A 72089-nucleotide genomic window follows, 5' to 3' on the forward strand; every position below is an offset into this window, starting at 1 on the left:
TCACACGTCACTGTGGAATTGTCTTGTGTATCAGTTTTTGTTATTGCCAAGCTTGTGTGCCAAAATAAATAAATTCAATTCAATTCAATATATCAGCAGATGGTATCACTCTTTTCTAACCAACAGGACTCAGCAGGTCTGAGTGAACCATACATTATCATATTTAAAATCCATCAACACTGGAGCACCGCAGGGCTGTGTCACCCCGCCAGTTTTGTTCACCCTCTACACCAACGACTGCATCAGCAGACACTCCAGCACTTCCATCATCAAATTCTCCGATAACACAGCCATCTTAGGACTCATGGACACAAACACGCATACATCAGTGTACACATTAGAGGTGGAGAACTTTGTGCAGTGGTATAAAGTCCATCATCTCACTGTCAACGTCAAGAAAACTGAGGAGGTTGTTTTTGACCCAGGACATGTGGGAGACCACACCCCACTCTGTACTGACAGCGCTGAGGTCCATTCTTACAAATACCTTGGTGTTTACATTGATTCCAGCCTCCTGTGGGATATCCATGTGACCTCAGTCTGCAGCCGGGTTCAACAAAGATTGTACTTATACTTCCTGCACAGACTGAGACTGTTTGGTGTTGAACAGAAAATTATGCTTATTTTTATCAGGCTGTTGTTGAAAGTGTTATTAGGTATGGAATGTCTGCGTGGTTCGGTAATCTGTCAGTCAAAACTAAATCAAAACTGATGCGGCTGGTGCGCACGGCACATAAAGTGATGGGAGTAACAGAGTATCCATCATTACAGCAGATATTTGAGCAGGCTGCTATTAAACATGCGAGGAAAATAACCTCTGACCCCTCCCATATTCTTTACCCTCAATATGAGCTCCTACCATCTGGACGCCACTACCGAGTTCCATCAAAAACAAAAGGAGATTGCTAAACAGGTATAAAAACTCATTCCTCCCTATATCAGTGAACCTCCTGAACTCAAACCAAAGAGCAGGTCACTAATGTGTCACTGTGATTGTATTGTATTGTCTGGGCCTGTCTTGTCATGTCTGTACTTCATTAGTGTATTTTATGTGGCTGCCTGTGTGTCTAAGACAAATTTCCCCTTGGGGACAAATAAAAGAATCTTGAATCTTGAATGTTTGCCCCGGTGCGTGTTCTCAATTTTTGCTGTCTTTTAGGTCTGGGGTTATGTTTGTTTCGTGGTTGTTTTGGGATGTTAATGTGCTGTTCCTGATCTGGCTGTGCTCGGTTGTTGGGGTGGCGCCTGACAGCTGAGTACGGCATTTTGACAGCTACCAAGTGAGGGCCCTTTCCCTCGTGCATGTCTTCAGGTCTTTCATTTTCTCTCAGCATTTACTGCATTTTTGCATTCCACTCTGCATCCTTTTGTTGATTCATGTTTTTATGATTGGTTGTATTTCTTCTACTCGGGTTGTCCATTTGTTTGTTTTTCATCTTTGTACACTTATTGATTTTCTCCCACTTTCCTCCTCTGTTCCCCACTCCACACCTGTTGGTACTCAGTTCTGTTGGTATTTAAGACACATCTTTGTTTTTGCTGGTTGCTGGTCGATTATCTACCAGTCTGTTCTTGCTCTTTGTTTCATCTGTTGCACATCTGTGTTCATCCTGCTGTAAATCACACTCCTCTCACTGTCATTTTAGACAGTTGGTTTTTGGTTGGTAGTTTTCACATTGTCTGTCTTTATTCATCTTTTTGGATTTTGCCACCCCAAAGAGTTTTTGTTTACATTCTCACCCTCACTTTTTTTTACAGTTGCCTTTTGGTTATTGGTTTTGTCACCTTGTCAGTCTTCACTGCATTTTAGAATTTGCCATGTGGAAATTCTTGACACTGTTGTATTTATCACTATCACTGGAACATTAAAACACCTTGTTTTTGTGCTTACCTATTGTGTCTGGCTATATGCATCATGGGGTCCAATCCTTGTGCTCCGTGGCTCCATCCACAACATTAGAAGGACCTTGGAACATGTTTCTCAGTATTTCCAGTATATCCAATTAAAAACTTGTGATTCAACAGATTATGACCAAATTTATTGATTTATCCCATCTCTGTTGGAATTGGAGTTAAGTATTTTGAGCAAACCCCTGTTCCACCCTGGTGTGAAATGTGGGTTTGCACTGTTGACTCAAACAGCAATAAAGTTCTTGGTTCAAGTCTACCAGTGACCACTTCCTTTGAGTGTGTAGACCTCATGGGTCTCTTCTGGGTCCTCCAGTTTCCTTCCACCATCAAAACATTAGGTTCGTTCTCCATGTAGTTATGTGGAGTTGCATCAGGTCAGGCATCCAGCAAACCATTGTGAAATCAATATCTAGGTCATAAAAATAATGGAGTCTGGATTGGTTGAAATGGAGAAGGATGATCTGAAAGCTACAAAAAAAAGAAAAAAAAAAAGGTAAATCAAATGATTCCATGGACTACTGCAACAGTATGTAGACATGGTACAGCAAAGGGTTAACTGTCATAAATCAGTGGACTGGAATAAAGTGAATTATTAAAATGTGCATATAGAACGAGACCAGGTGTACGCGGCATGGAAAGATGTTAACACGAGTCAATTAAGTGTGCCTCCCACCTGTGATGGAGAGCAGACTCATTTCTAGTTAACAACAGAGGAAATGAAAGTTCATTGGGCAATATTGTTGTGAAGAGCAGCCAGATGGGACAGGTTTTAAAAATAGTAACAGGGAGCAAAAGGAATCAGCGATGGTAAATTAGTCCATCACTCTGTGACAGCTTCACAAGGTGTTGTAAAGCGAAGCATCCCTGAGGAAAAAAAAAAACATAAGTTTGTTTGATTACTTTTGTTTAACCTTTCTTTAACCTTCGTTTAAAATGACAGTCCTGTTGAAATGAGCTGGTAATTTTCATATAAATCTATAACCGACTGCCTGTTCCTTAATTGATTACTGTTTTGTTTAGAGATTTACGACATTTATGGCAATCTAGCATTTAATCACACCTAAATTGTCTTGTGAAAGCTTTGCTGAAACAAAACTAGTGGATTAATACAATTTGACATACCAACAAAATGCTCTCTCAAAGCTATTCAGTTATCAACAAGAGAGCAGCACCACCACGGACTCATTTGTTTTGCAATATATGAAAGCACAAGTGAGTGATTTCAGTTGTTGGGCTGATATTGTTCAGATAATGGCTCTATTCATGTTTGTCATTTTAAAAAGGACAATATTACACTCTCAGGTTGCTTAACTAAGCCTGAAATTTGAGGAATCCCAGTGAAAGTTATTGGAAATGTGACTTGCACATAAAAGAGGGGCCAATGTGTTTTTGTGTGCATTGCTTATTAATTTTTGTCAGTCCGTGTAAATGCATTCTACTCAGTTGTAATAACCAGAAAGCTGATCCCCCCTTTTTTCCTGTTAAGCTTTCGGGGCACAGTAGCAGGATGCTATGCGATTAATGCAATGCCTTAATTTGAAACTGCAAATCAAAGTTAGGTGCACAGCCTCACTTGCCTCCCCTGACCGCACGTCACCGGACCATTGACGTGCGGTCAGGGGAGCAAGGCACACTACACTTTTTCTGAACTGATATGACAAGAGGAATATTTTGAACCATGCATAGACTATTGGTGGAACACTTAACTTATGGACAGTTTAACATTGCAAACCTTTCAAAATTCTACATTGTCATTTGAGACCTAATGTTAATGGGGGGTGTGAAACAAAAGTTGTTGTTTTTTCTAAAACTCAATGCCCTATTTTTTTTTTATTATTATTTTTTAGATAAACATCCCATTCCCAGGGAACCTAAATTCAGCTACATAAGAATGAGCATGTTGATATTCAATAAGGTAGAATATATATATATATATATATATATATATATATATATATATATATATATATATATGGGTGAATTACAAAACACTGCATGATATGATAAAGAAAACACAGAAAATGTGAAAAGAATGCAAAAATTCACAGAAACAAATTGGAAAGGCACAAAATGTCCAAAAAGGTATTTTGCTGTTTTTCCATATCCATACTCACATTTTGGTATTGTTATATTTTATAAATTTAACAGTGTGGGATTTTCATGCACCTACAGGCTAACTTCCACTGAGTTAACTGTGCGAGACTTCTGGTGCAACAGTGAGTCAAGGTTCAGCATAAATTTACTCTTTTTACAGAATCTTTCAAGAGTGAAGTTTCAAGATGTGTACAGATTAACAGAGACACTCTCTCACATCCCGTTCCAAACTGGATTAAGGATACAGTTTATTTTTGAGCATCTTCATCTACAACTATGAAGGTTAGTATCTTAGCCAGCTTAGCATCAGCTCCGATATAAACTAATGCACGGGTTGAGTGTGCAGTGTCGGCACAAGCCATTCGGAAGAAGGGGATGTCAGCGCTAGGTGGTGAGTATGCTGTGGCCGAAGGTGGCTGAAGTTTACCGAGCATTAGGTGGTGACAAAAAACCTCCCTAATGTCATGTAAAATATCCAAAATAAAATACATAAACCAAAATTATGGCAGTAAAATCCCTCATCAATGTCAAGGATGATAAACTTAAAAAAAATACCTCTTTCATCAATGTCAATGATGATAACTTTTTTTTGGTTTGGGGGTGGGGGCTAATTGATCCTAAGGCTGCTTTGCAATGAAACTTAGGAAGATTTGTATATGAATTGTGCACAAAATTGGTTCATATTCGCTAAACATCCGCAATATCCTTGAAACATGCTTGTATGAGTTGGCCGACACCCGCACACATCTGCAATTATCCGCAGAGGCACGTTCTTCCATTACCAGGATTTTTGGGCTGCACAAAATTTTGGCTAAGGATGACATCCGCCTTACATACTCAATACATACTCAAAACATACTCAATACATACTCAATCTATGCGCTGTGTATCTGCCGTTATCCGCTGATATCCGCAACTGACGGGGATTTACGGCTTGGCAGCGGACTGGGACAGTGTGTAAAATGGATATATAACTCCATCATGTCCACATCACAAACTAAAATAACTTGTAGCAAATGCATACAGATTGGCCACGGATAAAGCATTTGGATTACATCTGCTTTGCAGCTGATTTGTGGACAATCTGTGAATGCATAACAAATCCAAAGTACTATATGAGGCAGAAAGCGACATACCTGCCAGTCAGTGCCGGTCCAGCTGTGGAGATCCCCAAAGACGTAATAGCTGCTGCAATCCAACAACATACTGTAAATCCCCAGCTGTAGAAAAGTCAGCCATGGACCTCTGTTCTCTTTCAGTTTTATTTAACACCAACAAAAGGAAGAGTTGCTGTTTAGCCACAACTCACGCTGAAGTCTCTGTTTTCTCTGACACTCTCAAAAAAAACCAAAACACTGTCTCACAACCCCGAGCGGCTTCCCCCTTCCCGCTCCCTAAAGTCATGAACAGTTAACCCTTGCATGACAACATGAACATCAACTCTGTGATCAACTTGTCCGAGTCCAGCAATTGCTCCAGAGGCTGTGGTTTTGGTGTGAATAGTGATGCTGAAAGGCCTGAATGTACTTCTTTTATGACCGAAATGCAGATGCCGTGCACGCACAGCACATGCGCGATGCATTCATAATACACCCGTAATACTGCCGTGATAGTCGCAATGTGTCGGATCCGTTTCCTCACTACATGCATTATATAACCGTGATTGTTCATCATATATTTGCTATACGAGGTCTGTTAGAAAAGTATTGGACCTTTTTATTTTTTGTAAAAACCATATGGATTTGAATCACGTGTGATTGCATCAGCCAAGCTTGAACCTTCGTGTGCATGCATGAGTTTTTTCATGCCTGTCGGTTGCGTCATTCGCCTGTGAGCAGGCTTTGTGTGAGCAGTGGTCCACCCCTCTCGTTGGATTTTTATTGCGAATAAATGTCTGAACGATTTGGAGCTTTGCTGCATCAAATTTTTCCAGAAACTGTGAGAGACTTCCAGCTGGACACCATTCGGAAAATTTAGATGGCTTTCAGTGACGATTTTATGGGGATTACACAGATTAAGGAGTGCTCCAGCCGGTTTAAAGACTGCCCACAGTGTCTGAGAGCGTGGCGCGCTCCGAGCGCCGATCGACAGGCTGACACCCCGCTGAAACAACCAGATCATTTCCAACGTGAAGGCTTTGTTGATCCGGGACGTCATCTGACTTTCACAAAAAAGGCAGAAGGCATGGACATCAGCGCTTTTTTGGTACATTCTACTGTTACAGGATTGCACCACCGTGCCGCTCATGGTGCGGGACAAAACCACCTCCGTGTTGGTCTCACAGGACGGCTTTCAGATGGCTTTCAGATGGCTTCTGGTTGCTTTTCAGTCGTGTGAGTATCCGAGAAATTGTGCATGAGCTGGACATGCCCCAACATGTCCTGTGAGGCTTCATCACGGCATTGCTTTGCGCCATGCGGCTCTGCTGTATATTAATAATGTACGAGGTCTGTTAGAAAAGTATTGGACCTTTTTATTTTTTGTAAAAACCATATGGATTTGAATCACGTGTGATTGCATCAGCCAAGCTTGAACCTTTGTGCACATGCGTGAGTTTTTTCACGCCTGTCGGTTGCGTCATTCGCCTGTGGGCAGGCTTTGAGTGAGCACTGGTCCACTCCTCTCGTCGGATTTTCATTGTCAGGAAAATGTCTGAATGGCTGGAGCAGCGCTGCATCAAATTTTTCAAGAAACTGTGAGACAGCCAGGTGGCAACCATTTGGAAAATTCAGATGGCTTTCGGTGAAAATCCTATGGGCATCACACAGATTAAGGAGCATTACAACCGGATTAAAGACGGCCCACAGCGGCTGAGGGCGCTCCGTGCTTCGAGCGGCCATCGACAGGCTGAAATGACCAGATCATTTCTAAAGTGAAGGCTGTGTTGATCGGGGACGCCATGTGACTACCAGCGAAATGGCAAAAATGGTGGACATCAGCTATTTTTCGTCAGATTCCACTGTTACAGGAGATTTTGTAATGAAAGACGTGCAGAGGCATTCACGCGTCGGGACGAAGCCACAATTTGTATACTCAATTCATGCGCAATTAATCCTCTCCCCAGTGGGACTGAGCCCTTTAGGCTACTGTCGCTTATGTGTGGAAGCTGTTTCAAACAAGATAATAATAATAAAATACCTCCCTCATCACTTTTTTCTGACATCAACGATGATAAACTATTTTGTTTTTATGGTGCCTAATTGTTCCTAAGGCTGCTTTGCAGTGAAACTTTTTAAAATGTGCAATGTGTATACAATATGTTCTGTCATTGCGGCTGAAGCTGCCATGTTCTTCCACTTTGTCATCACACAGCAGCTCCTCCACAGTCAGAGCAGAGCGATCGTCACTTTCTAAGCTGTCACCCATTTCTTCTGGAGGCTTTTGTCACTCGGGAATGAGTGAAAGTTGAGGTACAGCTGTGTTTGCTCATTGGAATTGCAGAGCGGCACAGAGCAGTGACACCGTGAAGCCTCTTCTGCCGTTGTTGACACCTGACCGGACGTTCAGACGCACAATTAACTTTTACTTTGGCATTAGAAACCCCGAAACGTGAAAATCCCCAATTGTAGCAGCATAACAGAACACTTTTCAGAGGTAGATCACAAAAATGTGACGCAACAGGAGTTATTAGCTTTCTACTGTGGAAGGAACCCCAGTATTCCAACTACAATAACAACAACAAAACACATTAGACAACAAACATCTTTTAATATGCCTACATACAGTAGTTTCAGGAGATGAACATTTTCAAAATATATGCTGGATGGAAACAACTAATACTAAATGTAAGGGCCCCTTCACACCTCGTACAAATAAGTACAACTCAGGGCGACTCACGGCCAAACAACTCATATGAGCGAACCATGAAAACATTGCACTGATGGGCAGGGGTGCATGATCCCACTGCGGCAGTTCTGTGCATGTGGGAACACAGTGCGAGCAGCTGCACTACATCGCTCCACTGATGTGGAGAAAAATAAAATAAAAACCAGCTGTATAATTAGTGAATATCACTTAGTTGATATAAGTAAGATATAAAAGGGGACATAATATAGAACCCCGTGGTTAAATAACCCTGGGTAAAAAAAAATGCCACTCACCCGATTCAAACCTGTAAGCTCTAATTACCAGATGGAAACTTTACCACTGCACTACCATCACTGGCCTGTAATCAGTGTGGAAAAATGCCTGAAATCAACAAGGACATAAAGGAGGTGCGCTGTGTTCGGCAGCTACAGCCCGGTGCAAACGCGAAATATGTTTTATCAAAAGTCAAAGTCAAAGTTAACTTTATTATCCCAGAAGGGAAGTTCAGATGGTCAAGGTGCGTATAGTACAGACAACTTCAGACAAGGTAGACAAAACTTAAAAACAGATAAATAAATAAAAGACAAATAAATACACCCCCCTCCCCCATGCCTCTCTGGCTCCTCTCCACACAGCTAGACTGCTGCATACCACACACACACACACACACACACACACACACACACACACACACACACACACACACACACACAGTACTACAGTGTCAAGTCCCCTGCTGAGAACTGTGTCTTTCATTAACAATTCTGATTGCAGAGGGAACGAATGACTTGCTGAACCTGGTTGTTCTTATTTTCCTTTGTAGTAGCCTCCCCTTACCACGTTGGCTTAACTGAAATCTGTTATGTAAATGGTGGGTAATGTCTGCAAGAATACTTTCAGCCTTGTGTAGTATGATGTCATGAAACAGCTGAGCAGCTGATGTTTGATTGCACCCAATTATCCTACTAGCTGTTTTAATAATACGTTGCAATTTATCCTGATCTTGTTTACGCATACTACCAAAGACACAGACAAGACCAAAGGACAAGACACTCTGAAGTACAGACTTATAAAATAACTCTAAAATGTAGGTGTCAACATTAAAACTACGCAATTTTCTTAAGAAAAACATTCTTTGTTGAAGCTTCTTCACCTTAAAAGTGGCACATTTGTCAAATCTCAACTGATCATCAATTTTAACCCCTAAATATTTGTAGGTGTTAACTCTCTCTATCAATGTGTTGTTGACGACAGTGTTTGGTACGTCTTCTGCACTACGTCTAAAATCGATAACCATTTCTTTTGTTTTGCTTGCGTTAACATTAAGGAAATTGTCAGAGCACCATTTTATGAAGCTCCCCACTTCCTCTTCAAAGCTGGTCATTGACAGCTCCCCTGCTTTCAAGAACCCCACCAAGGCAGTGTCATCTGCATACTTGAAGTAGGAGTGCGTAATCGCAAAAGCACGACACTCGTTGGTGTAAAGTGTATAGAGTATGGGAGACAGCACACATCCTTGGGGAGCACCCGTGTTAATGACCTTAGCAGATGAGATGGCCTGATTAAATCTAACCTGCTGAGTACGATTTAACAGGAAATTATTAATCCATGTAATGAGTCTTGGGTTAACACCTAACTTAACCAGTTTGTCTACCAGTAGGTGGGGTTGGATGGTGTTGAATGCGCTGCTGAAATCAATGAAAACAATCTTTACAAAGCTGTGAGGCTCCTCTAGATGTTCAAATATGCTGTTTGTCATGGTCAGCAGTGCATCCTCCACTCCCCGCCTTGGCTGGTATGCAAACTGGAAAGGGTCCATGGTGGTGCTACCTCACTAATTAGATGTTTCAATATAATTTTCTCTAAGTATTTCATAGGCACTGAGGTTAATGCGACAGGTCTCAGATCATTCATCTCTTTGGGCCTGCTTTTCTTTGGTACCGGTACAATCAGAGACTGTTTCCACTGAGCCGGGATTAATCCTGTTTCTACTGACTGCTGAAACAGCATTTGAAATGGAAAAGCAAGTGAATCGGCACATGTGCGCAGCACTTTACAACTGATACCGTCTAGACCTTGAGATTTATTAATATTAACACGTAAAAACTGTTCTTTAACCTCCTCAATGCTGATTTGTATGTCACGAACTTGCATAGTTCTGACTGCATCCATTGCCAGTTTCTGCTGAGTTGTATAGTCAGTACTGTCAAGCCTACAACAAAAGTGTTCAGTTCATCTAAAAAGGCATTGTCATCTGAGACAGTCAAGTTCTGCATTTTAGGTTTATATCCAGTCATAATTTGTAATCCCTGCCAGACCCTTTTAGCGTCATGGTTGAATAATGACTGAATCTTATTCCTATAAGCAGTCTTGCAGTCCAGTATTTTCTTTTTAATATTTTTCTGTACAGATCTAATGTCCTCCTTTGAGCCTCCAGATTTAAACAAGCCTCTTTTTATAGTTTAGTAGTTCTTTAAGTTCAGGAGTGATCCATGGTTTATTATTTGGGTAAAGTTTTGCAATCTTTTTTGGAACGATAATGTCCTCGCAAAAATGAATATATCCTGAAACTGCAAGCGCAGCGTCATTGATGTTTGATGACGAGTTTATCAGAAGTTCCCAGTCAGTGCAGTCTAGGCACTCTCTTAAAGTATTAGATGCATCAGTGGTCCAACATTTCACCTCTTTTTTCTTTACTTTCTCTCGGCGCAGCAGAGGTTGGTACATTGGTGTTAGGCGGATCATGTTGTGATCCGACTTTCCAAGCCCTGGAAGGGCCGTCGTGTAGTAGGCTTTCTCCAGGTTGCCGTAACACAGGTCTAGGCATGCCCCCTCCCGCGTGGGACATGATACATATTGATGATACGCAGGTAGAGTCTCCGCCAAAGAACAAAGATTAAAATCCCCAAGTATCAATTTTGCCGCGTCGAGCACTTTTGCTTCAGTCATTGTCACAAGTTCATGTATAGTGTTAGCAGCTTCTGTAACATCCGCCGAAGGTGCAATGTATACAATAAAAAGGCAAATCTGGTGTATTTCACGGGGCATATAATAAGGTCTTAAATTGACCGATAGCAGTTCAGTGTCTTTTGTGCAAAGTTTATGTTTCACGGTGATGTGTGCTGGGTTGCAGTACCTATTGTTTATGAACACGCTCACACCTCCACCTTTTCTCTTGGAATCACGGTCTGCCCATACCAGTGTGAAGCCTTCCAATTCAGCCGATGAATCTGGGTCAGACTCCGTCAGCCAGGTTTCCGATAGACAAATCAGGCAGGATTGCGATAGTCAGCCAGGTGTTGCACACAGACATGGAGTTCATCGCTTTTATTCTGAATGCTTTGTACGTTCCCAAACATAATGGTTGGTAGAGGTGGCCTGAATGGCCTCCATTTCAGTCGAGCTCGCACTCCCCCTTTCCTTCCACGCCTTCGCTTTGGTTTATCACCTGGGAAAGGTGGTGTAGGTAATCCAATAAGTTCATCTCGGGGGAGAGAGGGAACAGCTTCCCTGATGTTCAGCAAAGCCTCTCGGCTGTAGGTGATTTTAAGTTGAAGACCCTCAGAAAGTCCTGTCGCCAGCACCATGTAGTCCAAGAGGCAAAATATTAAAACTACAAGAAGAAACACTTTGATGTTTCATCCCATCTTGCATTACTGCGAATATTTAGGTTATTGGTATAGGTTATTATATAGGAGGTTATTGGTGACTGGATGGCGGCCAACTATTTGTCCTTAAATATAGCAAAGACTGAAGTTCTTGTTTGTGCCCCTGACGAGTTTGTTCCCACTGTGGTTGGGAATCTTGGTTCTCTGGCCCCTTTTGTTTGCTCAGCAGTGAGGAACTTGGGTGTTACCTTCGATCACTCCCTCAATTTTGACGCGTATGTTACCCGCCTGGCACAGTCTTGTTTTTCCATTTGCGCAATATTGCCCGTCTGTGCAGCATTGTGTCTCGGGCGGAGATGAAGATGATCATTCATACATTTGTGTCATGTTTGGATTACTGTAACTCTCTATTTTTTAGCCTTAGCAAGTCCTCTTTGGACCGCTTACAAACGGTTCAGAATGCGGCTGCGAGGCTGCTGACGAGGTCATCAAAGAGGTCACATATAACCCCAATCCTCTCCTCCTTGCACTGGCTCCCCATCCATTTCAGACTCCAATTTAAAATTCTAGTACTGACTTTTAGAGCTCTGCATGGTCAAATGCCATCTTATATGACCGAGCTATTACATCCATATGTGACAAGTAGGTCTCTGAGGTCTTCGGACCTGGGCCTATTGATTGTGCCTAAGACAAGACTGAAGACCAGGGGAGACTGTGCTTTCGAGGTGGTGGCACCTAAAATGTGGAATGCATTGCCTTTGGACCTATGCTCTGTGGACTCTGTTGAAACATTTAAAGTGAAGCTAAAGACCCTTTTGTATAGGCTGGCTTTTACCTAGTTTTTATGGTTTTATGTTTCTGCTGTTTTTAATTTCTCTGTTCTTATGTGAAGCACTTTGTGATTTCTATCTTGAAAGGTGCTATATAAATAAACCTTACTTACTTACTATTTACACCTAATTTGCGATATTTAAGACACAAACTTTGATCAAACAAACATAGCTACAGACAAGACATGCACCTGACCGTGTCGCCGCAACAAGCATGCGCACGTGCTCATTGCGGCGACACACGTTGCGGTGTGCACGTGGAAATTATATATTTCCACGTGAGGACAGCAGGCAGAGACACGCGCCTCACAGAGGAATATTGTAAGTTCATGTCTTTCCAAACATGGAACGTCTTCTCAAGCTGGGATGTCCAGGAGCAGAGATCCTTACAGCCACGACTGTAAGCAGACACACACCCCCGTCCCTTCAGTGCCTAGACCAACATGTCTCTCTCTGTGTTACGTGATCATTCATTTTTGTTATTTGTTATGTAATTGCTTATGTAGGTATTGTTGTAATTATTTATATAACTGTGCTGGTAGTGGTTTTTGTGTTTGTAATGTGTGCACTGAGCCGTGCTGTGATCAGCTGACAGACACCTCCCCATGCTGTGTGCGATCAGACCTGGCTGTCCGGCCCCCATTTGATCAGATTTGTACATGCATATAAGCATTTTATGCAAGTGTGCTCCCCCCCTGGCACGCCAGATGTGTTGGGGGGAGCGGGGAGGAGAGCATGACACATGCACACATGTGCAAGACACATGCACCACGTGTTTGGCTTTTTGCAACTCCACAGTCCTGGGGGACTGTTTTTGTGCTAACAGTATGTATGACCACATATTTTCTGAGTGCAAAACGAGTGGTGTTAGATGTTAGTGTGTGTCAGCTGGAATTTGGCCGACACCTGCCACGAGAGGGTTCGATGGGCTCCCACAGGGCACACTCTTTCAGCCACTGGTGTGCGCAAAGAGTTGTAGCAACGGGTGTATGAGGCGTTGGAGGCAGCTACGATTTTACTCATTTTGCATGCGATTCCTGCTTCATTGTGCACTTCACACGCAAGTCGACCACATTCATACTATATGTGAGGGGGCCATAATAAATAATCCCAGCAGCAGTTCCTCGGCTTTCCGCATCACTCAGTTACTTAGCAACCTCGTGCCTCAGCACTTCCTGGAATGAATGACACCTGACCTTTTTAAATCTGGCAGTTCCTTGATGGAACATCGTCTGTGTGAGTATATCGTGACAGCCTGATTTGCTTATATTTCCTTGTTTTTTTCTTAAAGTACTTCAGAGTGTGTCCTCACTCAGTCCAAGTCATTGTTTGAGAGTCAGCAGTTCAGTCATCTGCTCAGATTCAATTTGGTATTTTTCTGCAGTTATGGGTTCTGCACATTAATGAGATATCCACACTTTTTAATGAACTGTATTGAAGTCTGTGTGACCTTCCTGGAGAGTGATTTTGGCCCGTTGTGCAACCCAAAAGAGGACTGCTTTCACTCCCATTGTTCACATTTACATTCACCTGCAATAAAGTCATTGATTTATCATTGAGGAAGAAATTGAAAAAGAGCCTTTACTGTCATTGTACATACACACATACATACAATGAGATATGTCTACTGCATTCAACCCATCCTAATTACAGTTAAACACAATCCAACCACTACGAGCAGTGGGCTGCCATAGTCCAGCGTGGCAGCCCACTGCAATATGTATGTGTGGTGCAAATGTGGTGAGAATCCATGTAGCTTTGACATAATCCTTCAAAGCCTATATAAAGTGAAACTTGATCCAGAATCTGGATACGGATCACCTCTAAAATTTAATGGAGTCTTTGTTGCAGCCACAAATTCAGGCAGACACTGCAAAACATTTTACTTTTTTTTTTATTTTGACACTCACAACAGCTGTTCCATTATCTTCTCCAACTTGTGCAGTGTATTTCTCTGTCTGCGGTATTTACTGATACGGTGCTTCAAATCCCTCCTCACCGTGCCTCTCTGCTCACGTCTTCTTCTGTTACCGTTTTCCTTACATTACCTGGGTAAATGCGCCACCTTGTGGTGCAACCACAAAACACAATCCACTCAAAGTCCAAAATATAACACTGCAGGTATAACACAGGATGAACAACAAAAGAATAAACAAGATAAACAATGTCAAAGTTATAGAATTACAATTATATAGGGGTTCTCTTCTAACCAAAGTTAACATGAGACTCTTAAACCTCTGGAGTCCGAGGGCATTTTTTGGACAGTTCACTCGCCTGGTGTAAATGTTTTATTATTGCTGTTAACAGCTCTCCCTGCATCCCATAATCAAGTTTTATGTGTCTTTTTTCAGGAGAACCTGTGCTTTTATATATATATATATATATATATATATATATATATATATATATATATATATATATATATATATATATATATGCTTTTGTTGTGTTTTATAAGTGTAAGAAAGGATTACAATCAAAAATAAGAGAGAAAAAAGTAAAACGGAGAATAATTTTCCACACACGTAGTCAAAACACAGCAAACTATAATAAACAACTGTTTTGACACTTTATAAAGGTAATTTGAGGTCTTGTGTGAAAGACTGTACAACAAAAAGGTTCAAACAATAAACACACATGTACATTTTGAACAATATATACAAAATAGTCTATGTGTTTTGGTTTTTTTTTTTTTTTGTCTTCATCTCAAAGCAATTTCTGCCTGCTATTACACAAAGGTTACAACACAAACTTCTACTTTTACTGTGTTTTGGACTGTTCTGTGCTGCTCCTAAAGCAGCTTTCATTCACATTTTGGCCCACTTTGGCTCCTTACAGTCTGAGGAGCGGCCCTCCCCCTCGCTCCATTGATATGGTAAACAAGTGCTTTATGCCGAGAAAGCAACAGTGTTATCCAGTAACATTCACATGCAAACTAGTGGAGCAATCCTAATAGTTACACACTCTGTGTTTGAGCACATGATATTGTCATCAGAGGCTCACCGTCTGCTCCTGCTTTCACTGATCGCTGTGCGTAATGGTGCAGGGCGCACTGGATGTACTCATTGGAGCACCCAGGGGGCTATTCACATGGGCCAACTAGTAACATATCACTCCTGAAAATGATCTTTGGCTTTTCACGTGAGGTAAATCTGCCCTACAATTGGATTTTGGAAAACCATGTGACGGTGAACCAATTCCGATTGGACACTCACATTGCGCACGTCATCACACAGCTTCTATGAGGAGTACAAAGATGGCCGATGGCTGGCTCGAAAGTCCGCAGAGTTAACTTTTCAGCAAAAAAAAAAAAAAAAAAGTTTCTATCTCATATCATTAAAAAGTTATTTATAATTTAGTAAAGCTTGGTCTTAGCCATCGTATACAATGCACTGGCCCCAGAGGGTTAACTAGGTCACAGAAATAACATTTAACATTGACCCATCACATCTTGAAAATGTGAAAATTTGGTGAGGATCTGTAAAGTAGTTTTGACATAAACATTCAAAGCCTGTATAAAGTGAAACTTGACACAGAATCTGGAAATGATCCAGATCACCTCCAAAATTTAGTGGAGTCTTTCATGGCCTAATATGTCTGTGTGGTACAAATGTGGTGAGAAAATCCAAGTAGTTTTGATGTAATCCTTCAAAGCCTATATAAAGTGAAACTTGATCCAGAATCCAGATCAGGATCACCTCCAAAATTTAATGGAGTCTTCCATAGCCTAATATGTATGTGTGATGCAAATTTGGTGAGAATCCATGAAGCAGTTTTGACATAATCCTTAAAAGCCTATAAAGTGAAATCCTGAGCCACAATCTGGATCTGGATTACCTCCAAAATTCAGTGGAGTCTTTCATTCTCTAGTCTTTCATTCTCTAATATCTATATGTGGTGCAAATTTGATGAGAATATGTGAAGTAGTTTTGATGGAATCCTTCAGAGGCTATGAAAAGTGAAACTTGATCCACAATCCGGATCCAGATCACCTTCAAAATTTAATGGAGGCTTCCATGGCCGAATATGTATGTGTGGTACAAATGTGGTGAGAATTCGTGAAGTAGTTTTGACATAATCCTTAAAAGCCCAGATAAAGTGAAACTTGATCCAGAATCTGGATCACCTCCAAAATTTAATGGAGTCTTCCATGGCCTAATATGTATGTGTGGTGCAAATTTGGTGAGAATCCGTGAAGTAGTTTTGACATAATCCTAAAAAGCCTATAAAGTGAAATCTTGAGCCACAATCCGGATCCGCATTACCTCCAAAATTTAATGCAGTCTTCCATGACCGAATATGTATGTGTGGTGCAAATTTTGGTGAGAATCCAGTTTTGATGTAATCCTTTAAAGCCTATATCAAGTGAAACTTGATATAGGCTATATCAAGTGAAACTTGGCTGCCCCAGAGATGTACTGTGAGGTCTTAATCACATGCTGGAGAGTCTTCTGTGACGACTGTGAATCACACACCTGCAGAAGTTGCTGAGAATTTTGGCTGACATACCAAATTTTCTCAGTCTTCTCCGAAGTACAGTATCTCTTGGGACGTCTTGATGATCTTCTTCTTTGTCTTTCGGCTGTTCCCATTAGGGGTCGCCACAGCAGATCAATCCTTTCCATCTCACCCTGTCCTCTGTATCTTCCTCTGTCACACCAGCCACCTGCATGTCGTCCCTCAGCACATCCATAAACCTCCTCTTTGGCTTCCCTCTTCTCCTCCTGCCTGGTGGCTCCATCCTCAGCATCCTTCTCCCTATATACCCTGGGTCCCTCCTCTGCACATTTCCAAACCATCTCAATCTTGCCTCTCTGACTTTGTCTCCAAACCGTCCCACCTGAGCTGTCCCTCTGATATGTTCATTCCTAATCTTGTCCATTCTTGTCAGTCCCAAAGAGAATCTTAACATCTGCAGCTCTGCCACCTCCAAGTCTGCCTCCTGTCTTTTTGTTAGTGCCACCGTCTCTAAGCCGTACAACATAGCTGGTCTCACTACTGTCTTGTAAACTTTCCCCTTCACTCTTGCTGATATTCTTCAGTTACAAATCACTCTTGCCACCTTTCTCCACCCACTCCACCCTGCCTTCACTCTCTTCTTCACCTCTTTACCACACTCACAATTACTTTGAACAGTTGACCCCAAATATTAAACTCATCTACTTTCGCCACTTCTACTCCTTGTAACTGCAGTATTCCACTGGGCTTCTACTGACTTTCATTCCCCTTCTCTCCAAAGCATATCTCCACCTCTCCAGACTAGACTCAACTTGCTCTCTACTCTCACTACAGATCACAATGTCATCTGCAAACATCAAAGTCCATGGGGACTAATGTCTGATCTCATCCATCAACAAGAAAGGGCCCAGAGCTAATCCTTGGTGTAATCCCACCTCCACCTTGAATGAGTCTGTCATTCCGACTGCGCATCTCACCGCTCTCACACTATTCTTGTACATGTCCTACACTACCCTAACATACTCCTCTGCCACTCCAGACTTCCTCATACAATACCACAGCTCTTCTCTTGGCACCCTATTATAAGCACCCTATTATAAGCTTTTTCTAAGTCCACAAACACACAACGTAACTCTTTCTGGCCTTCTCTGTACTTCTCCAACAGTATTCTCAGAGCAAACATTGCATCTGTAGTGCTCTTTCTCGGCATGAAACCATATTGCTGCTCACAGATCTTCACCTGTTTTCTAAGCCTAGCTTCTACTACTCTTTCCCATAACTTCATGCTGTGGCTGATCAACTTTATGCCTCTGTAGTTGCAGCTCTGCACATCATCCTTGTTCTTGAAAATAGGAACCAGCACACTCCGTCTCCACTCCTCAGGCATCCTCTCACTTTCCAAGATTTTATTAAACAATCTGGTTAGAAACTCTACTGCAGTCTCTCCTAGACATTTCCATGCCTCCACTGGAATGTCATCTGGACCAACTGCCTTTCCACTCTTCATCCTCTTCATAGCAGCCCTCATTTCTTCCTTACTAATCTCTTGTACTTCCTGATTTACTCTCACCACATCATCCAGCCTTTTCACTCGCTCATTTTCTTTATTCATCAGCTCTTCAAAATATTCCCCCCACCTTCTCAGCACACACTCCTCACTTGTCACCATGTACATCTTTTACCACTCTCACCTGCTGCACATCCTTTCCAGCTCTGTCCCTTTGTCTGGCCAATCGGTACAAGTCCTTTTCTCCTTCCTTACTATTCAACTTCTTGTACAGCTCGCAATATGCCTTGTCCTCTCCTTTGCCACTTCTCTTTTCACCTTATGACGCATCTCCTTGTACTCTCTTCATCTCTCCAACTATCCCAAAACTTTTCAGCCAACCTCTTTCTCCTTATGCTTTCCTGGACCTCTTCAGTCCACCACCAAGTCTCCTTGTCTTCCTTCCACTGTCCAGATGTCATACCCATTACTGTCCTAGCTGTCTCACCACATCTGCAGTACTTTTCCAGTTGTCCAAAATTGCTTCCCCTCCAACCAGTGCGTCTCTCACCTGCTCGCTAAATTTCACACAACAGTCTTCCTCCTTCAGCTTCCACCATCTGATCATTTCTTGAGCTCTCACTCTCTTCTTCTTTACCTCTAAAGTCATCCTACAAGCAACCATCCTATGGTGTCTAACGACACTCTCTCCTGCAACCACCTTACAGTCTCTGATTTCTTTTAGCTTGCATCTCCTATAAAGAATATAGTCCACCTGTGTGCACCTTCCTCCACTCTTATATGTTACCCTGTGCTCCTCCCTTTTCTTAAAGTAAGTATTCACCACAGCCATTTCCATCCTTTTTGTAAAATCAACTACCATCTGTCCTTCCCCATTCCTATCCTTGATACCATATCTACCCATTACTTCCTCATCACCTCTGTTCCCTTCATCAACATGCCCACTGAAGTCTGCTCCTATCACCACTCTTTCATGCTTGGGCACACTCTCCATCACCTCATCTAACACACTCCAGAAATCTTCTTTCTCCTTCATCTCACAACCTACCTGTGGGGCATATGCACTGATGATATTCATCATCACCCCTTCAATTTCCAACTTCACACTCATCACCCTGTCAGACACTCGTTTAACCTCCAACACGCCTTTAACATACTCTTCCTTTAAAATGACCCCAACACCATTTCTCTTCCTGTCCTCACCATGATACAACTACTTGTACCCACTGCCAATGCTCCTGCTCTTACTTCCCTTCCACTTGGTCTCTTGCACACACAATATGTCTACCTTTCTCCTCTCCATCATATCAGCCAGCTCTCTCCCTTTACCAGTCATACTACCAACATTCAAAGTCCCCACTCTCATTTCCACCCCTCTAGTTTTCTTCTTCTCCCGCTGTTTGTGGAAACGTTCTCCTCCTCTTCTTCCTCGTCTTCGTCTTCACCACATGATGACAATTGTAAATGAATATTATACTAGAAAAATGTATTTTTTATGCTTTTCATCATGTTAATAAGAGACTGCATGCATGATACCCTGAAAACTTGCTAAAATAATTCTAACAAATAATCCGTGTCTGCTACGTTTAATCTGCATGGAATTTAATAAACGCAAACTGAATTTCAGGCATATTATATATATTAGTCTGGAACAAAGAGGACAAACAGTGTTGTAAAGAACAATAATCAAGACGTTAAAGAGCAAACTTCACTTTCCCCCAGAACGACATGATTAGGAAGCGTGCGTAGCTCACAGCAGCTCCCACTGAAAATAATGGAGAGACAGCCTGTGATTCTCGCATGTTTACATAAAACAAATGCAATAACAACGTCTATAAACCCAGAGAATATATTCATGAGAGTTTTAGGCACAATATAAAAATAGTTTTATGTTGTGATGTTAATGGTGTTGTCCGTGTGCAGCGGTTAAAGTGCAGCCCAATCAGAGTGTCTCAATGCAGTTCTCAATGTTACTGAGATCTCGCAGCGTGGCGACCTCTTCGGAGTTTTGCAGGATTTGAAACGTCAATAGGGCGAATTATAATGCTTAGTGTCTGCTGTCATAAAAGAGTCAAATGTATTAGAAATTGTAATATTTATTAAATTTATTTTTGTTAATATATTAATAATAATAATAGCAACAACACCAATAGTAATAATAATAATGCTACAATACAATTTTAGAGAAAGAGACAAAAACAACCTGATAAAACAAAACACAACAGAAAAGATAAAACCAACTAACAATGACAATAAATAAATAAATCTAGACATAAATAACCATTTCCTGTGAACAACGAGGGACTCTTACACCTCCACTTCATCCCTGTTTTATTTAAGTTTAATGACAATTTGTTTCGGTCAAACCATATTTTCAATTTGTTAATTTCTTCAGTGATTTCCTCCAGAATTATCTACCAAGCTAGAAAACTGCTGCATCCTAGTAAGAGCAGAATGCTCCTGGAATTAATTTGAATGAGGAAAGTTATTTTTTATAAATAAAGCGAAATAAAACAATGAATCAACGAAGCAATAGATCGAAGCACTGCTTCATTCTGCAAATCACTGCTTCAATTGGTTCAAGGTTCAAAGCAAAGCCACGCTGCAGAAAAGTTGATTACAAACCCGCTGCAGCATCTGTAATCAATGTAGAGAAATTACCATTTTCCTGACAAACACCCCCAAAAACAATGGCCACTCTGAAGGACCGATAAGGGAATCGTTAAGCAAAAGGTTATTGATGTCGGTGGATCAAATCATTTCTTAACGATACCCGAAAGGAACCAATACTCATCCCAAATACAGACTCACTGGGATATCACTCATGTCATCTACAGGCATACAGTTTTGACTTATGGTTAAATTGTTAAACAAATTAATTCCAGACAAGTTATTTAAATTAACGTCACGTCTGATATTTTGTAAAGTGAAAATACGAGGTCTGTTAGAAAAGTATCCGACCTTTTTATTTTTTTCAAAAACCTGATGGATTTGAATCATGTGTGCTTTCATGAGCAAACCTTGAACCTTCGTGAGCAAGTGTGAATTTTTTCAGGCCTGACGAATACGTCATTTGCTTGTAAGCAGCCTTTGTGTGAGGATGGGTGTACAAGTAGTCTCTCGTGGTTTTTTCTTTGCAAGGAAATGGCGGAACGACTGGAGCAGCACGACTGCATCAAATTATGCCAGAAACTGGGCGACAGCCAGGTGGAAACCATTCAGATTATTCAGACGGCTTTCGGTGACGATGCTATGGGCATCACACAGATTAAGGAGCGGTACCACCGGTTTAAAGACGGCTGCACAACGGTGGAGAGCGAGCTGTGCTCCGGGCGGCCATCAGCATGCTGAAATGACCGGATCATTTCCAAAGTGAACGCTGTGGTGATGCGGGACTGTCGTGTGACTATCTGAGAAATTGCGGAAGAGGTGGACATCAGCACTTTTTCAGTACATTCCACTGTGACAGAAGATTTTGCAATGAAAAGAGATGCAGCGAAATGAAGCTGATGGCGGAGCAAAAGCGCCTTCGTGTTGAAGTCTCACAGGACATGTTGTGACATGCCCACCTCTTCCACCATTCGGAAGATTCAGACGGCTTTCGGTGGCTTTTCAGTCATGTGACTTCTGATACTTTGTGTATTTGTGAGTGGTGTTTGCTCTTCAGTTCCAAATTTAAGTAATTATTATTTGTTTGAATTTCATTATATTTCTGTTGTTGGGACCTCAGTGTTACCTTCAACTATTCAGAGGGTTTAGTGTGTGTTGGTGTTTACAAATAAGTGTGGTTTTGTGAAATATGCCATTTTTTTCATTTGAAAAAAAAAGAAAAAAAAAAAGCATTTGCAAAAACCTAGTCTGATTTTAAGTCTTGATTAGACAACTGCCTGATATAACCGGGGTCAAAATGCATAGAACACTGCCATCTACTGGTGCCCAAATGGTCAGTTTACCCATAACCCTTTTGGGCATCTACAACCCCTGGCAAAAATTATGGAATCACCGGCCTCGGAGGATGTTCATTCATTTGTTTAATTTTGTAGAAAAAAAGCAGATCACAGACATGACACAAAACTAAAGTCATTTCAAATGGCAACTTTCTGGCTTTAAGAAACACTATAAGAAATCAGGAAAAAAAATTGTGGCAGTCAGTAACGCTTACTTTTTTAGACCAAGCAGAGGGAAAAAATATGGAATCACTCAATTCTGAGGAAAAAATTATGGAATCATGAAAAACAAAAGAACGCTCCAACACATCAATAGTATTTTGTTGCACCACCTCTGGTTTTTATAACAGCTTGCAGTCTCTGAGGCATGGACTTAATGAGTGACAAACAGTACTCTTCATCAATCTGGCTCCAACTTTCTCTGATTGCTGTTGCCAGATCAGCTTTGCAGGTTGGAGCCTTGTCATGGACCATTTTCTTCAACTTCCACCAAAGATTTTCAATTGGATTAAGATCCGGACTATTTGCAGGCCATGACATTGACCCTGTGTGTCTTTTTGCAAGGAATGTTTTCACAGTTTTTGCTCTATGGCAAGATGCATTATCATCTTGAAAAATGATTTCATCATCCCCAAACATCCTTTCAATTGATGGGATAAGAAAAGTGTCCAAAATATCAATGTAAACTTGTGCATTTATTGATCATGTAATGACAGCCATCTCCCCAGTGCCTTTACCTGACATGCAGCCCCATATCATCAATGACTGTGGAAATTTACATGTTCTCTTCAGGCAGTCATCTTTAAAAATCTCATTGGAATGGCACCAAACAAAAGTTCCAGCATCATCACCTTGCCCAATGCAGATTCGAGATTCGAGATCACTGAATATGACTTTCATCCAGTCATCCACAGTCCACGATTGCTTTTCCTTAGCCCATTGTAACCTTGTTTTTTTCTGTTTAGGTGTTAATGATGGCTTTCGTTTAGCTTTTCTGTATGTAAATCCCATTTCCTTTAGGCGGTTTCTTACAGTTCGGTCACAGACGTTGACTCCAGTTTCCTCCCATTCGTTCCTCATTTGTTTTGTTGTGCATTTTTGATTTTTTGAGACATATTGCTTTAAGATTTCTGTCTTGACGTTTTGATGTCTTCCTTGGTCTACCAGTATGTTTGCCTTTAACAACCTTCCCATGTTGTTTGTATTTGGTCCAGAGTTTAGACACAGCTGACTGTGAACAACCAACATCTTTTGCAACATTGTATGATGATTTACCCTCTTTTAAGAGTTTGATAATCTTCTCCTTTGTTTCAATTGACATCTCTCATGTTGGAGCCATGATTCATGTCAGTCCACTTGGTGCAACAGCTCTCCAAGGTGTGATCACTCCTTTTTAGATGCAGACTAATGAGCACATCTGATTTGATGCAGGTATTAGTTTTGGGGATGAAAATTTACAGGGTGATTCCATCATTTTTTCCTCAGAATTGAGTGAGTCCATATTTTTTTTTTCCCTCTGCTTGGTCTAAAAAAGTAACCGTTACTGACTGCCACAGTTATTTTTCCTGATTTCTTATAGTGTTTCTTAAAGCCAGAAAGTTGGCATTTGAAATGACTTTAGTTTTGTGTCATGTCTGTGACCTGCTTTTTTTATACAAAATTAAACAACTGAATGAACATCCTCCGAGGCCGGTGATTCCATAATTATTGCCAGGGGTTGTATGTTAATGTTACAGAATTCTTCAGAATTTATAAATCTAGGTTTAGCTTATTAGCTGTTGGGGGTTACAAATGTAACTCGTTTGAGCATCTGATTCTCCGCTCTGCTCAGGATATTACACATCGCCAAGGTCAGAAGAAAAAAATCAGTTGTATTACTTTGTCACTGTATATAGGCCTCCTGGCCCATATTCTGAATTCTTAGATGAATTTGGTGCATTCATTTCTAACTTGTCTATTATGTCTGTAATTATCGTTAAATATAAAGAAAAGTATAATTTTATGTTATTTGCTGGTAATAAAAATGTAATCATGGTGTTATGAAAATTTGCATTGATAATGAAATAATATCAAGGGTCTCATCTATATGTTTTTGGGTGTGTGGTTAGATTAGAAACTGTCTTGGAGAGAACATATTGATCATGTTTGTAAAACAAAATAACCAAGTCAATAGGAATCATAAGCAAAATAAGATATTTAATACATCACAAATGTCTCTTAACATTATATTATAGTTTAGTTTATCCATATTTAAGTTATTGTAATATTGTATGGGGAAGTACCTTTTCAACCTATATAAACAAAATATTTCTTCTACAGAAATAATTTGCTCGAATAGCTACTCGTTCAAAACCTTGTGCTTCAAGTGCAGCTCTGTTTTTTTAAATTGCAGCTTTTAATATTTTCCATATAAATATTTTCCTGACATGTACTTTTGTTTTCAGAGCTCTGTATGATATTAAGTGGCCTTCCTTCATTAAATATTATTTTGTGCATAACCATCAAATCCATAATTATCTGACCAGGCAGGCTGCACATTTGCATTTACCTTTGCATAGAGCGACTCGCTCTCAGCATCACATCAGATATCATGGTGTTAAATCTTGGAATGATAATGTACATCTTGTGAATCCATCTATCACCTTATATACATATAAAAGTAGTCTAAAAGCGAAGATCCTGCAGGAGTATTTACAATGATTTGTTTTAATCTGGTAAAAATGGTGTAATTCCTTTGTATTATATTATGTTTGCTTTGTTTGGCAGTGGACTCTTTATAAGCCTTTTGGCTTCCACCACTCCCTTGCACTTTATTTATATTGTATTTTTTTCTCTCTCCCTCTCTCTTTGGTTGTTTTATGTATATACATTATTTTATGTTATATTTTGTGCTAAATAAACAAATCAAATATGTGGATGAGATTACTAGCAGTTATTGCCATGTTTTATCAATGTATCATGGTATGTTCAGCTCTCCACTCCTCTTTGCATCAATAGCCATCTCTTTGGTCTTGTCTGCATTGGCATAAAAATCTGCCACCTCTTTTCTGTATGCTCTCTCATCCCCACCAGTGATCAGACTGATGATTATAGTGTCATCCATAAAATTAATGATGCTGGTGTTGTTCTGGGAGGCTACACTGTCATACATCAGGAGTGTGTAGAGCAGGGGGCTCAGCTCACAGCCCTGGGGAGTCCCATGCTCACAGTTCTTATGATGGATGTGCAGTTATGAACCTTACTTGACTGGGGTTTGCCTGTTAGAAAATTCAGCACCCAGTTACAGAGGGAGTGTGTCATTTCAACTGTGAGGATCTGTGAGTGTGCGGGAATGACTGTGTTGAATGGCTGAGCTGTAGTCGATGAACAGCATTCATCATCGAAATTCTTTGAAAATATCAGAATATCTTCCAGGTAAACAAATACATTCAACATGTCACAAAGGGAGTTGCTGACAAGTCACTGAAACACAGCAGAACTTTTAGAAGGCATCAATAATTATCCATAACATCCTGTTGGGGTTTTTCCTGTCTGTCTGAACTCCACCTGGTAGTTTTATGTGGTCAATGAACTCAATAACTGGTAAGGTAAGGTCTAACCTTACCAACCCCCAGAGCAACAGTGGTAAGGAAAAACTCCCTCTGAGGAATAAACCTCAAGCAGAACAGACTCAAAGGGGTGACTCTCTGCTTGGGCCATGCTACAGACATAAATTACAGAACAATTCACAAAACGAATAAACAGGAAATGCTGTTGGTGCACAGGACAGAAGGGTCTCCAGCACAAATACCACACCCATCCCTGGATGGAACTGCACCTTAAACAGAGAGAAAAAAACAGAATCAGTCATCTGAACGACAGGAAATACAGTATAATTTGCCAACATTAAACAACAAGAAAAACAAGAAATACTAAGGTGATAGCCGGCCACTCGCCCTAAGCTTCACTAAAAGACCCAGAATTTAAAGTTGAGGCTGCGGGACGCTCTGTTTCCTAATAAAATGAATTTAAAAGGGTAGAAAGCAGAGTAACATACTATGCCAGTATGCTAGCCATATGAAAGGGAAAATAAGTGCATCTTAATTCTGGACTTGAAAGTCTCCACAGAATCTGACTGTTTTATTGACGCAGGGAGATCATTCCACAGAATAGGGGCACGATAAGAGAAAGCTCTTGTGACCCCCAGACTTCTTATACACCCTAGGGACACAAAGTAGTCCTGCACCCTGAGAACGCAAAGCCCGTGCCGGTACGTAAGGTTTAATTAGGTCAGCTAGGCAGGGAGGGAGGTGCCAGTCCATGAACAATTTTATAGACTAGTAGCAGAACCTTAAAATCTGATCTTACAGGGACAGGAAGCCAGTGAAGAGATGCCAAAATGGGTGCACTGTGGTCGAACTTTCTGCTTTGTGTCAAAAGTCTCGCTGCAGCATTTTGAACCAATTGGAGAGCCCTAATGCTGGACTGCGGTAAACCAGAAAATAGAACATTGCAGTAGTCCAATCTAGAACACATGGAATCAAGGTCTCAGCATCAGCCATAGACAGGATGGGACAAATCTTCTAATAGTTCTAATGTGGAGGTCAAAGGAATGTAGGATCAAAAATTACCCAACAATGTCTCACTGGACCAAGAACTATCATTTCAGTCTTATCAGAGTTTAAAAGTCGGACGTTTCTAGACATCCAACTTCTCAATGATGCAGTGAGCGTCTTGTATGGCAGCACCCTGACACTGGGGTGAATGTGAGGCATTATTGTAAAGCGCTTTGAGCGAGCATCTGATGCAGATGGAAAAGCACTATATAAAGGCAGTCTATTTACATTGTTGTTATGGTTGACCAGGGGATTTAAGCAGAGTCAGAATACCCCAAATGCAGGACAGCCAGAGAGCCAGTTTAATAGTCAGGCTATGTTCACACAACCACAGTCAATATAACGTGCATAAACTTCTTCTTCCAGGTGTGACAAAACTCAGGTATCTTCTTCAGTCAGCTTTCATACAATTGGTGGTCATTAAGACTTGAGACTTGTGACTTGCTGATTCATAACTTAAGAGTGACTTTGTCCCACCTCTGTCTTCAGTATATGTGAAAACCAAACTCAGGTATAAAAGTGCAGATAAACTCAGATTTTGTCTTCAGTAGAGTGCAGACAACAAACTCAGATTTCTTCCTTGGTATCAGTGCAGACAAAACTCAGAATTTCGTATTCAAAGTGCAGACAGGCTGAGGAATATCCCTTCTCAACGGAGGGTTAACACAAAAGAAAAACACTCTTGCCAGGAAGGTGAGAAAATAACTAGACAGATAAATCGGCCTTTATGGTCAAAGACGGTCAGAAAAGAACAAACAACTCCCTCAACTGAGGGAGAGTAAAAAACAGAAATCTTGTTTCCTCAATACTTTTTTTTTCTCCACTGAGGGAAAGTGCAAAGCATAATTCTTCTCCAGGGCAAAAATAAACAAAGTACTTACAAACCAGCAGGACTAGAGAGAAAACTGCAACAAACTGGAAGGAGCAGGAACACCAGAGACAACTAACCATAATGAGAATAATGTCAGTCACAAACAGTGACTGAAATAACCCAGCTGATTGCGGACAGATTGGAGACAGCTGGAAACCAAGGGGTGGGATGAATAAACACTAAAGACGTAGGGAGCAGAAAAAAACACCAGAGGGAGGCAGAGATCAACAAAAACAAGCACTCAAAGTTCTTGTTCAACATGGTGGCAGCACTTATTCATGGTCACTCGCGCTCCTTTTACAGCACAAGATTTTTTTAGATTACTTTGAGAAGAAAATAGATGACATTCGGTTAAACATATCCCAGCATGCCTTAACCCAGCCACTACACACCCTGCTCTTGAGGCGGGTGCCATCACTGAAGTATTGCCTAGCTTTACAGAATTTGGTAGTATCTCACTTGGTGTGCTCACGTAACATCTACAAAAAGCACAACCTGCTTATTTGTTCCTATACCAACAAAACTGTTTAAGGACCTGTGGGCCACTCTTGGGCTGACTGTGCTGGAAATTATTAACCTGTCATTATCCTCTGCATCTATTCCTAAATGTTTAAAATCTGCAGTGATTGAACCATTACTTAAGAAATCTAATCTTGACCCTAGTATATTGAAAAACTATAGGCTCATATCAAATCATTTTGCTCTAAAATTCTGGAAAAGGTAGGAGTAGGAAGATGGCATAGCACTTGCGAGAACAGCACAATGGGGCGAGACTTGATGGCGCAACGTTTCACTAGCTAGATTCACTGGAAAACAAACAAGAAATGGATAATGTAATATTTACAAATAACAACAAAGGAAAACCTTAAACAACAACTTCTCTTGGCGTACGTTGATATCCGGAACTGACAACAGTGGATTGCATCACTGATTTAGAAGACTACATCGACCATTATTACCAGGCCTGCTGCACGGACATGGCTTCCCCGGTACACAAAGATGACAACAATCCGTCTAAACGTAAGAAGGACTCCTCTACAAACATGGAGGATCTCCAGACAACGAAGGTGGAAGTAAGTGTGCTCCATTTCATCAACTCAAAGCTGGACTCGCTCATGGCTTTATACACAGAAATTAAAGACATTCAGGTAAACCTCAGTTTTGCATAAGAAAAAATAGAACAGCTGGAGTCTGAAAATAAATCACTCATGGCATTGGTGGATTTATTAACCAAAAAACAGACACGCTAACCAAAGAAAACAAGAAGGCAAATGAAATAATATGGATATTTAGTCCAGGAGCATAACTTGATAACTTATTTTTCGCAGGGATAGCAGAAAACCTCACCTCAGATCATCCAGAAACCCTCATAAAAGACATCACGGTTTCCAAGCTCAAACTTCCTTCTGCTACTGTTGACAACATCACTTTACATCATGTGCAAAGACTCAGTGGGCCCAAGAGCAGAAGACCTGGGACCATCATCGCCAAACTGGAACATTACAAATACTGTATAAAGTCCTCATTAAAACCAAAGCCAGAGTGCTCAGAAGGACCAACTTTGGAATAAACGATCAGTTTCCAAAAGAAATTAATGAACGCAGAAAGATACTTTACCCAATCATGAAATAACACAGGCAGAATAATGAATGTGCATACTTGAAAGAAGATAAACTTCATATAGATGGTCAGTTGTATCGGAATCCATCCACAACCCCTTGGCTTTTCTGAGGATGTCTGCAGTGTTAAGAAGATGGATAATTTAAACACGCTCCACCGAACACATAGTGTCCCCTGAAACTACACACGCACTTTAACTCGTTTAAACTCACTCAATATGCACAGGTGTAATTTATGTTTTATGTATGTCATACTCCTCCCAATGGGACGTGCCCAGAACACCTCTCCAGCGAGGCGTACAGGGGGCATCCGGAAAAGATGCCCGAGCCACCTCAGCTTACTCCTTTCGACGTGGAGGAGCAGCGGCTCGACTCCGAGGTCCTCCTGAGTGACCGAGCTCCTCACCCTATCTCTAAGTCAGCGCCCAGCCACCCTGCGGAGGAAACTCATCTTGGCCGCTTGTACTCGCGATCTCGTTCTTTCGATCATGAGCCAAACCTCATGACCATACGTGAGGATCAGAACGTAGATCGATCGGTAAATCGAGAGCTTTGCCCCCCTACTCAGCTCTCTGTTCACCACGACGGTCCGATACAGCGGCTGCATCACTGCAGATGCTGCACCAATCCATCTATCCATCTCACGCTCCATCCGTCCCTCACTCGTGAACAAGACCCCGAGATACTTAAACTCCTCCACTTGAGGCAAGGACACTCCACCGACCTGAAGAGGGCAAAGCACCTTTTTCCGGTCGAGAACCACGGATTTGGAGGTGCTGATTTTCATCCCGGACGCTTCACACTCGGCTGCAAACCGCCCCAGTGCACGCTGAAGGTCCAGATTTGACAAAGCCAACAGAAGCACATCGTCCGCAAACAGCAGAGACGAGATTCTGTGGTTCCCAAACCAGATCTCCTCTACACCCTGGCTGCACCTAGAAATTCTGTCCATAAAAATAATGAACAGAACCAGTGACAAAGGGCAGCCCTGGTGGAGGCCAACGTGCACTGGAAACAGGTTTGACTTACTACCGGCAATGCGAACCAAGCTCCTGCTGTGGTCGTACAGGGACCGGATAGCCCTTAGCAAAGGACCCTGGACCCCATACTCCCGGAGCACTCCCCACAGGGTGCCCCGAGGGACACGGTCGAACGCCTTCTCCAGATCCACAAAACACATGTGGACTGGTTGGGCGAACTCCCGTGAACCCTCGAGCACCCGATGGAGCGTGTAGAGCTGGTCCAGTGTGCCGCGACCAGGACGAAAACCACACTGCTCCTCCTGAATCCGAGGTTCAACCATCGGTCGCATTCTCCTCTCCAGTACTCTGGAATAGACCTTACCGGGGAGGCTGAGGAGTGTGATCCCCCTATAGTTGGAACACACCCTCCGGTCCCCCTTCTTAAACAGAGGGACCACCACCCCGGTCTGCCAATCCAGAGGTACTGTCCCCGATCGCCACGCGATGTTGCAGAGGTGTGTCAGCCAAGACAGTCCCACAACATCCAGAGACTTAAGGTACTCAGGACAGATTTCATCCACCCCAGGAGCCTTCCCACCGAGGAGCTTTCTAACCACCTCGGTGACTTCGGCCTGGGTAATGGATGAGTCCGCCTCTGAGTCCCCGGTCTCTGCTTCCTCTTCGGAAGACGTGACGATGTGATTGAGGAGATCCTCGAAGTACTCCTTCCACCGCCCAACAACATCCCCAGTCAGGGTCAACAGCTCCTCACCCGCACCATAAAAAGTGCTGGTGGCGAGCTGCTTCCGCCTCCTGAGGCGTCGGACGGTTTGCCAGAATCTCTTCAAGGCCAACCGATAGTCCTCCTCCATAGCCTCCCCGAACTCCTCCCAGACCCGAGTTTTTGCCTCTGCGACCGCACGGGCTGTGGCACGCTTGGCCTGCCAGTACCTGTCAGCTGCCTCTGGGGTCCCACCTACCAACAAAAATAAATACGACTCCTTCTTCAGCTTGGTGGCATCCCTTACTTCCGGTGTCCATCACCGGGTTCGGGGATTGCCGCCGTGACAGGCACCAGAGACCTTGCGACCACAGCTACGAGCGGCCGCATCGACAGTGGAGGTGGAGAACATGGTCCACTCGGACTCCATGTCTGCAACCTCCCCCAGGATCTGGGAGAAGCTCTCCCAGAGGTGGGAGTTGAAGACCCCGCTGACAGAGGGTTCCGCCAGTTGTTCCTAGCAGACCCTCACGATATGTTTGGGCCTGCCAGGTCTGACCAGCTTCCTCCCCTCCCAGCGTATCCAACTCACCACCAGGTGGTGATTGGTCGACAGCTCTGCCCCTCTCTTCACTCGAGTGTCCGAGACACGTGGCCGAAGGTCAGATGATACGACTACAAAGTCGATCATCGACCTCCGGCTCAGGGTGTCCTGGTGCCACGTGCACTTATGGACACCCTTGTGCTCGAACATGGTGTTCGTGATGGACAAACTGTGACTAGCACAGAAGTCCAACAACTGAACACCACTCGGGTTCAGATTGGGGAGGCTGTGCTTCCCGATCAGCCCCCTCCAGGTCTCACTGTTGCCGCCCACATGGGCATTGAAATCCCCCAGGAGAACAATGTAGTCCCCAGTTGGAGCGCTATCTAGTACCCCTCCCAGGGACTCCAGGAAGGTTGGGTACTCTGCACTGCTGCTTGGCCCGTAGGCCGAGACAACGGTGAGAGACCTGTCCCCGACCTGAAGGCGTAGGGACACGACCCTCTCATTCACCGGAGTGAACTCCAACACATGGCAACTGAGCTGGGGAGCAATAAGCAATGTGACCCCAGCTCTCCGCCTCTGGGTCTACCAATGGGAGGAGGCCCCGGGTAAGACCCAGGACACGCTGGAGGGACTACATCTCTCGGCTGGCTTGGGAACGCCTTGGGGTTCCCCCAGCTCCTCTGGGGGAGGTGTGTGTGGATCGGGAGGTCTGGGCGGCTTTGCTTGAGCTGCTGCCCCCACGACCCGACTCCGGATAAAGTGGAAGAAAATGGATGGACGGATGGATGGATGTCATACTTGTCTGTACTTGTTGTAATTGTCTGTTTGTCTTTTATGAGAGCCTCTTCAATATGTAATATCAGAATTCTTTTTTCTTTAATATGTATCTTCTAAAATTGGTATCATGGAATGTACGTGGCATTAACTCACAGGCAAAGAAAGTAAAAATCACAAATCACATCATAAAACTAAATGCAGATATTTGTCTTCTACAACAAACACATCTATCTAAAGCAGAGGAAGATTTACTGATTGGCCCAATATTTAGTCAGTGTTTTTCAGCTTGTTATAACAGCAAACAAAGAGGAGTAAGTATATTAGTTCATACAAGAGTTCCATTGATTCTTAATAATTCTGTGACAGATCCTGACGGTCAGTACATAACCTAGGCAACTATTTCCAGTGAAATATTTACAATTGTTAATTTATATACTCCCACCAATGATGACCCAACATTTTTTCATACATTATTTTCACAGATTTCTAATTTAATATCCAATTCAACAGTCATCATTGGAGGGGCTTTAACGTTGCTTTAAACTCATCTTTAGATCATTCCAGTTCTTCAACAACTGTAAGACTTTCTCATTCTGCTAAAACTATAAAGGAGTAGAATACACATTTTTCTCTCCTTATTCTAGAATATACTTGTTCCTCTCTAGTAATCCTATAACTGTTGTGTGTTGGGGGGTTTGGCTGGACATTTGGGTGCTGTTTTCTTTTCTTTGCTCTCCAGGTGGTATGCAAACTGTTTTTTTTCTGTGGAGAAGGTGCTGGCGGAAGAGTCCTTCACCCTCATCAGAACTATTGGCTGCACCTGTGGAGGATGTTCACGTGCAGGCCTAACAACTTGCAGCACCTGTGTATGATGCTCACGTGCAGACTTAAAGACTTTCAGCTGAAGCAGATAATGAGATGGCGTTCTGCATTTAAGCCATGAGTGATTTGAGCAGAATTGCCGGGAACTCGACCTTGTGACGTTCGCTTGTGAGACGCTGAGGACCGCGCCAGGGTTTGACACATCGTGCCTGTGAAGGAGGATGGGTGAGGGACACATGCTGTCAGCACACATCAGAGGTGATTATCGTCTGAATAATCGTTAATAGTAATTTGGCGTTTTGTTACGCAGTATATTTGAACATTGATGAGAATTGTGCAGTTTGCTTCTCACTGCCGTGGCGTACGGATTGATGATCCTCCACCTGTTGTGAGAAGCTGCTCATTTACATAAAGTTTAAATTCAGACCTGAATGTGTTGCTGATAGTGTGTGCCTCTGAAGGATATTTGTTGTAGCTCTGTTGACTTACCTCACCTTTTCCGTCCTTCACAGCGTCAGTTTGTCGTATCCACCTGGGGGGTGTTCGGTGGTGAATCTGAGTCCAGAAGTGCCGGGCTTTGATCCATTTGGGCGCTGGAGAGCGCGCCGTCCTTCACCTTGCCAGACAGCTGAATATTTATGTTATACACAAATTATTGCACAGGAGGGGAATAAATTTGTTTCTTGGAACCGCTTTCTGGTTATTTAGCGCTGGGTTCAGTCAGACGCTGGTCCGCTCCTCAACCCGCGTCTGCACATAACAATAACTCCCAAAATTAATTTTAAAATTCATGCCATCACTATCAGCGATCATGCTCCTGTGTCATCTTCCATACAAACAGAATCCACTATTAAACCATCTCACTCATGGCACCTCACTTTCAAAAAGACTGTGAATTTGATAAAACCATAAGGAGAGAGTGGGCACAATGTTTCCCCTTCTTTGCTTTGGGAAACAGGAAACACAGTAATTAGAGGGAAAGATATTCTTCTTAAAGAAAGATAAGATATTCTTCTTATTTAAAAAAAAATGGAACATAAATTAGAAAAGGACCTTGAAGAAAAAATTAAACATTTAAATATTCTGCAGACGCAAGTGATCAAACTTTGTCTGAATTAAATCATTCAAAATTCTAATTTGACAATATTTTATCAAAAAAAAAACAGACTTCCTCATTCAATGACTTACATATAATAATTTCGAACATAATAATAAATCAGGTAAGTTTCTGGCAAATAAATTACAACACAGTAAGGAAAAATCAAGAATAACATCTATCAGGGATCAAGCTGGTAACTATATGCAGTTGCCACAGGAAATTAATCAGATATTTAAGAATTACTACAGTTAATCTATACTTACTGGAGAATACACCTAATCCAGTAGATATCCAGTCATTCCTCGACAATCTAAACCTACCTCAGCTATCTAAAGAGCACAGAGATACATTAGACACACCAGTAACTATCACAGAACTACATGCAGTTTTGAATAAAATGCCTAATGGCAAGGCTCTGGGTCCAGATGGCTTTCCTCTTGAATTCCTGGAGCATTTTTGGCAGATACTGGCTCCACTATTCTTTAGGACTGTATCAGAAAATTGGACCAAAGGTCAGATTCCCACTCATATGAATACTGCAGCAATAAAACTTATACTAAAACCAGAAAAAGACCCTACTCTGACCTCTAATTACCAGCCTCATCAACAATAATAATGATGTAATAATCACTGTTAAGGCATTGGCATCCCACTTAAAAAAAAAAATAAAAAAATAATATATATATATATATATATATATATATATATATATATATATATATATATATATATATATATATACGAGGTCTATTAGAAAAGTATCCGACCTTATTATTTTTTTCAAAAACCATATGGATTTGAATCACGTGTGATTACATCAGACATGCTTGAACCCTCGTGGGCATGCAAGAGTTTTTTCAAGCCTGTCGGTTACGTCATTCGCCTGTGGGCAGTCTTTGAGTAAGGAGTGGCCCACCCTCTCGTCGATTTTTCATTGTTTAGGAATGGCTCAGAGACTGCTGCTTTGTTTGATAAAATTTTTTTCAAAACTGTAAGGCACAACTGAGTGGACACCATTCAATAAATTCAGCTGGTTTTCGGTAAAAATTTTAACGGCTGATGAGAGATTTTGGTCTGGTAGTGTCGCCGTAAGGATGGCCCACGGTGCCTGACGGCGACCTGCGCTTCGAGGCGGCAGCGTCTCACCGTTTCAAGTTGAAAACTTCCACATTTCAGCTCTGCTGATCCAGGAAGTCGTCAGAGAACAGAGAACTTTCAGAAGAAGTCGGCATGAGGAGTTTATTCGGACATTCCATTGTTAACGGACATTTTGTAATGAAAGAACGTGCGGGCAGAGTCATGTGTCGGGCTGGACCTGGCCGCGGGGGGTCGCGACAGGAAAAACATCTCCGTTGGAAACCTTAACGGGCAAGTTGGAACATGCCCAAGCTGTTAAACAATTTCTCAGTTACTCACTTGTTGAAAGCCATCAAAAGCCGCCTGAATTTTACAAATGGTTTTCAACACGGAGGTGTTTTTCCTGTCGTGGCGCACACAGAATTTGCGCGCACGTCTTTCATTAAAAAATGTCCTTAAACAGTGGAATGTCCGCATAAAGTCCTCATGCCAGCCTCTTCTGAATCTTCTCTGTTCTCTCACGACGTCCTGGGTGAATTAAGCCTTAAATTAGGATGTTTTCAGGTCGAAACAGGCCGACGATGGCTCCTGGAAGTGCTGCACGACATCCTGCTCTGTGGGAAGTCCTTACACCGACAGAAACACCCCATAATCTCTCATCAGCCATTATCTAATAGACCATGTATATATATATATATATATATATATATATATATATATATATATATATATATATATATATACTCAACAAAAATATAAACGCAACACTTTTGGTTTTGCTCCCATTTTGTATGAGATGAACTCAAAGATCTAAAACTTTTTCCACATACACAATATCACCATTTCCCTCAAATATTGTTCACAAACCAGTCTAAATCTGTGATAGTGAGCACTTCTCCTTTGCTGAGATAATCCATCCCACCTCACAGGTGTGCCATATCAAGATGCTGATTAGACACCATGATTAGTGCACAGGTGTGCCTTAGACTGCCCACAATAAAAGGCCACTCTGAAAGGTGCAATTTTGTTTAATTGGGGGGGGATACCAGTCAGTATCTGGTGGGACCACCATTTGCCTCATGCAGTGCAACACATCTCCTTGGCATCATCCGTGAAGAGAACACCTCTCCAACGTGCCAAACGCCAGCGAATGTGAGCATTTGCCCACTCAAGTCGGTTACGACGACGAACTGGAGTCAGGTCGAGAACCCGATGAGGACGACGAGCATGCAGATGAGCTTCCCTGAGACGGTTTCTGACAGTTTGTGCAGAAATTCTTTGGTTATGCAAACCGATTGTTTCAGCAGCTGTACAAGTGGCTGGTCTCAGACGTCTTGGAGGTGAACATGCTGGATGTGGAGGTCCTGGGCTGGTGTGGTTACATGTGGTCTGCGGTTGTGAGGCTGGTTGGATGTACTGCCAAATTCTCTGAAACAACTTTGGAGACGGCTTATGGTAGAGACATGAACATTCAATACACGATCAACAGCTCTGGTTGACATTCCTGCTGTCAGCATGCCAACTGCACGCTCCCTCAAATCTTGCGACATCTGTGGCATTGTGCTGTGTGATAAAATTGCACCTTTCAGAGTGGCCTTTTATTGTGGGCAGTCTAAGGCACACCTGTGCACTAATCATGGTGTCTAATCAGCATCTTGGTATGGCACACCTGTGAGGTGGGATGGATTATCTCAGCAAAAGAGAAGTGCTCACTATCACAGATTTAGACTGGTTTGTGAACAAATTTTGAGAGAAATCGTGATATTGTGTATGTGGAAAAAGATTTAGATCTTTGAGTTCATCTCATACAAAATGGGAGCAAAACCAAAAGTGTTGCGTTTATATTTTTGTTGAGTATATATATTGCCATCAGTATTATATATAATGACCACACACAGTGGGTTTATTAAAGGCCGACATTCTACCAATAATGTCAGAAGACTTCTCAATCTCATTAACAAATCACAGCGTAGCAATACAAAGGTAATAGTGGTTTCATTGGATGCAGAAAAAAGTCTTTGACAGAGTCAGCTGGAGTTTTCTTATTAGAGTCCATAAATTTGGTTTTGGAGAATCATTTCTTCATTGGATCACAATGCTATATAACTCACCAAAGGCCACAGTCACAACTATCGAGATTACTTCTCAAAGTTTCATGTTACAAAGAGGGACTAGACAAGGCTGCCCACTTTCACCACTATTATTCACAATATTTATCAAACCACTTGCAGCTGCATTATGTCAGAACGCTAACATCAAGGGTATCAACTCCTGAACACAAAATCAATTTGTATGCTGATGATAGCATGCTATATTTCCAAGAACCCTCACAATCACTACAAGAAGACTACTTTTTCACAAGTATCAGATTACTCTATTAATTGGTCAAAATCAATGATACTTCCTTTAACCTAGGATCCGTGGAATCCTGCACCCCAAGACCCACACTATACCTTTCCCACTGGCAATATTAAGTAGCTAGGCATAAAGATCACTTCAAAATTAGGAGAGCTGGTTCACCTGAACTTTGTCCCACTCATTGACAAAATCTGTAATGATTTGAAATGATGGAACAACCTCCCCATCTCCCTATCAGGATGAATAGCAACTATCAAAATGAAAATATCACCACAAAATAATTACCTTTTTTCAATGACTCCATTCAAACCCACAGTTAAATGGTTTCAGTCTTTAAATTCTGCCATGTCAAAGTTTTACTGGAAAAATGAAAAAGACGCCAAACGCTATAAGTGTTTTAACAATCCATTGAGTTCTTCCACTCTGACAGCCTGGTGGAAAACTTTAGAAATTACAAGCTCAATTATGGAAATCTGTATAGATGCTCCTATTTGGCACAATCCAGACTTCAAGGTCAATAAAGCAACTCTTCATGTCAGTACATGGAAACAGAAATGAATCGCACACCTTGACCACCTCTTTCAAAATAATATGTTCATGTCATTTAATAACTTGATGCAGAGGTTTGGAATTAAAGGAGGAAATTTTATTCATTACCATCAAGTAAAGCATGCAGTGATGTCAAAATGTCAGACACGTCAGTGACCACCACAACCACCCACATTAGTGACAGACATCAAGAACCTTCTTCCAATAAAGAAAACTTGTCTAAGGTATATCCTGCATGGACACTGCTTTATATTTACCCAATTTAAAATGAGGGCTGGACTTCCTGACCAGTGACCACTAGACACAGGTTTGTAAAAACACATTTTCAATGACAAAAAAATACCAACCTACAGGTCATCCAATACAAAATTCTTCATAGAACACACATTACACAAAATAAGATGTATGAAATGAGCTTCTCAGACTCTGATGTTTGTTCACAGTGTAAGCAAAACACCACCGACTATTTTCATGCCCTTTGGCTCCACTCACCTGTCCAGTGTTTTTTGTGAAATGTCACTGAAAAATTGTCCTCCATCTTGGGATACAGAATCCCCTTATCTCCTAATTTATGTTTACTTGGAGACACAACAGTCACTGAACTGCCAACTAAACAATCTAAAACTATAATTGTAGGACTGACGATTGCAAAAAAAAAAAAAAAAAAAAAAAAAATATTTTGCTGAATTGGAAAGATAAACACTCAATCAATGTTAACTACTGGTCAAACCTCCTTTTCGAATATTTATCAATGGAAAAAATATTTGCTTCATTCAGAAACCATTTACCATAATTTAATGAAACATGTTCCTTATATATTGACTCATTAAATTTGAATTGGAGCTTGGAGGTCTGATTTTTTTGCCTGTTAGGGAATGCCACTCTTGCACCTGTTAATGTACCGTAATAATATAAGATGTTGACTTGTTTCTTTTATTGTTGACCACTGATTCTGTTTTTCTCTCTGTTTGAGGAGCAGCACCATCCAGAGATAGGAGTGGGTGTCTACTTCTGCAGGCCTCCTATCCTGTGCACCAGCATGGACTCATAAAATTTCCTGCATATTCGTATTGGCAATTGTCTCTGTAGCATGGCCCAAGCAGATCGTCACCTCTTTGAGTTTGGTCTGCTTGACGTTTTCCTCAAATCACCAGAGGGAGTTTTTCTGTAACACTGTTGCCTGACTGTTTGCTTTAGAGGTTGGTAAGGTTAGACCTAACTTGTGTGAAGCGCCTTGAGGCATCTTTGTTGTGATTTGGCACTATATAAATGAAGTAAATTAAATTGAATAGAGAAAAAATAGGCTGAAACAGAGAGAGGAGGACAAAGGAGGACAACTAAAAACCTCATTACAGACAGAACCAAAAAACAATCCGACCAGAACCAGACCATGACAATTGTAGCCTGAGTTCCCGCAATAAAGGCAGGGGCCCATATTGACTCACCTGTGTCTTTCTTCCAGAGTAAGTTAGGAATGTGGACAGTAGATGTCTGACTGTCTGTCTTTTGGGAAAGCCACATACAAAAGCCATTTTTATGTGCAGGGGAAAGATTTCTGCCAACCAGCAAATAAAAGACTGCTGGTCCCACTCGACCACCGCTCACTCCCTGGCTTGTCCTGTGAGATGTGTAATGGGTTGTGAACCAGGCTGGAGGCTATAAGTCTTGGAATATAAAACAGGAATTTTGCATGTATCTGAATCTCCATTGTAATGTTTGATCAGTGGGACTCATGCACTGAAAAAAATAATGCATGACTTACATTTCCATGTGATCAGAATGTTACCAAATAACATAACGGCATCTGCCAAGGATGTAATAAAATCATTGGCATTTATTTATTTATTTGTCTGTCTGTTAGCAAGATTACGTCAAAAGTACTGCATGGATTTTGATTAAATTTTCACCACAGATAGACAGTATCCCATGGAAGACTCCATTACATTTTGGAGGTGATCATGGTCCAGATCTGGATTTTGGATCAAGATTTCACTTTATATAGGTGTTGTTGGATTACATCAAAACTATTTCACAGATTCTCACCAAATTTGCACCACAGATAGATATTAGGGCACGGAAGACTCCACTGAATTTTGGAGGTGAACTAGATCCAGATTTTCAGACATCAGAAATCTCAGTTTGCTCTTGTTTTCTTATGTTTTCTCAAATACAAACATACACAGAAACAAAAAGTCTGTTGGATTTACATGATTTAAATATGTACATTGCTTGCACATGACAAGAATGTATCCAAATAACATAATTTTCCCATGTTTGCAATTTAGAAAACTCAACAAAATTATGTTATTTGATCACATTCTAATCACACGGAAATGTAAGTCATGCATTATTTTTTTTTCAGTGTTTTTTTTTGTGGTTCATACCGGATGCTGGACTTGGACCCTCCAGGAATGCAACTGTTGGTTCTGCTGATGCTCTTGCATGATCTTGCTGTGATTCTCGAGCCACCTGCTGGCAAGTCTCCTGCCTAGTCAGCAGTTGGCACTCATTTTCAATTGCTCTCTGAGAAGAATTGCTTAATTGAATCCAGTTAAAAAATTCATGCAGCTTCGAAGAGTGCATGGACCAGATCGTTCTCTGCAGGTTGATGTGTTAACCAGACACACAAGCTCTTGCTCGCAGTCCATGATGCTACAGTGTTCATGAGGGAAATGGCAAACAGGTTAACCAGATGACCAGCTAGAGAGCCTGTGCCCATTCATCAACCATACCAGGCAAACCATCAAATAATCAGCAGGCTTGGCTCAAGAAACCCAATGAGCAGTGGTGGGCACAGATAACCAAAAAAATTAACTTCGATAACAGATAATCAGATAACTGAAAAGTTATCATTGATAAAGATAAAACACCCAAAAATGTATCAGAAGTTACAGATAACCGATAAATTCCAGTATTGTCTCTGGTACATTTGCAACTACTAACAAGCTGAATTTGAGTTTTAACAGCATGATCACTTTTGGAAGCATCAAAAGACCTAAACAATGAGCCAGTACTTCTATGTTTGAACATGCTGCCCCTGCTGGGAGCCACCACCACGCCACGCCACCAAAGCCAGCTCTCTACCAATCACAATGCTCCGGTCAGGCGGAGGTCTTGAAAAATAAAGGCATGCTGACTTATGGTTTTGTATGAATACTGATAGAATAACTCCATTAATGTCAATTCTGTCATTTGTACAAAGTTAAAATATAACATATATCTTTTAATGATGAATAATGCACTAATACTGAGGTTTTGTAACAAACACAGACAGATCGCAAAGGATTCTGGGTAAAAGTGCCTCTGCTAATCACTGATTGGTTCACTCATTCATTATGTAAACCAACATGTTAATGTGGCGTGTGTCGTGTGTTGGTGTTTACCGATAAATGTGCTTTTGTAAAATATTCCATTTTTTATTTGTAAAAACAGGCATTTTTACGGAGCCCTGGAAGTGTCATCGCAAAATGTTTTGCATATGGAGAGAATGTGCGCACATTTTATTAGTGCCGTGCACACGTTTTGTGATGTGCGCACGTTTTATGATGTTGTAAAATGTGCACTCAATGTTGTCTTGACACATACATGTTGGCTTTACACTGTGCGAGTTTTGGCCCTTTTTCAGATGATTTTTCATTCTTGACAGAATTTTTTGAATCGCGCGTCCTGCATCATGTAGCTAACTTTTAACATTGAAAATGCCATAGACATGCTAACGCGTTAGCATCGCTCCCGTTTTTAAGTTATAAAATACATCTATCAACTGTTTCAGAAGCCCATAACAGGTCGGTTTAACATACAAAAGGTAAATAATACTCACAGATGTATGCTCTTTAGGGTTTTAGTGGGGGAAAATTAAGCGAAAGAAAGAAAGAATAAATGAAGCAATAGATCGAAGCATTGCTTCAATCTGCGGACCACTGCTTCGATTGCTTCAAGGTTCAACACAAAGCCGCACTGCAGAAAAGAATTGAATACGGACCCGCTGCAGGGTCTGTAATCAATGATGAGAAATTATCATTTTTCTGACAAACACCCCCCAAAACAATGGCCACTCTGAAGGACCGATAACAGAATCGTTAAGCACAAAGCTTATTGATGTCGGTGGATCCAATCATTTCTTAACGATACCCGAAAGGAACCGGTTCTCGATACCCATCCCTAGTTATTGGTGTAAAAGTTATTGGACGACAATTTATCGGAAGATAATTAGTCCGATAATGGTTTTTAAAGTTATCATAATGAAAACATTATCTTCGATAATTATCTGTTATCGGATTATCAGAAGTGTACCCACCACTGACAATGACGCAGGCTGGGTTGGCAACAGGAATACAGAGATAAAGTAAAATGAGAAGACTGGCATGGGAACTAAACTCTCTCTCAATGGAATGAGGATCTGTGAATGGCTATCTAGCACATGACTCAATAACTGTGGAAACGGGCTGTGCATGTGAACAGGAAGTAAAGCCACAGAACTGCACAAAGAAGAGGAGTGTCAGAATAAAAGTACCAGTGAAAGTGATCAGACCTGAACTGTGATGTATGGACTGTGAGAGCAAGCAAGTGAAACAGGTGGGAGTCCAAGCACACAGAGGGACAACATGAAAGTCTCTATAGGACTCTGAACCACAACCCTTGCAGGTGGTCTAAAGATTTAGGGAAATGGCTTGTGACCACAAAGTGCTTGAACATTTGCTTGATTAAATTAACAGCAGATCCAATATAGAACATCACATACAAATTATGCTGGAGGCCCTTCCTGAAATAATGTAACGACGAACTGTGTTAACAGAAGTGTTCCTGAGCCCACTCGGTAAGATCCTTTACACAATGATGTTGGTTTTTAATGCAGTGCCGCCTGAGGAATTGAAGGTCACAGGCATTTAATGTTGGTTTTCGGGCTTGCCGCTTATGTGTGGAAAGTTCTCCAGATTCTCTGATAATGATGGAATCCCTAAATTCCTTGCAACTGAACATTAAGAAGGATTGCTCTTAAACTGTTGGACTATTTTTTCACACAGTTGTTCACAAAGTGGTGATCCTTACCCAATCTTTGCTTGTGAACAGCTGAGCCTTTTGGGGATGCTCTTTTTATACCCAATCATGACACTCAACTGTTTCCAGGTAGGTGTTCTTTGAGCATTCATCAACTTTCCCAGCCTTTTGTTGCCCTGTCCCAACTTTTTTGAAATGTGTTGCAGGCATCCATCCACTAAATGTAATCCTTTTAAATGTACATAATGCCCGGCACTTATTTAAGGCAGGTGCTTATTTTTTTCAGACAATGTTTTGACCCGGGCATCAAATAAGGCAGAGCCTATTTAAGGTCAGGTATTTAATAAAGGAAATTCTAAAGCCTTGGTGCTGGGGATTCCCCGTAGATCGACTGGTACCTCTTGACTGTAACAAATCCGTTACATGCATATAGCAGATTTTGATTATAACGGACAAAATTCACTGGTCCACGTGAATCCATTATCTGTCTTATGTGTGTGTCAGCCAATCAGAAGTGCTCAGTGCAAAAAGCTCTCCAGTCAAGTTAAATGGAGTAACTCGCGGCTGATTGCCTGTCTCCTTTTCCATGAGAGTGGAGGGGGCAGGGACCAGCCAGCAACCTGCTCTACTCACACCTGATTATTTAATTCTGCTGCTTCCCAGCATCTCATTGGCTGCACACACCTGTCAGGGTTATTTAGCTGTTGGAGGAGCAGGTAGAGTGATATTAACATTCAGGCACGTGCCCTCCAGGAGCAGATTTGAGCAGCACTGATTGTATCATCTATGTGTTCTCAGTATCAGTTACTGTATTCTACAGTAACTGATTACATGTGTGCACATGTAGTGCATCAGTGCTGCACTGAAATGTGGCCATCCTGTACTCTGGTGGGAAGATTTACTGAAATGGTCAAACACCAGACAGGCTTGATGCTTTGTATGGAAACATTGTGTGAACTCATATTGGTCAGTCAGGAAGACAAAGCCAGCATGTGATTGCAATCACAGACACTGTGTTCAGTGTAATGACTGGTTGGTTATTGTCTGAACTTCTGTCACTGTTAGGATGTCCACCACACAGTTTGATTACAAGTGTTGGGGTGATGGACGGAGGAGATGAGGAAACATCATTTCACCCCAACGAAGCAGCAGTGGCTCATGTCCTGTGTGAAAACTGGAAAACTTGCAGAGATTGATGGTTGTTGTGGTAATAGCAGGCTATCTTGGTGCCTGTCCAGATTTTGTTAAAACAAATCCCTCCCTCAGGCCTGCAGATAAAAATCCCATCATGGTTGAAGGTGACGACTGAGCTGTGCTGGTGTCTTCAGCAGGCCATTTTGTTTCCTCTGTTCCACGGGGGTCTATTTAAAACACATTTAGCTTCAAGTACACCACATTTCCCAGTCATCTGCTTGTACTGCAAGACTCCATTATGTCTTGCATGGTTCAATTGATTTTGATGATAATGGCTTATATATCATTTCTCTTGTGTTCATCCCAGCATAATTAATGTGTGTAATTAAGATTTCCATTACAATGGAGCAGCTGTTGTTAGCTTCATGCTGATAATGGACTTAGATCGGACTAAGATAAATTTGCTTTCTTGATTAGGTTAGGAATTGCTCAGCTGCTTAGTTTTAACTTTGAGCTTCTTGTCTAATGTCATGTAATCAATCCAACACCAAAACACAGGTTTTGTTATTTTCAAGTGTTTGATTGCTGTTCATGAGATTTAGAAGGGTGCCATTGACATGGAATTTTCACCAGATGTCAGTAACAACCCAGATAATTTACAAATGGAAAGAACCCAAAAGAAATAAGTAAATAAATACACAAATAAGCTATGTGCAATAGAACAGAATGGCACTGAAAAAGTATTGAACACACCAGTTTTGTTTTTTTTTCATGCTCCCATCACAAAATGAGTCAAATTTTTGTGACAGGTTGTTTTTTTCTATTACTAACCCTACTCCCACCCCCAACCCTAACCTTAACCATAACCTAACCCTACTCCCCCCCAACCCTAACCATAACCACCCCCCCATTTCACTTTTAATTTTTTAATTGCAGCCATCATGAAATGAATTAGAATGAATTTGTGCTGCCATGACGAAAATACTTGTTATCACAATATCACAAACCAATAGATTCATGTATATTTTGTGAATCACGACTTGCTGTGAGACCAGGTTGAAACTTCAGTGCTGGGATGGTGTTTTTGGGGTGATATGCAGTGCCATTTGACCTGTAAACATACTGTGTATTATGGCATCCAAAGAGTTCAATTTTGGTCTCATCGAACCAGATGATATTCTCTTAGTATTTCACAGGATTGTCTAAATGTTGTGCAGCAAACTTTGAATGAGTTTCAACATACATACATAGTTTCTTCAGCAATCGATTGTTGCGTGGTGAGAGTGCATACAGGCCACTGCGGATGAGGGTGTTACTTGTTAATCGAATCTGCTAATTCCAGGTCTTTCTGAAGCAGTCCTTGGTTCTTGGACAACTCTTCTGATAATTACTTTCACTCTTCTGTAATTTCTACCTGGTTCTTTACGTAATTTACTGCCCCTTTGCAAGAACCAAACCACTGTATTTCTCATTTTGGATTTATTAAAAGTCACAATGAAAACCGGACCAGGACCCTCACAGACGGTGTCCAGCTTGTGAAAGGCCCAGAAAATGGGTCATACAGCACTTTTTATACAATTTGGGCCTCATGTATCAACGTTGCGTACGGCGATATTTGAGCGTATATGGGGTGTACGCCAAAATGGCTGCGCTACTTGGCATGTATCAATGCGGTCGTTGGCATACGCTGCGCTGAAAATATACACCAGGTCGAACCAGCACTGGAATCCACATAAAAATGAAGATGATCAACATGATAAACAGTGCCATTATACAAATCAACGCATATGTTACATAAATAACACTTTCCTGATTATACTACATAATAATCAATACAAATCCCGCTTTTGCGGGATTGTTATGGAGCATGATCCGTGGCTACAGCGCTGACAGCAAAGAAAGCACTGCTCGCCTTTTTCTCCAGACGTCGAGCCTGGAGCCAGAGCAGCGCTGAGCTTAACTTTATGTGGTGTGATCGTTTTAGACAATGAAAATGATTATTACAACTGTAGTGTTGTCATCCCCTTAATTCGCCCGTGCTGCAATCAGGTAGGCTATTGTCATCTCCATTCGTTTGTCACAATAAAATAAATAAAGAAATACATTTTAAAATAAAGAAATCAGACAAGTTAGGTGTGTCTTATTGATTGAGCGAGCAAATATCCACATGTCAGGAATTATTGACATGTGAAAAGAGAATACAGTGCGGTCCTTTGCTATAACGCGGCCTCGCAGTCCCGCGGAGTATTTAGTCCAATTTTGCATGCGTACGCCAGAATTGGGCAGGTGCGCACTGCTTGATACATGTCACGGCAACTTTGGTGTATTTCAAATTTACACCGTAAATTTACGCCACAAGTGCGCAACTTTGATACATGAGGCCCTGTGAGTGTATACAATGGGCCTCATGTATCAAAGTTGCGCACTTGTGGCATAAATTTACGGTGTAAATTTGAAGTACACCAAAGTTGCCGTGACATGTATCAAGCAGTGCGCACCTGCCCATTTCCGGCGTACGCCTGACGTGACCTTGATAAATGCGGCGGGTGAAAACAATTGTAATTATAATAAACACGCCCATAAATATTCAGACTCTACTTCAGACACACCCTCATTTTACGACATGGAAGCCAGGAAGACGGCAAAGAAAAAGAACTCCACCAATCACGACGCGTGCCAATAGAGCGTCAAAAGCAGCCGTCCTATCAATTGTTTTGTAGTATAATGAAAAAAGTGTTACAGTGGTCCCTCGGTTATCGCGGGAGTTACGTTCTAAAAATAGCCTGTAATACGCGAAACCGCGACGTAGTCAGCGTTATTTTTTTACAATTATTATAGACGTTTTAAAGCTGTAAAAACCCTGTAAAACCACTTTATACACTTTTCTCAATCAGGCATGAACATTTTCTCACTTTTCTCTCGTGTGTAAACACTCTCAAAGTTCAAACCTTAGTAGAAAAATAAGACCAACCTGTTTTCAGGCCCAAACATTTGTTTGAGAAATAAAAATAGAACGTTTTCCTATAAATAATTATGATGGCTTTTAGAACTAACATTTCATTTTAACGATCAACGTACGAGGTTGGACACATAAGAAATTATTAATAGTGACTGACCAGTATTTCACAGATCGCGCCTCTGCGTCCTGACACCGCGCCTTTTTCCACTCACACCTGGCTGCAGGTGTCTGTTTTCAAGTGAAGAACACAGTTAAGAGTAGTTGTTGGCGCTCTTTTTTCTTCTGGGCGAGAAGATTCTTATAAACAGACACGCAGAACACAGAACACTGTAAAAAAAGCATGCAAAATTAGAATAAAAACTCAGCAAAACGACGAGGCCGCGAAAGGTGAACCGCGTTATAGCGAGGGACCACTGTATTCTCTTTTCACATGTCAAGAATTCTTGACATGTGGATATTTGCTCGCTCAATTAATAAGACACGCCTAATTTTTCAGATTTCTTTATTCTTAAAATGTATTTCTTTATTTATTTTATTGTGACAAACGAATGGAGAAAACAAAACCTGATTGCAGTACGGGCGAAGGGAATGACAACACTAAAGTTGCAATGATCAATTTCATTGTCTAAAACGATCACACCACATAAAGTTAAGCTCAGCGCTGCTCTGGCTCCAGGCTCCAGGCTCTGTGGCCACGGATCGTGCTCCATAGACCAACAATCCCGCAAAAGTGGGATTTGTATTAATTATTATGTAGTATAATCAGGAAAGTGTTATTTTATGTAACATATGCGTTGATTTGTATAATGGCACTGTTTATCATGTTTATCAGTTTCATTTTTATGTGGATTCCAGTGCTGGTTCATTTTGGTGTATAATTTACACCACCTCTTGACCTGGTGTATATTTTCAGCACAGCGTACGCCAACGACCACATTGATAAATGCCAAGTAGCGCAGCCGTTTTGGCGTACACCCCATATACGCTCAAATATCACCGTACGCAATGTTGATACATGAGGCCCAATGGGTGTAGTTTAGTCTCACATTTCTAATGCTACTGGCTGTCACAGATAGGGGGAGCCCTCCCTGTATCTAAAACTTAGACATAAATGATGGAAGTAAAACTTAACTCATGTTTAAACATTAAACCAGATCCCAGAGATTTCCAATCAAATAACAAAAGCAAACACTTGATAACTAACATAAAATAAGGACTTAGCACAGATATTTTCTGTCAGAATTCTCGCAAAGAGCACCTGGTCATGCCTGGTTTATGGTGAAATGATTTTCTTTCCACTTCTGTATGATGCCCCAACAGTGCTCCCTGGAACATTCAGAAGTTTAGAAATCATTCTGTAACAAATGCAATCAGTATGTTTAACAACAGTAAAGGCCCCTTCACACATAGTACGAATAAGTACAATTCAAGGCGAATCACGGAGGAACAGCTTGTATGAGTGACCACACGAAAACATCAAGCCGACGGGCAAGTGTGCGTGATCCCGCTGCGGCGGTATCGTGCATGCGACAGTGTCATGTGAGCAGGAACACAGTTTGAGCAGCTGGGCTGTGGTGCACCACACCGTGCCGCTGATGTGGAGAAAAATAAAATAAAAACCAGCTGTATAATTAGTGAATATCACTGAGCTGATATAAATAATATATAAAATGGGATGCAATACAGAACCCCGTGGTTAAATAACCCTAGTTAAATAACAAAAAATGCCACTCATGGGATTCAAACCTGTAAGCTCTGATTACCAGACAGAAACTTTACCACTGCGCTACCATCGCTGGCCTGTAATTGGTACAAAAAAAATGCCAGAAATCAACAAGGACATGGAGGAGGTGCACTGTGTGCGGCCACTGCAGCCCGGCGCAAAGGCAAAAGATGTTTTATATATTTCCACGTGATGACAGCAGGCAGAGACGTGCCTCATGGAAGAATGTTGTAAGTTCATGTCCTTCAATAAACGTAACATGTTCTCCAGCTGGGACGTCCAGGAGCAGAGATCACAACAGCAGCGGCTGTGGGTGGACACGCCCCCCCGTCTGTTTAGCACCCAAACCAATGTGTCACTCTTTGTGGTATGTGATCATTAATTTTTGTTATTTGTTATGTAATTGCATATGTACGTATTGTCATAATTATTCTATCTTAACTGTCCTGGTGTGGTTTCTGTGTTTTTAATGTGTGCAGTGAGCCATCATCCAGCTGTCAGTGTGCTCCAATCAGCTGACAGGCCCCTCCCCATGCTTTGTACACCCAGGTCTGGCTGTCCGGCCCCCATGTGATCAGATCTGTACATTTTATGCGTGTGCTCTCCCCCCACCCCCAGCATGCAACACGCGCACATGTGCGAGACACATGCACCAAGCACACATGCATGTGTGTTGCTGTTTGCAAAGTCACATTTGTGGGCCACTTAGACAAATTTCACATCCAGCTCAGCAGTGATCGTCTGCTGACTGTTTTTGTGCTAATAGTGCGAATGGCCACACATTTTCTAAGTGCCAAACGAGTGGTGTTAGATGTTCATCTGTGTGCGTGTCACCTGGAATTTGGCTGACACTTGCCGCGAAAGGGATCGAATGGGCTCTCACAGCCACTCTATCTTTCAGCTGCTGCTGCTGTGCACAAATAGTTGTAGCAACAGGTGTACAAGGCGTTAGAGGCAGCTATGATTTTACACGTTTGCATATTGTTAAAGATTTTGTATAGTGTATATAAGTTATCACTGTTAAACATTTGTACCTTACTCTTTCTTCATTTAATTGTACAGGCCTGCTGTGTGGTATCTGTGACACTGTTATTTTGGCTGTTGTGACTTTATGATGCAGAACAGATGATAAGTGCAACCAGACAAGCCTGCAAGAACAGGATGTGCTGACCGCCACTGATAGACTAAACAAAAGGAAACGAAACTGTTTCTCCACGCAGCTGCAATCATTGGCATACGTGCCATGAGATGTTTTGTATTACGGGAGGAAACTTGTCATGCGATGTTTCCCCCACCCTTAGGACAAGTTTCACAATGTGGGTAGGGCTTCTCCTAATAAAAAGAGTGAGCATGCAGCAGCCCTCAGTGCTCTCAGTGGTACTACGTGTACGGACTGTCTGCACTCCTCGCGAGCTTCAATTGATATTCTGTCTCACTGGTGTTCTTGACTCTGTTTGTCTTGTTAAAGGTTTTAAGAATGTTTGGAGGAGAAAATACCCAACATTGACTGGGGGCTCGTCCGGGATCTCAACAACACCGGAGGTGTCCGGCGGAGGTCGTCAAGTCCAGACGTAAATCCTTGGCCAAGGTCCGATCGATTGATTGTGTCTGCAATTGTCGACCGCCGTTGGCATCGTCTGGTTGATGAGATTTTCCCGAAGAAGACAGGCAGGAAGTCGAGTCAGTGAGTAGAATTTCTTTGTAAAAGTACTGAATGAGTGGTGATCAGATCACATAAAACAGTTAAACTCCGTAAGCGATGGTGTGGAATCGTCTGTTAATGAAACACAGTTAAGCTCCTCGAGGAGGGCGGACTCCTCTACGGTAGCGAGAAACGCACGTAGTTAAATTCCGAAGGAGGGTACGGACTCCTCTGTTTTAATACATAAAGGAAATACCGGTTAGAGAATAAAAGTGTGAAAGTGTAATACTTTGGACAAGGGAGTGACAACCGTGTGTGGAAGCAGAGGCAAGTGATTCCGCTTCCTACGGGGAGGTGAAAGGAATCAACCACACGACGGAATATTAATTGTCACGTCCAAAGAAAGTGAAAACTTCAGATTTAGAACACCCTAGGTGTGCCCCCGTCTGAAGTCCAAATTATAACAAAGAATAATAAAAATGGGGGGAAAGACGTCTGAAAAGAAAGAAAATCTATCAACTGACGACTGGAAATTTATAGAAGCAAAAAATCCAAAAACAACAAAAAAATTGGAGACCTGGATTAATAAACATGACTTTGACGGATGACTAAACTTGACCAGTATTCAGAAGTTGAAGGAGAAGCTGGAAAAAGAACATAAAGGGGATGACAAAAAGAAGCAGAAAATAGGAGCAGACTTAGTGGCATTTTGGGAAGAAGAGGCGCAGAGCAGACAGAAAGGAGCAGAGAAGAGGAGGGTGGAAAAGGCAAGGAAAAAGAAAGGTGTCGGTAAGGCAGAAGAGGATGTGATAATACAGCAGGAAGAACAGAAAGTATCACAGCAGCCCCAGACGCAGAAGGCAGGACCATCTACGTCACAGTTATATCCTCCATTGGAGGATTCACCACCTCAGTACGATATGGCAGTAAAACCAATCGTAAAGCAAGAACAGCCGTCGAAACCACAGACACGCAGTCAGACAAAAACACCCACAGCACCTCCATCAGATGGGGATCTTGACCCTGAGGGCACCTATCCAATGATAGAGGTACCAAATCCACGTGCAGGAACACCAGGACACAGACCAACCATGCTCGTTTATCGAACATGGAATGCAGATGATATTAAAGCAGCTGTTGACATGATACCATCACCACACGCAGATATCGAAAGGTTTATGCAAGATATAGAAAATATCAGAAATTCTTATCACCTGAACGGACCTGAAGTTCAACAAGTATGGATGAAGGCGTGTGGCCCAAAATGGAGTCAAGTAAGAGGAGAGTGGAATCCTGTAGACCTGGACGGGATTCCATTATCGCACAATGATCCAGTCTTACAAACACGTGTGGAAGCAATGATAACACGAGCAAAAAGTGTTTTAGGACCAAAAATAAATTATACTGAAATTACCAGGACGACTCAGAAGGAAGGTGAACCATGGACAGAGTTTCGGTACAGGTTTGAAAGTGTATTTAGGGTCCATAGTGGCATTTTGCCAGGAACACCGGTTTATGAACAACAATTAAAGAATGCTCTGATCCAACACTCTAACAAAGATATAAAAGCTTGGATACAGAAACATTGGATTGGGCTGCCGACAGGCACATTGGAAGAAACACACACTCACTGCTGCCATGCAGAAGAAGTTTTGAAACAAAAGAAAAAGGGAGACAGTGTTAAAGGAGTGTATGTGGCACAAGGAGATGATGAAATATATTACCAATAGGGCAATCTAAGGCAGCAGAAACAGTGGAAACGACCACAAAAGCCATGGCAAAATAGACAGGGTGGACAGCCACAACAACGTCAGCCGCCATTCCGACCACAACAATGGAATAGACAAGGAGGGACACCACGTGGTCCCCTGATATGTTGGAACTGTGGCAGAGAAGGACATATTGCAAGACAGTGTCCACCACCACCAGCAGAGGGAGCAATGGGAGGCTTCCCACAAGGAAACAACCCTCCACAACCACAGTATCCACAATGACTAGATTCCATAATCCACAATACCACACCAGTGAGTGATCCTGAGTGTGATATGGATTTATGTGCACTACTGGGAAATCCAGTACCAAAACCAGAAGTGACTTTGTTATTGGACGGACTACCAGTGGTGGTTCTTTGTGACACAGGTGCGTGCAGAACTACATGTAATGACAACATACCTGTTCATAAATTAAGTAGCGAAACCTTCAGGGTTCGTTCTGCAAATGGACAGACATCAGACGTCCCTATTACCAAACCAGTAACACTGGAAGATCCATTTGGAATGACGAGTACGATGCCATTGCTGAATATGCCGCAGTGTCCCGTAAATCTCCTGGGACGAGATGGGTTAACAGCATTGGGATTGTCCATAATTGTAGAACAAGGGAAACTAGTTGTCAAACGTGTAGGGGACGTCACTATGGTCAGAGAAGACAGTGAGGACTCCATATTCCATTATTATTATACATTTGACATTTCTGAAGAAGATGCTGCAGGATGGGGTAAAGATATCGTCCTGCAAACTATAGCCTTGCTGAAACAACCTGAACAAAAGATGTCACCACCTGACCTGCATGTCACAATGTGGCACAAAGACACTCCAGGTCCTGATGGTGACTACGAAAACAAATTGAATGGCATTTCACCTGTAAAGATGGAAATGACAGATTTGATTCATGATGGCAACTCAACAGCTGTCATAACCGTGACAGGTGCCACTGAAGATATATTGAAATTAAGACTCACAGGCATGCCATTACATGTGTCACTCTGTAAGCCATATTTGGCAGAATGGCAAGATCTAGGAGCGATGACTATGACGGCGTTGTCAGTAACTGATTGGGGCAGAGTTGGGCCACACACTGAGTTCAGCCCATCAACAAAATTGTACAAGGTCCCAGTTAACGTGTCTATATTGCTGAAGGCAGGAATACATATTGATGTGTCCACTTCACAGTCCTGAGTGTTTCAGTTGAGTCCTGAAGAAGATGAACTCCTTTCTTCAGTACCTTCAGGACTGTGGACAACAGGTCCTTCAGATGTAGGACTAATTAAGAATGCACAGCCTGTAGTCATAAGACCAAAAACAGAATACAGACCATGTGTAAGACAGTACCCATTAAAACCAGATGCAATTGAAGGAATACGACCAGTTATCGATGATCTATCAGAAGCAGGAGTAATAATTCCATGTCCAGACTCTCCATGTAACACACCGATATTTCCGGTTAAAAAGGCTCCACCCTCAGTGGGATGGAGAATGATTCAAGACCTCCAAGCTGTAAATGCTGCTGTGGTTAAAAGAGCACCGTGTGTTCCAGATCCGCACACTTTATTGAATTCATTAAGACCAAAGTCCAGCTGTTTTTCTGTAATAGACATCAGTAATGCCTTTTTCTCTGTACCGGTAGATCCAGATAGTCAATTTTGGTTTGCCTTTACCTTCAAAGGGCAACGATATACATTTACCAGATTGCCACAGGGTTATGCAGAAAGTCCAACCATTTATTCCCAAGTCATGTCAGCCTGCTTAGCTAATTTTGTTCCACCCGCAGACAGCCAATTGTTAGTGTATGTTGATGACATCTTAATTGCTTCTGATACACGTGAAAACTGCATCACTGACACAGTAGCACTGCTGTGTTTCCTATTTGACAATGGCCATAAAGTGAGCAAAAACAAAGTGCAGTTGTGTAGGGATAAAGTGAAATATCTGGGGCATGAACTATCAGCTACAGGACGCACTATTCTGTCTGATAGGAAAGAAGCAATTTTGAATGCTCCAAAACCACAAACCAAAAAGCAGACGATGTCATTTCTGGGACTGACAAACTATTGCAGAGCGTGGATTCCTTGCTATGCAGAGTTGACTAGTCCACTTTCAGATTTGATGTATAAAGATGATATTTCAATGTCAACCGTGTTGGAATGGAACAAAGATGCTGAGGAAGCCTTTGTGAAAGTAAAACAAACATTAGTGTCATCTACAGTTTTGGCACTACCGGATTATAGTAAGCCATTCATTCAGACTGTGGATTGTAGAAACAATTTCATGACAAGTGTCTTATTACAATCACATGGCACCAAATTAAGACCAGTGGCATACTACTCATCTAGATTGGATGCAGTGGCAAGTGCCTTGCCGCCATGTGTGCGAGCTGTGATTGCAGCCTCCATAGCTATTCAAAGTAGTAGTAACGTTGTTCTGTTCCATCAGTTGACATTGAAAGTCCCACATGCAGTTTCAGCACTTCTATTGCAAACAAACATGACATTCTTGTCTCCGGCTAGACATCTTTCGTGTATGTCTTTGCTGTTGTCACAACCACATCTAACAGTAGAAAGGTGCACGACATTGAATCCGTCAACATTGATACCTTTGCCTGAGGACGGTGAGCCGCACAGTTGCCTTGACGTGGCAACAGTCTGTATGAAGGCTCGCCAAGATCTTCAAGATACGCCCATCCCACACAGTACAGTCGTGTATGTGGATGGCTCGTCCACTAAAGATGCTTGTGGACAGACACAATCTGGGTATGCTGTTGTCACAAATTCAAAAGTATTGGACTCCTCTTCGCTACCCTCTTCATTTTCAGCTCAGGCTGCGGAATTAGTCGCGTTGACAGCCGCTTGTCATTTGTTTAAAGGTAAATCTGTAACTATCTATACAGACAGCCAGTATGCTTTCAGCACAGTACATGTGTTTGCAAAGGTATGGGAGGAGCGTGGTATGGTAACATCATCAGGAAAACCTGTGACTCACGCCACCCTTTTGGCAGCCTTACTGAAAGCTGTCCAATTACCACAGGAGATTGCTATATGCAAATGTGCGGCTCACACCAAAGGTTCAGATGTAGTCTCGAAAGGAAATGACTTCGCTGACAGAACTGCAAAAGCAGCTGCAGTGTCCTCTATTTTCGTTGTACAAGAGACCACTTTAGATATGAATTTGGATCATACACTGCTTGCTGAGATGCAGCAGCAGGCACCTGAGAGAGAAAAACAAATGTGGTTAAACAAAGGAGCTACGTTCGCGAATGATCTGTACACGTAACCACAAAAGAAACCCATATTGCCAAAAAACATGTTTAAATGGGCGGCGGTTATGAGCCATGGCGTTACTCATGTCTCATCAGGGGGTATGATATCCCAATTACAGCCTATTTTTTGTCTTTATGGGTTTGATGCGTTTGCAAAGCAGTATTGCAGAGCATGCATGACATGTGCAAAACACAACTCACAAGGCCACTTGAGGCCCCAGAGAGGCAAATTTCCAACACCACAATACCCCTTTCAAGTAATACACATGGATTACATTCAGTTAAATAAATATGAAGGAAAGGAATTTTGTTTAGTCATAATTGATGCCTTCTCAAAATGGGTAGAATTGTTCCCTACCAAGCATGCAGATGCACTTACAGTAGCAAAAGCGTTGTGTAAGGATATCATTCCACGATTTGGAATACCAGAAACCGTCTATTCAGATAATGGAGCACACTTCGTTAACGCTATGGTGCAACATGTAGGAGAAGCGCTACAGATTAACCTTAAGAATCACTGTGCTTATCATCCACAAAGTGCCGGATTAGTGGAAAGAATGAATGGTACGTCAAGAACAGATTAACAGAAACTATGGACGAAACAGGCAGACCATGGACACACTGTATAGATTTGGTGAAGATGTACATAAACATTACCAGTATGACAGGACTGACGCCATATGAAACGCTGTTCGGAAGAAGATACCGTCTCCCACATTATGGGCAAATCTGGGACGTTCCAGAAGAAGCAAATTTGGCAGATTATATGAGAAAAATGCTGGAAAAGCAAAAGGACAGGACCTCAAACATTGATGATCCCATCTCTCCACAGGACGACCCTAAAGTGGTACCTGGAGACTGGGTACTGATAAGAAGCATCAAGAGGAAACACTGGCACTCACCCAAGTGGGAAGGTCCATTCCAAGTACTGCTCACTACACCCACAGCCTTAAAAATAGGAGAGAGACAAACGTGGATACATTTAACACATTGTAAGAAAGTGATCTCTGTAAACCCAGTGTAAGTACGGGAAGTGAGCAAGTCTGATAATAGTGTGTGGCTCGGGTGTTAAGATCCAGAGCAGACACGAAAATCAGCAGAAGCAATTACAAGCCACTGACCAGAAACTTAGGACACTGGCTTTAGGGAGATCCTGACTATGGGGCGCCATACACCATTATGGATGAAAACAGCATTGTGCTGCTGGGCGTTAGCGTTGGAAGCCATAACGGTCACTATATGGGGAATGCATGTGTGGAAAAAGGGAATTGACAATGGGAACGTAGAGAACACCACAACCAGAACAGATGAAATTACAATTGGTAATGCAATCCACCGCGGTAGACGATATGTGGTTACTTCAAATGGAGTAACCTGCTACAATCATGGGAGGCAGATACTATGCGGCCTAAATCCTTGCGAGGACCAGGAAACATCCTACCAATGGGTTTATGCCTGTTACACCATGCCCAGAATCTATTATGTTGTACAGATATCCTTTTTGGCCCTCAGGCAGAGCAGCTGGGTTAGCGACCCGGAACAATGGCTGCATTATGATTTTTATATGACTACAGGTTTTCCCCGAGCCAGTCATTGGTGGGGAAATACCTTTCTAACAAATGGCCACTGGGCGCAAAATTCTTATGGGTGGACAGATGATGCAGTTAAGTGGAAAAATATCATATCAAATTTAACAGTCAGCGGCCGAACCAAAACAGTGACATTCACAATAAATTCATTAGCAGTCCCGATAAGTAACCCAGTGCATGTCTGCCACACATTTGCACTGTGCACCTACAAAGCGGGATATGATCCCTGCTGGAAGATTGTGCTGTGTCCAAAAACACCGAACACCAACGTTTCAAGAAACACCTTCGATCAAACAGTACCGGGCGATCTCCTGCCAGGACCAGGGTCAGTAACAGCAAAGCAGGCTCGTCTGCACAAAGGGCCACTATCGGCAGACGACTGGTTCCTAGTAACCACAGGAATTAGCGGACAGAATAATAATTGGCTCCTGATGGCAGAGCAAGCAGGAAATTCCACAAAACAGGACTGCATAGTATGCATGGGTCCAAGACCTATATTGCAAGTCATACCAGCAGCCTTAGAACAAAGCTGTGTACTACTGGTAATGACTAGTACATCAATTAGACCCGAACATAATTGCTCAAAGTGGGATAAGATCTATCCACTGTCTGCCATGTCACGAAGCAAACCGCTGTTCTCTGAAAAAGTGGCACTAGGAAATTATACGTGTGTAAACCTCCCAGGAACGGGAAAACAGTTGGGTTTGTTGAATTACAGTACCTGGTGCCAAAACACCGTTCAAACCAACATGCCCTTTAAGCCAGTAAGCAGAAGTGACGTGTGGTGGTGGTGTGGAGATAATAGGCTTTTTGATAGATTGCCTAGGAATGTGTCGGGCTACTGTGCCTTAGTGTCCCTACTCCTCCCAGTAAAAGCCATTCCCATTTTAGCTAAGGACTTGCTGTCGCACCTACAGTCTGTGGTGCCTGAAAATTGGCATAGAGTAAAAAGAGATTGGAAAGGAGTGGGAGATCCAACATATATTGATGCAATAGGAGTCCCCAGAGGAGTGCCTGATGAGTATAAACTGGCTGATCAGATAGCAGCTGGATTCGAATCCTCCATCTGTTGGTGGTGTTCAATTAATAAGAACGTAGACAGAATAAACTACATCCACTACAATGTACAGAAATTAGGAAATTGGACTGAGGAAGGATTTAAGGCTGTCCATTCACAGTTAGCAGCCACATCCCTTATGGCCTTCCAGAACCGGATTGCTCTGGATATGTTGTTGGCAGAGAAAGGACGTGTTTGTGCCATGTTCGGAGAACAATGCTGCACATTCATTCCCAACAACACAGCTGCAGATGGCAGCCTCACTCAAGCCATCGACGGTCTGAGGACGTTGAACAGGAAGATGAAAGAGCACAGTGGAGTAAACACCGAAGGCTGGGATTGGTGGCTGGAAGGGATGGGAAAATGGAGGTCTTTGATTTCTTCACTATTAGTGTCTATAGCAGTGTTTGCTGCGATTCTGACATTGTGTGGATGTTGTTGTATTCCGTGTATACGTGGACTTATTAATCGAATGATTACAACAGCGATAGGGCCAGGAATGCCCACTTCAGCTGCATACCCTCTCCTCGGACCCGAAGCCGGGGACGATGACGAGGATGAAGATGGCCACAATGATGACTGGGAGCAAGGAGTTCCTGAACTTTTCCCTGACCAAACTAAGTATGATGACCCAGACACCGATGATGATGAAGACGATGACATAACCTCTGGGGTGTAAGCCTGTAGAATATACCATGATGAACCTCTTAGTGAAAATCTCACAAAAAAAGAAGTGCTAAGCTAGGTGATAACTACTATATGTTTAACAGGCGATAAACAGGAGGGAAATGTTAAAGATTTTGTATAGTGTATATAAGTTATCACTGTTAAACATTTGTACCTTACTCTTTCTTCATTTAATTGTACAGGCCTGCTGTGTGGTATCTGTGACACTGTTATTTTGGCTGTTGTGACTTTATGATGCAGAACAGATGATAAGTGCAACCAGACAAGCCTGCAAGAACAGGATGTGCTGACCGCCACTGATAGACTAAACAAAAGGAAACAAAACTGTTTCTCCACGCAGCTGCAATCATTGGCATACGTGCCATGAGATGTTTTGTATTACGGGAGGAAACTTGTCATGCGATGTTTCCCCCACCCTTAGGACAAGTTTCACAATGTGGGTAGGGCTTCTCCTAATAAAAAGAGTGAGCATGCAGCAGCCCTCAGTGCTCTCAGTGGTACTACGTGTACGGACTGTCTGCACTCCTCGCGAGCTTCAATTGATATTCTGTCTCACTGGTGTTCTTGACTCTGTTTGTCTTGTTAAAGGTTTTAAGAATGTTTGGAGGAGAAAATACCCAACACATATGATTCCTGCTTCATGCGGACTTCATGTGCAATTCGACCACTTCACACACCAATTTGTGTGACAATTCGTGTGGGGCCCTAAGATTGGGAAGATCTTGAGATAGCTCTTTGAATTTACCCATTATGAGATGTTTCTTATATGACACCTTGGTAATGAGACACCTTGTTAGAGGCCATCAGTTGGGACTGAACCAACTGATATTAATTTTGCACTGACCAGGAACAGGAAAGCCAAGACATCTGCTGGTCTGTTGGCTTTCCATGTCTTTTTACACCTCCCTCTTCAGGTGTTCAATACTTTTTTTCTGTGTCATTTCACATTGTTACACATAATTTATGGACATCTATGGTTTGATTTCATTGTATGTGTGGATTACTTGGGTTGTTACCGACATCTTGTGAAAATTTCATTTCAGGAGCACCCTGAAATATATATTTACTGATAAAAAATGGTGACATGTTCAATTTTTAGTTTATCCACTTTACAGTGTATGCGGAAAGTATTTTTCGCACTTCACACCTTCCACAGTTTATGTTACATCCTTTTTCCAAAATGGAGTAAATCCACTTTTTCCTCTCAAAATTCTACTCACAATAACCCACAATGACATGGAAAAAAGCTTTTTTTTTGGGCAATTATATTTTAAAAAGAAAAAAAAAGAAAGAAATCACATTCAAACTCTTTGCTCATTGATGCACCTTTATAGCCTCAAATGTTCTTGAACATGATGCCACAAGCTTGGCACACCTATCTCTGGGTAGTTTTGCCAATTTTGTTTGCAGAGTATTGGTGCACAGACATTTTCAGGTCTTTCCGGGGATGTTCAATCAGATTCAGGTTTGGGCTGTGGCTGGACCACTCAAGGACATTCACCAAGCTGTCCTGAAGCTGCTCCTTTGATACCTTGGCTGTGTGCTTAGGGTCATTGTCCTGCTGGAAGATGAACTGTCACCCCAGTCTGAGCTCAAGAGTGCTCTGGAGCAGGTTTTCATCCAGGATGTCTCTGTACATGGCTGCATTAATCTTTCCCTCAATCCTGACTAGTCTCCCAATTCCTTCTGCTGAAAAACATCCCTACAGCATGATGCTGCCACCACCATGCTGCACTGTAGGGATGATGCCTGGTTTTCTCCAAACATGATGTCTGGCATTCACGTCAAAGAGTTTGATCATTGTCTCATCAGACCAGAGAATTATGTTTCTCATGGTCTGAGAGTCCTTCAGGTGCCTTTTTGGCAAACTCCAGGTGGGCTGCCATGTACCTTTAACTAAGGAGTGGCTTCCATCTGGCCACGCTACCATACAGGCCTGATTGGTGGATTTCTGCAGAGATTGTTGTCCTACTGGAAGGTTCTCCTCTCTCCACAGAGGAGTGCTGGAGCAGACAGAGTGACCATCGGGTTCTTGGTTACCTCCCTGACCCAGGCTCTTCTCCTTGATTGCTCAGTTTAGACGAGCTCCCAGCTCTTGAATTGTCTTGGTGGATCTTAACCTCTTCCATTTATGGATGATCAAGGCCACTGTGCTAATTGAGACCTTCAAAGGAGCAGAAATGTGTGACCATTGGGTTCTGGGTCATATTCCTGATTCAGGACCTTCTCCCATAATCAGTTTAGAGGGGCAACCAGCTCTAAGATGAGTGCTGGAGAATCCGAACATCTTCCATTTATAGGTGATGGAGGCTGCTGTGCTTAGTAGGAACTTCAAAGCAGCAGAAATGTTTCTGTACCCTTCAACACATTTGTGCCTTGAGACAATCCTGATCCAGAGGTCAACAGACAATTCCTTTGACCTCATGCTTGGTTTGTGCTCTGACATACACTGTCAACTGTGGGACCTTACAGTATATGTAGACAGGTGGGTCCCTTTACAAATCATGCCCAATCAACTGAATTTTATCCCAGGTGTGCTCCAGTTAAGCTGTAGAAATATCTCAAGGATGATCAGTGGAAACAGGATGCACCTAAGCTCAATTTTGCTATTCATTGCAAAGGCTGTGGATATTTATGTACATGTGATTTTGTTTTTGTTGTTGTTTTTATAGATTTGCAAAAAGCATCAGCCAAATGTTTTTAAAGGACATGTTGCACCAAAATCAGAACAATTAGGATTTAGGCTGTGAGTGACCATCCAATGATACTCCGGGATTAATTTGTGCACTTTCATGACCGGTTTCAAGGTATACGGCATTTGCAAAAAAAAAACAGCTACGGAGGCTGCAGAGAACAAAGTACTCATGAGTACTCGTGTGCTTCCGACAGCAGTGGCGTAGCTTTTAGAGACATCCCAGCGTGCGCTTGAATGGAATGTAGCTGCTAACATTATTAATAACCGAGGCACAGATTAATTCTGAAGTTTACACAAGTGTGATGTCACGTTATGATGACTCGTTTTTAAGTGATAACTGTTCATTTTGATGCAGTCACAGTAAAAGCAGCAGCCGTGAGAAGATTTAATGCGCCTGCACAGCCATTAGTCACAAATGCATCCTGTTAAAATCAAAAGAAAATGCTTCTAAGTGTTCTATATAACTGTGAAAAATCATATATATATATATATATATATATATATGTATGTGTGTGTGTGTGTGTGTGTGTGTGTGTGTGTAATCATGCAGCCTGTAAAAAACTACACAGGTCAGACTACCAGAGCAAGAATTTTAGCTGAAGAAGCTTCTGCAATTTGAAGCGAAATGTCCTCGCGTCAAGCAACCCAGTCCAGTCGAAGATTCAAGCTTCTCTACTATGGAAACCACCTGGACAACTGAGAGCCTACACAGAAACATCACAGAGACATTCCATGTCCATGTACACAGCGGCAATACACAACTGAGAGGTACAGTGTAGCATGGTATTTTAAGCCGCACCTGCGCACACATCAAGATCCAAATTCCCACAGACTCTCTCAACGGCAGCTCCACTGAAGGGAACACAAAGCAAAAAAGGAAAAACTTGGAACATGCCACTCACCCAGTTGTAAAGATTTCCAAATGTAAAGTCCGCACCATCAAAGGAGCCACCATGCATGCATTGCATGCGTGATTGCCAGTCTGAGAACACATGCAGGTCCTCTATAAGTCCTCACATAGCTCTCCAGCCAGCGAGCATTTCCAGGTGTACTAAAAGTCCTCACATGTATCACAGCCAGAGAACATGTCTAGGTCCACTTGTCCTCAGGTATGAATCTGGCGCACGATCGCTGGCCAGAGAATGATGTCTAACTGCATCGCTACCTTCAGCTCAAGTTCTGTCACAATTGTGGCAAGTTATAGTCCATTATCTTCTGAAAATAATGTATTCTTACATTTCCAATGTAAGAAATATATCTACGTGTTCAGGCAGTCTGTAGAAATAGTGTGGTGGAGACAGTCCACGTCCATCTTCACAGCAACAGTAAACCAGCATCCTGTGTCACAAACAGCAGCATCTTTAGGTTCCAAAATCCAACAGACTCTGAGGTAAGAGTGTCGTCTCCTCTGTAAATCCAAGCCAACACTTTCAAAGGAAAGCTCAGAAGCTTCATTATCAGACATGAAATGTACGACACACACCGAAAAATGCAGAGAATTGGCAAGTAAGATGTTTTCTGGAAATGCACCTGTTAACTCGATCAGGGAGAGCAATAAAAAACAGAGACCACTAATTATTAGTGCATGTGCGTGGAGAGACTTCCAATCATGAGTACTTTGCTGTGGTGTTGCTAAATGGTCTGTTAAAAAATGTGCAATATATCCTTCAACAATGCTCAACATTGAATCCCAACAAGGACAAATGGAGTATAATTTTGTCAAGTTTACAAAGGTTGCCATAATGTATTTGCAGACTGTCACAACATTATTTCATTATAAGAATGATGCTGGGATTCTACAGAATGTTGTTGAGACAATGTCACCATCTAATGTCATTATTTGGAAGTGATGTTGTGACTACATTGTGACAATGTAGAATTGCTGGGAAGGTTGTGATAAAATGTAAATACGAGGTCTGTGATAAAACTAACGTATCTTTTTATTTTTTTCAAAAACTATATGGATTTAAATCACGTGCGATTACATCAGACAACGTTGAACCCTCGTGCGCATGCGTGAGTTTTTTCACGCCTGTCGGTTACATCATTCGCCTGTGGGCGGGCTTTGAGTGAGGAGTGGTCTACCCCTCCCGTCGGAATCTCTTTGTCTGACAACTTCCTGAGAGACTGGCGCTTTGCTTGATCAAAATTTTTTCAGAACCTGTGTGGCACATCAAAGTGGACACCATTCGAGAAATTCAGCTGGTTTTCTGTGAAAATTTTAACGGCTGATGAGAGATTATGGATTGTTGCTGTCGCGTTAAGGACTGCCCACAGAGCGGGACGTCGCGACGTGCCCTGAGCCGCTGCTGTCTGCCTGTTTCGAGCTGAAAGCTTCCAAATTTAAGCCTCTGTTGACCCAGGACATCGTGACAGAACAGAGAACTTTCAGAAGAGGTCGGGATCAGCAGTTTATCCGGATATTCCACTGTTAAAGGAGATTTTATTAATGAAAGACGTGCGGACGGGTCCGTGCGTCGGGACACAGCCGGTGCGGTGCGGCGGCACAGGAAAAACACCGTGTTGATAACCATTTGTAAAAACCAGGCGTCTGCACTTTGTTTCATTACAAAATCTCCTTTAACAGTGGAATGTCTGGATAAACTGCTGATCCCGACCTCTTCTGAAAGTTCTCTGTTCTGTCATGATGTCCTGGGTCAACAGAGGCTTAAATTTGGACGCTTTCAGCTCGAAACAGGCAGACGACGGCGCCTCAGGGCGCGTCACGACGTCCCGCTCCATGGGCAGTCCTTAAAGCGACAGCAACAGTCCATAATCTCTCATCAGCTGTTAAAATTTTCACAGAAAACCAGCTGAATTTCTCGAATGGTGTCCACTTCAATGTGCCTCACAGTTTTTGAAAAAATTTTGATCAAGCAAAGCGTCAGTCTCTCAGGAAGTTCTCAGACAAAGAGATTCCGACGGGAGGGGTGGACCACTCCTCACTCAAAGCCTGCCCACAGGCAAATGACATAACCGACAGGCGTGAAAAAACTCTCATGCCCACGAAGGTTCAAGCTTGTCTGATGTAATCGCACGTGATTCAAATCCATATAGTTTTTGAAAAAAATAAAAACGTCCGATACTTTTCTAACAGACCTCGTATACAGTGTTGTGGCAACCTGCTACAAAAGCGCAGCAATGTTAAGTAATAACCAGAATATAACATTGCACCAATGTAGTGAGTATCTGTATATGCTGATAATCGGAAACATGAGGAAACTAAATTTAATATATCTTGAAAAGAATAATGATATTATTATCTCTCAGGAAGAGATTTGTGAAATTAACGGACATATTTACCTGGAGACAAGCAAAATGCCAGTTTCCAGGATCTAATTATAATAATGTGTGATTCATTAAATTTTATTATCTCCTTCACATACACAAGGGGGCAAGTGCCTGCAGGGAGTTGTTGTTTTGATTCCATATTGTAGGTTGATAGTTGTTCACACAGTTCATGCAGAGGGAAACATTCCACTTAAAGATTGAATTACAAAGTCTCTGAGGGTTGCCTGGTTATAAACAGTACATACTGCCTGCATGTGAAATTACCCCCCTTCTATTATTGGCAGTTATTCTAAATATTGATGGGAACAATGCCTGAATGCCAGTTCCAACACCCATTACATTTTGTGTAATGGTTCATTTAAAACAATGTCCCAAAAAAAAAAAAATGTACTAAGTGAATAAATGTATATTCACAATGTCAAAATGAAGTCTGGATGGTGAGTATACATTTACGATAAACACTTACTTCAGTCAAAAATCATGGTAGGACTGGAGCCTATCCCAGCAGTCACAGGGTGTGAGGCAGAGTACACCATGGACAGGACCCCAATCTGTCACAGGGCCACATATAGATGGACAAACACATTCACACACATTTATGGTCAATATAGAGTCACCAATTCACCGAACTTGCCTGTCTTTGTAAGTGGGACATACTGCATCTATCTATCCATCAATCCATTTTCTATACCTGCTTACTCCAATCAAGGGTCACAGGCAGACTGGAGCCCATCCTACCAGACATAGGGCATGAGGTGGGATACACCCCAGATAGGATGCCAGCAGTCTGTCGCAAGGACACACATAGACAAGCAAACACATTCACACTTGCATTCACACCTATGATCAATTTAAACTTAATTTATATACTCAACAAAAATATAAACGCAACACTTTTGGTTTTGCTCCCATTTTGTATGAGATGAACTCAAAGATCTAAAACTTTTTCCACATACACAATATCACCATTTCCCTCAAATATTGTTCACAAACCAGTCTAAATCTGTGATAGTGAGCACTTCTCCTTTGCTGAGATAATCCATCCCACCTCACAGGTGTGCCATATCAAGATGCTGATTAGACACCATGATTAGTGCACAGCTGTGCCTTAGACTGCCCACAATAAAAGGCCACTCTGAAAGGTGCAGTTTTATCACACAGCACAATGCCACAGATGTTGCAGGATTTGAGGGAGCGTGTAATTGGCATGCTGACAGCAGGAATGTCAACCAGAGCTGTTGCTCGTGTATTGAATGTTCATTTCTCTACCATAAGCTGTCTCCAAAGGCGTTTCAGAGAATTTGGCAGTACATCCAACCAGCCTCACAACCGCAGACCACGTGTAACCACACCAGCCCAGGACCTCCACATCCAGCATGTTCACCTCCAAGATCGTCTGAGACCAGCCACTCGGACAGCTGCTGAAACAATTGGTTTGCATAACCAAAGAATTTCTGCACAAACTGTCAGAAACCGTCTCAGGGAAGCTCATCTGCATGCTCGTCGTCCTCATCGGGGTCTCGACCTGACTCCTGTTCGTCATTGTATCCGACTTGAGTGGGCAAATGCTCACATTCGCTGGCGTTTGGCACGTTGGAGAGGTGTTCGCTTCACAGATGATGCAAAGGAGATGTGTTGCACTACATGAGGCAAATGGTGGTCACACCAGATACTGACTGGTATCCCCCCCAATGAAACAAAACTGCACCTTTCAGAGTGGCCTTTTATTGTGGGCAGTCTAAGGCACACCTGTGCACTAATCATGGTGTCTAATCAGCATCTTGGTATGGCACACCTGTGAGGTGGGATGGATTATCTCAGCAAAGGAGAAGTGCTCACTATCACAGATTTAGACTAGTTTGTGAACAATATTTGAGGGAAATGGTGATATTGTGTATGTGGAAAAAGTTTTAGATCTTTGAGTTCATCTCATACAAAATGGGAGCAAAACCAAAAGTGTTGCATTTATATTTTTGTTGAGTGTATATATATATATATATATATATATATATATATATATATATATATATATATATATATATATATATACAACCCCAATTCCAATGAAGTTGGGACATTGTGTGAAGTGTAAATAAAAACAGAATACAATGATTTGCAAATCCTCTTCAACCTATATTCAATTTAATTTTTTTGTTTTGTGCAAATATTTGCACATTTTAAAATGGATCACTGCAACACATTTCAAAAAAGCTGGGACACGGCCACCAAAAGACTGGGAAAGTTGATGAATGCTCAAAGAATATGTGTTTGGAACATTCTACAGGTGAACAGGTTAATTGGAAACAGGTGAGTGTCATGATTGGGTATAAAAGGAGCATCCCCAAAAGGCTCAGCCATTCACAAGCAAAGATGAGGTGAAGAAAAATACTCCAACAGTTTAAGAACAATGTTTCTCAATGTTCAATTGCAAGGAAGGCTCAGGAACATTTCAGAAGACCATTGTCAGTTAACACAGTTCGTCGCTACATCTGCAAGTGCAAGTTAAAACTCTACCATGCAAAGCGAAAGCCATACATCAACAACATCCAGAAATGCCACCGCCTTCTCTGGGCCTGAGCTCATTTGAAATGAACAGGTGCAAAGTGGAAAAGTGTGCTGTGGTCTGATGAGTCCACATTTCAGATTGTTTTTGGAAATCATGGACACCATGTCCTCTGGACAAAAGAGGAAAAAGACCATCCAGAATGTTATCAGCACAAAGTTCAAAAGCCAGCATCTGTGATGGTATGGGGGTGTGTTGGTGCCCATGGCATGGGCAGTTTACACATCTGTGATGGCACCATCAATGCTGAAAGGTACATCCAGGTTTTAGAGCAACACATGCTGCCATCCAAGCAATGTCTTTTTCAGGGACGTCCCTGCTTATTTCAGCAAGACAATGCCAAGCCACATTCTGCAGCGAGGCTTCGTAATAAAAGAGTGTGGGTACTAGAATGGCCTGCCTGCAGTCCAGACCTGTCTCCCATTGAAAATGTGTGGCACATTTTGAAGCGCAAAATACGACAACGGAGACCCCGGACTGTTGAATAACTGAAGTCATACATCAAGCAAGAATGGGAAGGAATTCCACCTACAAAGCTTCAACACTTAGTGTCCTCAGTTCCCAAATGCTTATTGAGTGTTGTACGAAGGTGATGTAACACAGTGGTAAACATACCACTGTCCCAGCTTTTTTGAAACATGTTGCAGGCATCCATTTCAAAATGAGCAAATATCTGAACAAAAACTATAAAGTTTATTAGTTTGAAAATTAAATATCTTGTCTTTGTTTTGTATTCAATTGAATATAGGTTGAAGAGGATTTGCAAATCACACACACACACACACACACACATTTTTTTTTTTTTTTTTTTTGGCAGATTGCATGTAGTGAAATTGTGAATTTCTTGGAGAACAGGGTAGAATGAAAATGAATTGTCCTACCTCATTGCCACAAAATCTCATCAAGTCTGTTATGGTTTCCATGATGCTTAAGCAGCTGCATTGCCTTGAATTTCAGACCATTCCCTGTCACGTGGAACCATTTTCTCAGTTCCTGTTCAATATCATGATAATGCACTTTCCTCCTCCCACCAAGCAGCTGTTTTGCTGTTTGGGCCAGGGTTGCAAGCTTATCCTTATTCCTACGCCACTCTCGGACGTGTTTACTGTAGACTTGGAAAATCTGAGCAGCATGGTGCTTCCCCTTCTCTTCTACTTCTTTCATGACTTTTAGCTTGAATGCTGCCAAGTAGCAATGTTTGCATGGAGACATTTTATGTAATTGTGTAGCAGCTATTGAATGCAGTAAAACAACATTCATTTCGAGTCTGTGCTGCTCCTCTTGCAAGCAGTACAGTAAGCATGCATGCATGCGCAGGCAAATGATCATCAATAAATAGATAGATATGTACACACACACACCTCAAAAACTGGTCAAAATATCTTCATATCAAAAGCACAAACTGTTTAAATGCAATAATCTTAAACACAACAAACACAAAACTGTCTGAAATATGATCTTGTTGATTTGCAAAAGTGTGTTGAAAATATGTTGAGAAATCTATCAGTGAAGCAACTAGAGTAGGGGTATTCAATTCCAGTCCTCGAGGACCGGTGTCCTGCAACTTTTAGATGTGTCCCTGGTCCAACACAACTGAATCAAATGGCTGAATTACCTGCTCATTTTACAGTCAGGTTCTCCAGAGTGGTGCTAATGGCCTTATTAGATGACTCAGATGTGTTGAAGCACAGACACATCTAAAAGTTGCAGGACACCGGCCCACGAGGACTGGAGTTGAATACCCCTGAACTAGAGGCTGTTACTTCAAACTCAAGTAAGGTCTGGGGTTACAATTTAAGTTTTTTCACATGCACATTCATACAGTGCATCCAGATTCACAGTGCTGCACTTCTTCCATATTTTATGTTACAACATTATTTCAAAATGGATGGAATTCATTGTTTTCCTCAAACATCTACACACAATACCCAATAATGATAATGTGATTTTTTTTTTTTTTTAGATTTTTGCAAATTTATCAAAAATAAAAAAAAAACCTAAGAAATCACATGTATTCATAGCCTTTACCATGAAGCTCAAAATTGAGCTCTGGTGCATCCTCTTTCCATTGATCATGCTGAAGCTTCATTGAAGTCCACCTGGCATAAATTCAATTGACTGGACATGATTTGGAAAGGCACACACCTGTCAACGTATAAGGTCCCACAGTTGACAGTGCATGTCACAAACCAAGCATGAAGTCAAAAGAATTGTCTGTAGACCTCCAAGACAGGATTGTCTCGAGGCACAAATCTGGGGAAGGGTACAGAAACATTTCTTCTGCTTTGAAGGTCCCAATGAGCAGAGTGCCCTCCATTATCCATTATCCATAAATGGAAGAAGTTCGGATCCACCATTACAATTCCTAGAGCTGGGTGCCCATCTAAACTGAACAATCGGGGAGAAGAGCCTTAGTCAGGGAGGTGACCAAGAACCCGATGGTCACTCTGTCAGAGCTCCAGCATTTCTCTGTGGAGAGAGGAGAACCTTCCAGGAGGACAACCATCTCTGCAGCAATCCACCAATCAGGCCTGTATGGTAGAGTGGCCAGATAGAAGCCACAACTTAGTAAAAATACATGTGAAGGACTCTCAGACTATGAGAAACAAAATTCTCTGGTCTGATGAGACAACAACTGAACTATTTGGTGTGAATGCCAGGCATCATGTTTGGAGGAAACCAGGCACCATCCCTACAGTGAAGCATGGTGGTGGCAGCATCATACTGTCATACATCATACATATTTTTCATCAATAGGAACTGGTAGAGTAGTCAGGATTGAGGGAAAGATGAATGCAGCAGTGTACAGAGACATCCTGGATGAAAATGCACTCGTGACCACAGGCTGGGGTGATGGATCATCTTTCAGGAGGACAATGACCCTAAGCACGCAGCCAAAATATCAAAGGAGTGGCTTCAGGGCAACTCTGTGAATGTCCTTGAGTGGTCCAGCCAGAGCCCAGACCTGAATCTGATTGAACATCTCTGGAAAGATCTGAAAATGGTTGTGCACCAGTGCTCCCCATCCAACCTGATGGAGGCAGTGTGGACAAATTTTTAGGGGGGGAGCTTCGGTTGGTGACACTGGCCAGACTATGACACATCCTCCTTCCTCTTTGAGAAAAAGCACCACAGTTCAGCACTATGGACAGCTCTTGCAGGAGTGACAACTAACTGACAACATTCTTATGAGTTTATGCGACATACATATACACACCAATGTTATCACCATTGTGCATGTGTGTGCATCCATTCCTTTCACAAAATGGTGTTATATTGATGACTGCAGCTTTGTTTTTCCTACAAAGTCTGCAACTGTATTCTTGAGTGGGTGCAACTCTCCTCAATTGCCAACAGTCTTAGCTCTGTGTGACTGCAGCTTAACAATAGTGTTTATGCTGTTGTCAGATTATTCCTTTGAGTGTCCTGCTTTCAGTGATGGCTCGGCCCATTAGCCTGCCGCTGTTAGCCTGAGTACCAGCATTACTGTTTCACAATAACGCTTGTTACTGTGCAGCTGCCACTGGTCTGACATTAAATTATTTTTATTGTGACGCATATTCGGAAGGATATGATTGTCATTTGGAGCTGCCAGAGATGTCAGGCACCCGACACCTGGTCTCTCTCATTAATATGCACAAAAACCTCTTTAAATTAATGTGAGATGAATACACTATTGCAAAACCTAGCAAATGTAATCGAATTCTAATCAGTCGTTTGCACTGTTGGTGTCCTGTGCAATCCATATGGATAAAATGGACAGAGAAATACAGAAAAAATCTATTCAATCCCTCTTTACTCCTCTGCTGTGCAGTATACTCTTGTGAAGCATCTTGGGATTCAACTCAACCTTTATTTCTAAAGCACCTTTAAAATGACAGTAGTTGACCTAAGTGCTGTACATAATTAAAAATGGGTAAATGAATTAAGAATGATAATAAAATTACAACAGGCAATGAATCAAATAAAAGACAAAGTAAAATAAAGAGTAAAAAGTAGTAGGAAAAGTGGTAAAAGTAGCAACAGTGGTAAGGAAAAACTTCCTCTGATGATAATGAGGAAGAAACATCAAGCAGACCAGACTGAAACAGGTGAACCTCTGCTTGCGCCATGCTGCCAAAAGACTACAACTAAGGTATAACTTGTCAGCATTAGGCAACAGGATACCAAAGGAAATACTAAGGTGAAACAGAGATGTAATCACTCATTTAGGAAATGCCAGAGAAAAGAAATTGTTTTTTAAAGAGGATTTAAAAGTCTCTCAGGACAGGGATGATCTAATATCAAAGGGGAGACTAAACCAGAGCCTGGGGGCAGCCGCTGCGTAGGCTCTGTCACCTTTCATCTTTAATCTGGTTTTAGGCACCTCCAGCAACAGTTGGTCAGAAGACCTTAAGGCTCTGGTTGGGGTGTAAGGAGAAAGAATCTCCGAAAGATACACTGGGGCCAGGCCATTGAGGGCTTTAAAAACAATTAAAAGAAGTTTAAAATGGGCTGGAAACCACATATTCCTGCCAACAACTGTGCATGGCTAAGAACTGTGCCAAGAACTACA

This window comes from Thalassophryne amazonica, chromosome 4 (assembly GCF_902500255.1).
Source record: "Thalassophryne amazonica chromosome 4, fThaAma1.1, whole genome shotgun sequence".
NCBI lineage: Eukaryota > Metazoa > Chordata > Actinopteri > Batrachoidiformes > Batrachoididae > Thalassophryne > Thalassophryne amazonica.